This window comes from Magnolia sinica, chromosome 5 (assembly GCF_029962835.1).
Source record: "Magnolia sinica isolate HGM2019 chromosome 5, MsV1, whole genome shotgun sequence".
NCBI classification, from domain to species: Eukaryota; Viridiplantae; Streptophyta; class Magnoliopsida; order Magnoliales; family Magnoliaceae; genus Magnolia; species Magnolia sinica.
This window is the reverse complement of record NC_080577.1, coordinates 5,306,098-5,378,186: the sequence shown is the minus strand read 5'-3', so window position 1 is coordinate 5,378,186 and position 72,089 is coordinate 5,306,098. Positions and strand designations below refer to the sequence as shown.

The window sequence follows — 72,089 nt, the reverse complement described above, 5'->3', positions numbered from 1 at the left end:
TTTATGGTGTACGCTTGATTTTTGAGGCATTGCATTGTCATGGTTGGCACATTTGATGTGCAGGTTGGATGGAATACACAACACCATGGACCCCACACATGTAGTTGAATAATTTGGTTGTACAAGCTCCTTGCAAAGGAAGAACCAAACCCCATGACTTCAACTATTAACCGAGCTTATACTACAATGCTGTTTGTAGGGTAAGGAGCACATCCACTCTGTTCATAAGGTGTGGTCCGTCAAGTTCATCTCGACACAAAAATCAGGCCAATCCAATACACAGGAAGATCACACGGCCAGATGCATGGAACAGTTGGGACAGGGACACACTATTAACACCGATCCAGATGAAGGGGGCGCGTGGGGTTACCATGCCTGTAGGTACCATTGGGTCCATTCATAAAATGCAACCGAAAAATCAGCCCATTCCGGGGGGGGGGGGGTGGGTTACCATGCCTGTAGGTACCATTGGGTCCATTCATAAAATGCAACCGAAAAATCAGCCCATTCCAAAACCCAGGTGGGTCACACCATGTGATTTCAAACGGTTTTAGGCATGGTTTTACAATGGTGTGGCGCATTGGACATTAGTGGGATGCAGATGATGGAGGGAGTGGATGTCATGCACGCATCATGGTGGAGTCCACACAAACGTTGAAGAGGAATTAGAATTTGTCTCCCAATATGCAATTGTTCACACACACACACACACATATGGGAAAAGGTTCTATGCGGTCGAGCTCATGGGAACTTCCCATGAGGTTGATTTGCGTGGGCCCCACCGTGATGCGTGTCGACTATCAACACTGTGCATTTGATAGGGGACTTTGATGGGTCCCCTTTAAATTATGGGATATAAAAAAATCAGCCCTATACGGGACTTAGGTGGGCCATACCATCTAAAATCATGTGAAGACATGCCTAAAACATATAAAAGCACTTGGTTGGGCCCACCTGAAATTTGGATACATTTGAAACTTAGTCTGACTCCTCATCCAAGTGGGACACACATAATGGTTGGGCTGGATTTGTGAACTACATCTCCGTGGACCCAACAAATGATTATGAATGTTTTAATGGAGGGTAACCCCTCTCAACTGTTTTATGTGGTGTGGCCCCACCAAGTCATGAATTGACTTGACTTGATTTTTAAGCCCATGGCTCACCATAGAATGGTGCATCTGCCTGATGGGGTAGATGTTAAACATGCATTATGGTGGCGCCCATACATCTCGACCTCATGGGAACTTCCCATGAGCTCGACCGCATAGAACCTTTAATTTCCACACACACACACACACACATACACTTTGTAATAACCTTTGCCGACAACATATCGTCGTGCTGGCAACGTAGGCTTAACAGGTTCATCATAATACGATCGGACTGCCCGAATTCTCTGTTCCAGCAGCTATCATCATTACCAACATTTTGTCTCCTATGGGCCGATTAGTTTAAACTCTGTTGCTAATCTATGATTTAATAATACAAATGTTGTAGTTCAAAAGTCTAATGCCACTTCTTCTAGTGCTCCTACTAATGATTCACCATAATCCGCATTGCTTTCACACTCATTTCATTCATGGATTCTTCCCATGTTTGCTTCTGCCTTTGATTTTTCTAGTACTGGTTGTTGCGTTTGAAGATCGATGGCCAGTGTAAAAGAAGAGGAATAATTGGCATTTCTCTATCTTCAAGTGATTACAAATTGGAAGGGATGAAGTGATTCTCAGTGTGAGCTGACTCAAACCGTTTATGTGACCCTTCCATTGGGGGTGCTCCAGAAATATACCAGGTTAAATATTTCAACCGTTTGATTATGCAGTGTTTACGATGACTGATCATTTTCAAAGCCAAAAAATATAAAATTTAAATATTAAAATGATCTCATTTAAAGATTTTATTTGTTATCTATCCACCGTTGAAGTTGAGCTGGCTCTTCCTATAAAGGGTTTAGATAACATGAGGATGATCCGGGCTTAAAGGCTATAGTCCAAATATTGTATCACATTGAAACATGTTAGGATGTATTCAACCAAACATTTATTCTGAAATGGCTTATATTTGGAGTGGAAGCAGCTCTTAACATAAGCATTTGTACCCACGGTGTGTACTCATGTTCGAATTTGATCGTGTTAGATCTAGCAATGCAGATAATGCTATAAGACAGTGATATCTCAATAATATACAAATTGAAAATCTCTTCGGCTACTTTAACAGTTAAATGTGTTCAGGATTCAAAAAATAATTATTAACCAAAAAGAAAAAAATTTAAGTGGCTATTGTTATGGGACGCATGTCGCATATTTTGCTCACATGACAAAGTCACTTACATTAGCGGCCTCATGACCAATAATGGGTAAGAAACAGTTATGGGTAATGACAGATTTGGCCGATGGACCATAGTATCATGCAGAAGAATCCCTTACGGCAAAAACTACTCAAAAAGCAATGAAGTAACATAACAATAATATCAAGTTAGCCATTTTTTATGGTGTGCATAACACATTCAAATGGAAGAAAGAATAAAGATTATCTACACGTGACGACTTATGAAGAACTTTCACGAACGTAGTGGGCCGAAGACGTGCGCATGACCAATGGCTAACCCATGATGAAGAATTGATGCACATGGAGTTGAGTGATAGGCTATTACTATCTATAGGTCTGAATAGTTATTTATAAATCAACAGACATGAGGAATGGCTATGAAGATCTCTTTCCAATAATTGACTATAATTTCTATAAATATGAGGAAGATTGAAGAGTTCCGAACCCTTGCTAGCCCAACCCGACCTTACATTGCAACACTTTTTCTTATTAAGATTGCAGAGTTTAGTTTCTAACTTAGCTCTTAGTGTAATTCAATCCGTCTACAATGCTATCCTAAACCGACTTCAACTTGGGACAGTGTAATTCAATTCATACATCTATATCATAGTCACTGGATTGGTGATGATTTTCTCTTACTTTTGCAAACATTTATAAATGCATATTCTTCTTTACTTTGTTTTCTCTCATGCCGTGTTGATCGATTTAATTTTTGTTATTACGATAAGAAAAAGTAATTTTAGCTGAAATGTTAAAAAAACAAAAAAAAACTTGTTATACGAACATTCTTCTTACTAGTATTGATTATAGGTGGCTAAATAGACAACTAAACTACAATGTTTTCAATCTCTTGGTCTATCTTGACTCTTAAGGCTGAAGGCATTTAGTTCGAATCCAACCTTATCAGAATATGGCATGCTTGGCATCACATACAAATACCAACAACTAAATTTTGAGCCAAACAACATGTTAGTGAAACCACCGAAAAAATGAGTACATGACAAGTGCCCATCCAGCATGCTCTATTGAAACCCTCGACAAAAAAATGTTAGTAAAATACTGAAATGGGTTTTAGTTGGAAGGGTTGAAGTGGTTCTCAACATAAGCTCTAACCCTGGAGCTGCAAGTTAGTGAAACCCTTTAAACTACGGTTAAGGTTTTCAGTGGGTGGGTACAGAAGAAAAGATTGTCACGGCACAACTAAGAGCTGCAAACGTAAGGCTATCTAAAACCACACGTGTGAATGCTTCCACGTGTGAGACATGGGTACATGACCCCAGCTACTCAGCAGGCTGTACAGATGCTAAGGCCCAAAATCAGGATAGTCCACTCATAAAGTGGGCCAGAACGTAAGAGACTAATGGGCTTAAAAAATTATAGCCAAGTAATTTCTGAGGTGAAAAGAAGCATTTTCTTAGCTGTCTTGTTTTGTAGCCTGTGGCCGACCTGATGAGTGGAAAGACCCTGAATTTCTGGCCAGGAAATCTACCTTATGGGGCCCACTTATTAGCAGCTTGGATATCGCCATGTGTGCCAGATGGCATATGTTGTAGTCTATCTAGAAAGGCTGCCTTAGGCTTGTGGGGTTTTGCCAAACCTTCACTTTAATATATTACTTTTTGCTCAAAAGAAGATAGAAAATGGGGTTTAAAAATTAAAAATAAATCAAAAGTACACAATCTAAAACAGATGGAAAGAAAACCCACAAGTAGGGAGTGTTAGCGGGTACCTGGACCCGCACGTATCTGATGGACCCAACTCAATTTAACCAGGTCCAGGTCCAATTTCTCAAGTCCGTTTAGAAATTGGGTCCGATTCGGTCTGCCATTTTGGACCTGGTTAAAACGGTGGTTTATTCTAGTTTGGTTAAGGTCCACCATCTTCAAAGTGGATAAATATGGGTGACGTTGGTTAGTGTGGGTGATGTAATCCTTTCACTTAGGTGGGCTTAGTCATGTAAATGACCCCTTGTCTGGCCCTCAGTTGAAACCAAGGCACCCAACTGACGTAGGGAAGGACGTGAGGTCGAGCACCGTCTTCCGATAATTGTTCCAAATCTATGGAACTTCTCTGGACAAACAAACCTCGAATCCACAAGGAAAAGAAAATAGAAATAATTTCTAGAAAATTTGTAATTTAATTGATGAATGAAATAAACGAATTCACAACCCTTTAAAGGGATACTAAGCCATGAGAGAAGTTTCAGAATCAAACTATAACTAGAGGTGTGCATCGGACCGAGTCGGATCGGATTGGGGCTAACCCGATTCGGTCCGAAATCTAGCTGGACTGACCCGAATCCGATCTGATCCGGGACCAGGTCCGGAACATAGGACTCAAACCGACCCGACACACAGTTGGCCTGACCCGAACCGAGTCCGACTCGGTCAGGGAAACCGAGTCCGGCTCGGTCAGGGAAACCGAGTCGGATCGGGTTGGGTGCGATTCAAATCATTAAAAACGGTGAAAATCATTATCTCATTGCTATTTTTGGTATGGTCTATTTGAGCTTTAGATATGATTTATTTTTTTTCCAAATGATCTAAAATGATCATGAAAAATGGATGAACGGTATGGATATAATAAATACATCATTGTGGGGCCCATCTAAGGTTGATATCATTTGAGCCGTTCGTACAACTCGGAGCTCGAGGCGCTGCAGCTGCGAATGTACTGTGCACGGCAGCTGCCTGTAACGTGTTGTGTACGAAATGATGACTTTGATGTTACCAAGTTATGCAGGTTTGATCATGGGATATGTGTTATATCCAAACCGTCCATCCATTTGGCGAGCTCGTTTTAAGGCTTGAGACAAAAAATAAGATAGATCTGACTATCAAGTGGATCACATTGGAAAAAGCAGTGGGACCACACTGAAAATCATTCTCTATTGTTATTTGTGGTGTGGTCCAGATGATCTTTGGATATGATCCATTTTTTTGGATAATGCTCTAAAATGATCTCTAAATATATATATCAACGGTGTAGATATAATAAATACATCACTGTAGGGCCATATAACTTTGATCTCCTTTGAACCATTCGTACAACTCGCAGCTCGAGGAGCGTTAGTGCATTGAAGACAAGTCATCTTGGCACGACACGTACGTACAGCTAGTCGGACGCGGACTGCGTCTTACCCCCGCCCGTCTCTAGCCCCGAACTGGCAATTCTGTGGGCGGGCCCACCGTGTCTTATCTGTGCATCCAAGCTGTCTATCTCTTTTCTCATATTATTTTAAGGAATGACCACAGAAATTAGGCAGATCCAATGCTCAAATGGGCCATACCATATATGACTTTTGCATTTAATGCAACTTGCATTTAATGCTTTGTGCACTTAATGCAACCAAGCTTATTATTTGGTGTGGTCCACTTGAGCATTGGATCTGCCTCATTTTTGTGATTATGCCTTGAAATGATCTTAGAATAAGGATGGACAACTTGGATGTACAGATACATCATGGTGGGCCCACCCACAGAACCATTCGTTCAGGGCTAGAGACGGGCGGGGGTAGGATGCAATGCGCGTGCCAGCTAGCCGCACATAAATGCGGTAAACCGGCAAATATTTTCTTATTGTACACGGTAAACATTGTTGGGGCCCACCTTGAATGCATGTGGTTTATCCACGCCGTCCATTCGTTTTTGCAAATCATTTTAGTGGTTGAACCCAAAATCGATGCATATTTAAAGCTCAAGCTGACCATACCACAAGGAAAAGTAGAAGTATTGATAAGAGCGACTCTTGATCGGGTAGGATCGGATTGTTCTGGATCCATTCGGATCGGGTTTTCGGTTCGGGTTGGGTCGGATCACGGCCAATCTGAACTCGGCCCGAAAAGATTTCGGATCTGGATGGAGCTACCCGATCCACACCGATCCAGACTGTCGGTTAGGTTCTAATCGGGTCGGATTGGGTCTGATTGGGTCGGATCCACCGGATCGGGTTTGTTTTGCCCAGATCTAACTACAACTAAAACTCCTAGAAATCGCAACTTACTATAAAGAGTAAACTTACCATTTATAAATGGTTGTGATGTCAACTAGTACGTATGGTTTTAGGACAAAAATAATAAGTGTCCTACTTGGCCAAACCATGACGTTCTCCTCATTATTCTAAGCACTTTTCATGTTGGGCGCAACTCCTGAAAGCCAACGGATAAAGAGTTATACTCAAACTAAAAATTACTATAAATTTCATTATTCTAAGCACTTTTCATGTTGGGCGCAACTCCTGAAAGCCAACGGATAAAAAGTTATACTCAAACTAAAAATTACTATAAATAGTAAAAACAAAATTAAAACAGGATTTTGACGGATTTTGACAGACGATCTGGTGGCATTTCGCAAATTCAGCGTGGGTAATCTGATAGGTGGTTAAAGTAGCTTGTCCTACTCCAAAATCATGTATGGGACGGCGAATAACTCACTTCGGATTGCAAGATATGCCCAATTTAAAGTCTGTTAGTCCGGATTACTTTGGTTATCAACCAGGCCTTTTTTGAACTATCTTGGCCATGAAACTGCCCGCAACTCGCTCTACATCACCACCTCCATTGGATTCGGGTCCATGAAAAGTGATCCAGACCCGACGTTGACAGCCATCACCAAAAGCCGAGCTAAAATAGCTGAGTTTGAACCATGCAAGGGATTGAAGTTTTTGTCCCCATTCACATACTTTTGGTGGGAAAAGGGGAGCCGAGTTTTGATGAAACGTAAGTTAGTGCAGTTGACTTTGGTATGGTGGGTTATTGGATCTCATCATTCTACCAAATAATCGAGTGTGGTGGGCCATCACAAAAGCTGTCATGGCCCATTCTCTCTCCATCCTTGAATAAGGATAAAACACCCCTTCAACACCTCAAAACACTACCAAACCATTCTAACAACTACAATATCAGCCACCATGCCTCGTTTCACTGTCTTTCTCTTCCTTCTACTGCTACTATTACTCTTTCACTCGTCCTCAGGTATGGCCCACCTTCTACGCCAGTAAGGCTCATTTCTGTCCGTTCATTTGCTTGACAGGCAAAATAAGCTTCTCTTCTCTTGCAGGTGAAATTGGAACCATTGATAATGGCAAGAAGTTCGTCCACCCATCTCGTAAGGTAATTTACGTGTGTGCACACGTGTTTATGAGTGAATGTGCATGCAGATGCTTGTATAGGGTTATGACAGGCAAAAACTCAAGCATGCACCGATGCAGTAGCATTAAACAATGAAGAATGCTCACATAGAGAGTCAAATTCGATCAGCACCTTGGAGAGTCCATCAGCCGATCCGGACCGTCTATTGGGTCCAGCATACATTTTATGATCTGACATGAAAACATCTGGATGATTAAATCTTTCCATAAAATGATGTTCTATTTTATAATCCATTGGTTTTCCAAGTCATAAATGGGATGGTTAGGATGACCTGATGAACTTCATGCTTTAAGAACCATAAATAATTCATGATGGGACCCAAGAAATAATATATCAAGCCGGTGAATGGACCTATATTTATACAAATGATCCTGACTATCCATCTTTTTACTGTTGAATCGGATGGTTAGAATGATCTGATTGGTGTTGATTTTTTCATTGTAGCCTCTGAAATGCATGCTGCATCTAATGGACGGCTTGGATCAGTCAATGGACTTTCTAAGTTTGTCCATTTTAACTTGACTCTGACTCCATATGATGATTCCCCGCATGCAATTCTCCATGAATGCGGGCGTGTTTGAGCTAGAGCATTGTGACAACCATCCCCGACATTTTGAATAATCTCACTATATTCTCGCGGAAAATTGATCATTTGCAATAATTCCCGAGATTTTCAAAATCTCAAAAGTTTTTTTTTTTTTTTTTTTAATTTTTATTTTCTCGTGATTTTATTGTGAAATTATTATTTTTTTAAACACAAAAGCATTTAGAAGTTGAAATAATTCATTTTATAACCATATATTTATATTTTTAAAATTTATTGATTATTTACAATAAATACTTTTAATTTCTTATTTTCAGCGAGATTTTCCGATAAATATGACAGGAAAAAAATGAAAAAATGAAAATCTAGACTGTTGTGTAGAGATATTCATATGACATAATTCACATGTTCTCGCACACAAACACAACATCACACGTATGTCGGTTATTATCCATTGCATTTTGGTCACACACGCATGTGCACGTGCGACTGTTGACACGGGTGTAATTGGGATGTTCCTGGATCAGTTTCTAATTGTTCACTCCCCAAGTATAGGGTTGTGATGTAGTAATAGACTCGGTGAGACCGAGGTCGAATCCCAAGGGACTGATACCTGTACGTTATTTGAAACTAAGTGGAACGAGAACTAGACTAAGATGTAATTTAGATCAAATAGAATTTAAAGAATAATTGTGGAATAGTTATCTAAAACTTAAATAATTCAGGGAAGGGAAACTAGGGATTCAGAGGATCCACTTGTAGAGATCAGGGAGATCTTATGGTTGCATCAAACATTATGGAAATTAAGTTGAACTTACTTGATTTAGTTTTCACGAGATGAAAAGTATATGAATTAGAATGGATTCCATCACCAAACCATGCCCTGGAGACAAAGCAAACAACAGAATTAAACTAATCACCAACCAATCAACATGCTATGAAGGTTAGGAAGGGTACCGTCATCCGACCATGCCAAGGAGACGATGGTGAACAACATGGCTTCCTGACGTCATAAACATAAAAAGGAGGAAGAAATACTCAAAGCCATCGCAGATCTATTGTAATTTCAGTCACAACAAACCATAAAAAAAACTGAAAGTATTCCTTTTAATTTGAACTAAAATCAACAAAAGGCACAAGTAAAGTCTCTCCCATCAGACCATAAGCTTCACCTCTTAGCCCCAGCTAAGAGGTTTAGCTCAACATGATTGGGCTTGATCTCTCAAATAAATAAATAAAAATAAATAAAAAAATTAAAACTTTCAAGACAAACCCTCTATCTTCTCTCTCTCTCTGCTCACGTCCAGCACTCCACTGCCAAATTCCACGTCCAGCCTAGCTTCCCCCTTCTCTTGCTGCCGCTCTCTCTCCTTATAGCAAGTCCGGGATGGTGATTGCGTCCGTGGAAGGTCTCCGTTCACGAGCAGGAAGCGGTGAAGAAACTCCTGCTGTTGCTCTGATTTTACGCAAGAAGTGCTTGCGTTCGACCCGCGTTTGGTATGGTTTGGCCAACCACTTTGACGATCTGGCCTCTTGGGTGTGGTTAGATTCGACCCTGCACAGGATTGGACGGTCTGGATCATGCATCCGACCACCACCATGGATGCATAATGGGCCGAGAAAGCCGGGCGGTGTCCGGTTTTCACGGACGTTCGCAACAGAGCACGCGCTAATGCGTGGTGGGGCCCACTTTACTGGTGGTTTGAGAAATCCATGCCGTCCATTGGGTTTGCAGTCGAATTTCGGTACAGAAAGAGATGATTTTTACTTCCGATACTGCGGCTCACTGACTCTGTTCTTCAGCCGTCCAACCGGCGTTTGGACTCCCTGTACATGCACTGCTTTGTGAAAATCGGACCGTAGATCAGTGTGCGGTCGGTATGACCTCCTGATCACATTGAACGGTATGGATCATAAAAACGCACGCTGATATTGGCCCACCTGATGTTGCTCGCAAAGCCCTGTTGCGAATCAGCGTCCGCTGTTTCCTTTTAAAACACGGACGTCGGGTCAGCGCCTGCTGACCGACTTTGTCTGTTCGATGCACGGCGAGTGCACGATTCCTCTGCACGCCACTCACATAAAATGGACCCCACCTTGATATATATGAAAAATCCAATCCATCCATCCGTTTTGCCATCTCATTTTAACCGTGGGGACCAAATTTAAAGCGTATCTTGATAGCAGGTGGGCCCTATATCACTGTTTTGGTGGCTGATCCGTTCGTTGAGCCACTTTTATTGAGATCCGAGGGTTGAAATTTGACGTGTACGGTTAATTTATGGTCCTCAGGCTATGTATGAAGTTTCGAACTGATCAGATGGTGGAAACCCTGTGATTTTGACATTTGGATACTTTTCAAGCCCATTTAGGATGAGTGGTTGGAATTCTCCGATCTCTGGCACGTAAAACCTCAATATTGTTCCCGTCCAATGCCTTGGTGATGTCTGAGCATTAAATTCCTGCTTTTAGTATCATTTTCCATTCAAGCTCGTAAATACACCCTGCATTACAAACACGATTAATTCAGGCCATTAAGCAATATCATAATCGTAAATCCATGCAATCAATGGGATCTAATATGCAATATTTGACCCTCAACACTGACACTCACCATACATGTGTTTTGATGGTTTACATCAGATGAAATTGAGGAACCTCATGGAGGCCAGCTTACACGATTACGACTACGGGGGACCCAACCCGAAGCATGATCCAAAGAAAGGGAAGCCAACGGGGCCTGGCAGCAAGAACCGTTGATTCGTCCTCTCTAGAATGTGGGCCCCACCTTCACAGATACCATGTGGGGCCTGGTTCCACCGTTGGATGACACACACATATCAGAGATCTGGGCCATACACTTGTTCAGATAGAACATCTGATGGGTGTACTCCACTAATTTTTGGCGTGTTCACACTGCAAAACTTAATGAATGGTCCAGATCGATTTAAAAAATGGGCCATCTAACGGTGGGAACTGGGCCCAGCATGGTTACTGTGATCTGGGCCGTACATTTATTAATACATTGATCTCGATCATTTGACTTGTTTAGAGGATAGAACGGGAGTGATCTGTGTATCTATTCCTTAGTTAAGCTAAACTACTTTCCAACTCGAATATCATACAACAATGGAGTAGAAGGGTGCAACGTTTGTAAATTTGTACTCTTTATCCTTAAAAAGAAAATCTTCCATTCTGTTGGTGTGTAAAATTCATCAGAGGACTGATCTCGGTTGTACGCTACAACCCTTTTCTGTGTTATCTCCTTGAAGATTTTATGTATTTCCACATGCAAATTGCTTGTGAAAAAGGGCTGCTGGTTAGTTTAACCAACAACCGGATGTAGGTGAAGATGTGATTAAGGATGCATACGAAAATACAATAGTAAAACATACTCATTTTTAGATGAGATTTTAATTTAAAGGGACTCCATGCAATTTGCTTGAGAATCCAGACCATTGTCCATTGCGTCCTATGATGGATGGACCATACTCCATGCTACCAGTCTTTGGGCTTTTGCCTTAATTTCTCTGCAAAACCGCCTTGTTTTTAGGCTATAAACTGAAAGGTTGAGATCGTCTTATAAAGGAGAGTTTTTGGGCATGATCCGTCCCGTCCACTTTGGATCGCATCAGGCCAATGGTCTGGACTACAGAAACATGGGCCTCATTTCTCAGTGAAGATGCTAAGGCAAAAGGTCTGGCAGAATGAGGGACGCAGCTTGGGTTGGATCAACCCAAACTCTATCAGGTTGGGCTTGGTCTGAAAAACCCCAACTTTATGTAAGTTGGGCTGAGGCCTCAAGCAACTTGACCCAAGTTAAGTAATATATGTATATGAGTTATAACTAATATATATGATACAAGCTTCAACTAATGGCTTATATGAAAAAAAAGGTTTGGAACCGTCCAATGTTATTGACTCTATGCTATATAAGGTTCGTGAATGGAACTGCCTACATAGGTAGAATAGGGTTTATGATATGAATTAACATGTGACCCACATGCTGAGTGGTCTGATTTGTTTTGAATGCTCTCTCTATTCAATGGAGAGTGTTCTTGACAATTTCTTTATTCTTATTTATTTATTAGTGGTGGTTGTTAGGCTTTATTTTCCTGGTGGTATTTGGTACTTACTGCCATTACTTATATATATATATATAATGGTTAGATGTTTAATTTTAATTTTTGTAACTCCTTTTAATATATTAACCTGACCAACCTGATCTAATCCGACACAACTCGAATTGCGTTAGGGTTAGGCATTCCGTACCTTGTGTTGGGCTTGGGTCGGGTAGCTTGAATTGGGTATAGGGTTGGGCCGGGCTTAGATATCACACATGTTCCAATTATTAGTATTTATGCCTGGGAGTGTAGATAAAAAGCAATATATTTACTGTGAGCTGAGTAAATTTCATCTTGCGGGGATAGCTCAGTTGGGAGAGCGTCAGACTGAAGATCTGAAGGTCGCGTGTTCGATCCACGCTCACCGCATAATTTTTTGTAGTGATGGTGTGGTGTGGTCCACCTACGAACGTAACACATTGCCAGCAAGCACTCCCTAATCCCAATTGGTTTTTTTTATTATTTTTTTTTGTAGTGATGGTGTGGCCCAATTTTCGTATGACTGATTGCATTGATCCGGATTTAACAGCATGTGCTATTTATGGTGTGGTCCACCTACGAACGTAACACGTCGCCAGCAAGCAATCCCTAATCCCAATTGGGTTTTCAGCTTGCTAAAACTCTGCATCATGAAAGCACATCAGGAGGTTTTTGAATTTAATTAAAGGGCATTTAGGAAGTTAAAGAAGGTGTGTCTGATGTCATAACACTCCATCGTTGTGACTCATCTCTCACGTTTATGGGATGGAACATATAAAGTCCTCGATGCTTTTATCTTCCTCTGTTTGGGTGCTCTATTTAAGGTTGGGTCAGAAATTTAGATAGTTTGATTGGTGGCAAACTATCATAGAAAGTCTCCCTGAAAGAAACTTCAAATCGTAAGTGGGTAGAGAATAGGAGAGAGAAACATACACACATATGGAAAATGGTACAGCTACAAGCTATACAGAGTAAGAGGAGAGAATACTACTTTCAAATTTAAACTGATCTCCTAATATGAACAGATATAACAAATACATAGAATTGATATCACGAAATCATTACATTGTGATCTATACAACCTTTGTTATACAAGCTCCCTAATCTATAGTTATTTGCACGTGCTCTGTCCGAAGAGCAAGAAAGTAGGAGTGGGCTACCAGAGGATTGAAATCACAAAAATGAGATGGGTTGAAGGGTCAAGCACATCTTCAGAATCATATATTTAGGCACTCTGACTAATTAGAGGGGTAAAATAGGTCCCAAGCTGCTTGTGTTATATACAGTAGAAATCTCCATTTCTCTTTTCCATGTTTGTTACACATACAAGCCCTATTAGTTTCATTTAATGCTCCGATTGAGTAGGGTGGCCGATTCGTTGGCTGGTTAGGGTTATCCATGGGCCGTGCTTGTTTGGCTGGAACTATTCAAAATTTAAATTTTGCTTGGCCCATTCACAGTGGAATAGTTAGCACTTTTCTCCACCATTGTTTTAGAAACTCTTAAAAAAAAAAAACAAAAACCACTGCTTCAGCTATGCAAATTTGAGATTGGTATTGGAACCTTAGAAAACAGGACTCAAGTAATATGGATTTTATTAGCTTCCGTACCCAAACATAGCCTTACTATGATGCACTGGTCTGGATGCATTTGGCCTAATTTCACAATCCTAACAGGTGAATTTCCAAGGCCGGTCTCGAGTTGATCCCAACCCATCTAACAATTCAAAGATATGGCTTCTTTTCTACCTTTTGAGTTTTGATGGCAGAGTTCCTCACATTTTGGCCCTGTTTGGACATACCCTCAAAATGGGCATTTGACACCTGAAAACAATGCTAAGCCAAACTCCAGTTTGTTTGGTCCTTTGGATGCACCCCCACAAAATGTCATCTGATCCCCAGCTCAATACAACCGGGTTTGATTATCACATAAGTTACCAGCAAATGAGCAGTTTCATTGAGCAAAAAAATGCCACTAATCCAATCCAATGGCAACAACTGGCTTACAAAAGCAATTTTCCACGTACGTGAATTCCCCATGTTGGCCAACCAGATCCAATCATAACCTCCGCACACCAACAAAATCAAATACAAAATTCAAGTGATATAAAATAAGCAAAAATAAATAAATTTAAGAAACCATTGGTAGACTGATTTACTGGAATTCCTCCACTCACCTGAAAACCATAAGAACAAGATGCTGAGGATAAAATAAAATAAAAATAGGATAAGATATGGGAATGAGAACATACAGCCATTTCATGAAGGTCGGACATACTAGATGATATATACCAGGTGCAAAAATCGGTCGGACCCCTTTCTTGAGGTGGACACAATGTCAAAATCAACCAACGGCAATGGTATTACTCAGTGCACTGAGGTGACCCACCTGATGAGCGGACTTGACTTATTGTCATACCAGGTGATCATCATGGCATGTGGCCCCCCCTTCCATTATTAGCCACTTCCATTTTTCTACTCATTTCTTTCATGCCATAATTGATTTTTGGTAGGAAAATCATTTATTACAAAAAACAATATCTCACCATACAATACTTTCCCAAGAATCTTCAGGAGATAAGATTACAAAACAGAAAAACTAATCGTGCAAGCCAAAGATATAAGCACACTACATATCACTTTATTGATACAAGAAGGGTTACCAAACCGACTAAACCCTTCACTACACAAACACTAAAAAACCAAAACAAAAAAATAGCAGACTAAACACAACCTCGTCTGAAGGGCAACAAGGAACTAAACAACCACCGTTTGCATACACATGTAGGAATCTTCTGTTGCATGACTACCCACAACTTATTAATAATAACTAAGATAAGATGAACCTTGACCACAACTGATTAATATTAACTAAGATAAGATGAACCTTGACCCAATGGTACCCCATTTTCCAAATCTTGGTGAATCCCATCCCCAAGATATAAATCTTTGATTGCATGAATTTCTGCGACTATATCTCTCATTTCCATCCGTTCATTTGGAGATTCTACCGAACATGCGATGCCAATTTTGGCCACGGAAGGCAAGCACTCTCGCGTTTTAGTTCTTGAAATGCGGCGTTGTTCTCCATTGTTTGGAGCTTGTACTTCTTCTGAGAGCAGCCGTGGGTGTACAATCTCCATCACTCGATCAGGTAAAGCTATCTTAACAAATTGATGGAGGCTTAAGCCGGCTTTAAACATGTCATCGGTTGGTCTCTTTCCTGTGAACATCTCTAAAAGAAGGATACCATAACTGTAGACATCTCCAGATGCAGACGCCTTTCCACCCATTCCATACTCTGTTATTTACACATCTCAAATTTTCGAGATACCGAGGTTTCATTCCAACAATCAAATAAAAATAGGGATTAGTTTTTTTACCTAAATAAAAAAGACAATCATTATTACAATAATGGGAAATAATTATCTTGTTAATTTTAAACTTTTGAAGCAATAAGTTATCAAGGTGTAATGAACAAATTAGTCCTACAAACATAAGGCTATGAAAAAGAAAAGCTATGCAACTCGATGAAAAAGAATTAGTACTAATTGCTCATCGATCAACCTTGCATGTCGCATTTTTATTTTTATTTTTGAAATTTATCTTAATTAAAATTAATTACTAAAAAGATTCTTCCATCCTCCAATCCTTCACTCTTATTGAGAGTTTGTTTCAGTTAGCACTGCAGTTGGTTTAGTTGTGGGGAATGGAGGTACAACTTTTACAAAATGATTTATTTTGAGAGTTTTAAGGTGTGTTTGGTAGCCACTAAAAAATTAATTCATCTCAATTAATTAATTGTAACTATGCATTTGAGATCAATTTTTTTATAAGTTTTAAAAAAGATCCTGATAATCAACAATTTATATAAGCTCCGGTAAATAACCAATATTCACCAAAATGAAACGAAATCATTTTTCAGTGGCTACCAAACCGGGTAGTTTTGTTGCTGCTGCTGCTATTATTTATGTGATATGATTTGGTGCTCACAAACAAATAGTGGTGGTTTTTTTTTTTTTCTTCTTTATAATACTCGAACCTTTCTGAAAAGAGAGAGAGAGAGAAAAAAAAAAAGCAATAAAAAGAAGAACATGGCTAATTCGAAATATATATCTTCAAATTTTTGCAAAACATTTAAAAAAGACAAGAAGAAAGAAGACGTTTGAAATTGTTACCTGGAGGAACATAGCCAAAAGATCCCTTGATACCAGTTGAGCTGGTTTGATCTTGAGAGGTATTACTGGCGGTATTAGAAAGGAACCTTGCTAAATCGAAATCACTCACATGGGCGAACATGTCATCATCCAGTAGAACATTGCTTGGTTTTAGATCACGATGAACGATTGGTGTGCCACAATGATGATGAAGATACTCCAATGCATAAGCGACATCAACAGCTATATCTAGTCTTTGAATAAGGTTCAAGCTCCTCAACTCTTGCTGCCCATGTACATTTGGATGCAACCACATCTCTACACTCGCATTAGACATGTACTCAAACACTAGAGCTTTGAAATCATTGCCTTGAAAATCAATGCTTGAGCAAGCAGTTACGGTTTTCACTAGATTCCGATGCCGGATATTTCTCAAAGCTTCACATTCGGCCATGAAACTCCTAGAAGCTCCATGTTTTTGAAGATCGACAACTTTCACTGCAACAAGTGTTTCATTGTGATCTAGAATTCCTTTGTATACAGAACCATAACTTCCCATACCAATCAAATTGTCCGAAGAAAACCCACCAGTCGCTTTAAAGAGATCAGCATAAGAAACATTTAAAAATTGGCCCTCCAAAAAAGACGCAGACAAAGGCTTCTTGTTGACCTTTCTTCTTGCCCAAATAGCAAGGAGAAATGATAAAAGAATCGAACATAAAACTGCACCGACCACAGAGAATATAACTGTAACAGAAATCGACCTTCCATGTTTCTTAGGATCTTTCTTCGGGGGGCATGCTGGCAACCGTAATTGTGAGATACCTCACAAAGCTGCTTGTTTCCGAGGACTGAAAATGCACTTAAATTTTCGAAAATCCCTTGACTTGGGACTTGGCCGTCGAGATCATTGAAAGACAGATTCAAAAACTGCAAGAATGGAAATTTCTCCAGAACTTGTGGAATATTTCCAGACAAGTTATTATGAGAAAGATCTATCAGCAGAACACTTTTTAAGTTGTTCAAAGATGGAGGAATGGTTCCTTGAAACAGGTTATCGTGCAAATCAAGTATTTCCAGACTCGGACAATTTGCTAGCGTGCTGGGAATTTCACCTGTCATTTTGTTGGAAGAAATATTCAACTTTTGAAGTTGTTTCAAGTCACCAACTTCCGACGGTAAAGATCCGACCAAAGAATTCTCATATACACTAATATCAATCAGCGTAGGAATACTTAAAACTTCTTTCGGTATGATACCGCTCAGCTTGTTTCCATTAAGGCCTATTCCTAAAAGACTAGGACAATTTCCAAGACTTGAAGGGATACTTCCATGCAAACGATTTTCAAGTAAACAGAGTATAACCAATCTAGTGATGTTGCCAATGGAAGATGGGATTTTTCCAGAAAGTCTGTTTATGTACAAATACAAGCCTTCCAAATTTTGAAGCTTCCCAATGCCAATAGGAATGGTACCCGTAACAAGGCTCTCACCTATAACTAGTCTATTCAAGTTATAGAGATTGCTAATATCTGTCGGAATGCTTCCAGATATCGGGCTTCCTCCTAACGCTAGTTTGGTTAGGTGGGTAGAGAGATTGACGATGGTGGCAGGCATTGTTCCTCTCAGCCGATTGGAATACAGGTCTAATACTTCCAAACGGGTACAATTGGTCAAGGAGGTGAGGAGACTCAAGTCATGGTCTCCTTCTCCGCCTCCAAGCTGATTAAAACCTAAATTTAGGATACCGAGTTCCCGTAGTCTTCCGAAATTCACAGGCACAGGTCCTCTAAATTTATTAAAACTTAAATCAACTAATAAAAGTCTTGAAGCATTGGGTAATGAAACTGGTATCGGTCCCGTTAATTGATTTCTTCCAAAGAGAATGTATTTGAGATTAGGAAGGGTGAGACCTAGATTGGCTGGAAGGTTTCCATGAAGTCTGTTACCAACGACAGAAATATCAACGATGGATGAGAGGTTGTAAATAGATGGTGGGATCAGACCAGACAATTTATTTACAGGGATTTGAAGGAATTGTAACTTCACTAGCCGTCCTAGCTCATCTGGGATGCTTCCTTCCAAACTGTTGGAATCTAGATAGAGACTGACAAGAGACGTGATGTTTCCGAAGGGTGGTGGGATGTTGCCGATGAGATTGTTATCACCAAGCTTCAACAACTGGAGCTTTGATAAAGAGTGAAGCTGGACGGGAATTCTCCCTGCGAGCTTGTTTTTATGTAAACTAATGGATCTGATTTCTGAGCAGTGGGACAGGTTTTCAGGGATACCCCCTTGCAACCCATTATCGCTCAGGTCAAGAACCCGAAGCCGGAAGAGCCAGCCGATTTCAGGTGGGATTTCGCCATGGAAGCTGTTGCTCGAGAGGTTGATGCTCCTGAGGAATGTGAGGTTAGCTACGCCAGGTGATATGAACCCCACCAGACTGCGGGAAGCAAGGTTCAAAGCGGTGACCCTTTGAGGATGTCGGCGACCGCATGTGATTCCTTCCCAGTTGCAGAAATGGAGGGAAACGTTCCATGAGCTGAAGACCCGAGAAGGATCGTCGGATATCCGATCCTTGAATGCGATCAAGGCGAGTCGATCCGTCTCGTTTCCAAAGGCGGGGGACCCCATTCCTACGCAGTTCAGACATAGAAGAAGAAAAGCAAAGAGTAATGACCAAAATGACCCTGGACGTAAATGTCCAACCTCCATTCTTCTTCTCAATCGGAGGGCTACAGATAAAGAAAACTGCCACTAGCGTCTGTTGGGGAATGCGTTCTACTCTTCGTATATTTATTATAGGAGTTGCATCCGTCGCGACTAACAAACCAGCATGCGTCGCCACAGACAGTGATCCATTTGCTGAGATGGTCCGATGATTTGAACCGTCCGCGTTATAGATAGTAAGATAGGTGTCGCTCTTGTCTTTCTGTGGGCCCACTCGAAATGTTTGTTTAACCATTTTTTATTTAACAAAGTTATAAGGCCGTCCTCTCATCTTTGTGGAAAGAAATAAAAATACTAACCTTTGATTTGTTTTTTGAATGGAATCCCTTTGAAAATCTATTTTCATTGTTCTAAATTTATCCATAGATAGTGGTGGTTGCAGCCAGAAAGAGAGACCTTGGCCTGGACATACCCAATACTTCACACATATTGCAGTGGACTTTAATTTTCTTATTTTATTTTATTTTATTTGCAATGGACGATAAAATTGAAAATAAAAATGATGCCTTATCAGACTCTCTCGACTATCCCTACTGTGCAGATGTGCTTTATCTGATCTACTGAATGGCCACAAGTGTAAATTGAATGTAGGCCGTTGTTTAATTGCTGTAAAATGTTCATTTTTCTTGAATATGTTTAGCTCACATGATCATATTGAAAAAGCAAAAAGTAGATCTTTAGATAAGGTATCTATTCAATAGGGATCGTCCGATGGGAATGTCCAATCATGCAAATGTGTTCTCTTCATGAACATGGTGAGGCTAGTGACAGAAACGGTTATATGCTGACGCTGAGAAATTGTAAGCGTCGAATTTATTAACTAAGTTACACGGTGGTGTTTGTAATTTGGAGCTGCTGTCTTTTTTGCAAGCTGCTGCTCAACAAGCAGGGGCGGGTCAACATTTTCGGGGCCTCAGGAAAGTCATGAAAATGAGGCTTTTCAGTTTAAGAAAAAAAAAATAATAATAATAAAATCAAAATTAAATCATAAATTTGCTTCTCGCCTTTTTAGATGTAAAATTACTAATTAAACTTATGCATTCAAGTTTACCCAATAAATCAATTTCGATAGGTAAAATTGCTAAACCGTTCATAAGGTGAATCCTAGATGGATGAAAGGAAAACATAAATATCAGCTTATCCAAAATTTCTATCGCCTACAGAAAAGTTTTTAATGGTGAGCATTCAATATCCAATTATTTATTTATTTATTTATTATTATTATTTTTTTAATGTGTGTGTGTGTGTTGTGGTCCACTTGAGCTTTGGTTATGTTTCATGTTTTTTCTAATATTCTAAAATGGGATGAAGAAACGGATCAATGGAATAGATATAACACATATAATAATGTAGACTCCACGGATCTCAGGGTTGCAGGAATCCCTAAAGTGGTCTGCACGCAATCCACGTCTATTGCGAGAATAATGAATTTAGAATTGTATCGTACTCTAGTAGTGTTATAGTTAATAAATAGGCACTCCTAGATTGTTAATATAGCATATTTTGACTCCATCCAAACCATCTAAATTAGGTGATCCATTCTAGACAGGCTAAATTACAAAAAATCCATTGATTTAACTGTTATGGGGAAATTTGTGCAAGGACAATTAGGGTTGGCCTGAGCTACACGGCTCGGATGATAAGGCTTCGGAAGGAGAATGCAACATCAGGGGCCAACTCTTAAGTCACGACTTAAAACTGCCGTTTTGATTCGCGAACACGGAACCTCGTCCTCATCCGAAGGGGGATGGTTGCGCTGAGCCCTGACCTCCATTCTTGGTATCAAACAACGAACTCCAACCTCAGTGACTTATCGACGGACTCCGACCCTTGGAACTCGGTATGATCCGAGGCCAAGGCAGGACATGCATATTGCATGCATGGAGACCGAGGCAGAGCTCAGGTGTGGGTGTATTATGTGTCGAGGCTGAGGACGAACTCGTGGTGGAACTCCGCACACCGAGTCTGGAGATCAGCCTGAACGTAAGCGTGACCGACGATCTTGCCCAAAGATACACACCATTAAGACACGATACGGCGCGCGGTCCAAAGATTGTGGAGGATATCTCCCCAATTGCAATATCCGCTTGATTGAGTAAATTATGCCGAGATTGATGGACGCGATCCGCCTGACCCACAGGTATAAATACCAAGGGACTTCATTGATACAGGTATGCAAGATCTCGCACCCTCTCTCTACATACGACTTAGACCCAGATTCCCTAGCTTGATTTAGGCATCGGAGGGTCCCCGACTTAACCAGGGTCTCCTTTCTTTACCCTTTTGTGCAGGACCAGGGTTCATTGAAGGTCTGCTGTATTGAGTGGAGGGTGATCCGAATTTTGACCTCAACATTTTTTTGGCGCCGTCGGTGGAAATTTAAAACGAAAAACTCGAAGGTTTTACCGAAAATGGCACCGAAAGGAAAGAAAAAGGCGATAGTTGTGGAACTCAAACCCAGCGGGCAACGCCAATCCTCTTCGTTACTACACACCAACTCGGATCCGATAGGATCGTCTCAACGGACTTGAAGCCGAGGAGGAAAATACAAGGCATTGCAAAATGAAGTCCAGATGTTGAAAGACGAAATCAGCCGAATGAAGGCGCAACAAAATCAACAGCCGCCATTAAACCTGGTGGAAGCCACCCTGATGCTCGAAGTATGACCGCAGTCAGTCAGCTCCCGGGCCAGAGGATCCCAAGCATAGTCTGCATGCGCTCCCAACCCTGTGCACAAAATAGTGCCCCAAAAGCGATCCGCCTGAACCTCAGAACCCACTATTGGACGTGAAACAGTCTTATGTGTATGCCACTTCGGCCCTGGCACCTACTGACCTTCGTCATCGGCTAGAAAGGAGCAGATGCGGTAGGACATCCGAGGTGATGGGTGCCTCCCAAGAGACAGTAGCTGAGAATGAAATCCTTTGGAAGCATAACTTAAAGAACTCCGAGACCAGTTTAAGGCGTTTCAAAAGGACCAGCGATCTGCGTCTGTCCCAACTACAGTTCAGACAATGATGGAAGAGACTGAGCCTCCTTTCACCTCAGCAATCATGGACGAGGTGATGCCGTCGAGGTTCATGATGCCCCTTGTCATCCATTTCTCTGGATCCGGAGACCCCTCAGAACATGTCGAATCATACCATTCATAGATGCAGATCTAGTCGGCCACGGATGCCATAATATGCCGAGCCTTCTCGATAACCCTCTCCGGGTCTGCTCGAAGTTGGTATTGACAACTTAAACCAAAATCGATCAGCTCCTTCGCGGAGCTCAGTAGATTGTTCCTTATCCAGTTCATCTCTGGTAAGAAGAGTCAGAAGTCGACTACTCATCTATTCACCCTCAAACAGGGGAACAAAGAACTACCGAGGGATTACATTGCCCGCTTCAACGAGCAAGCGTTGTTAGTGGAAGATTACGACAATAAGATGGCGCTCTCAGCCATGTTCAGCGACCTCAAAGAAGGAAAGTTCACCTTCTCAATTGGGAAAAATTCACTGACCACCTTGGCCGAGCTCATCAACAGGGTTCAGAAGTACACCAATGCCGAGGAATTTTTCAACACCCGCAGGAACATCCAAGGTGCTGAAATGTCATTAAAAAAAGGTAAAGGAAAGAAGAACCTCAGTCTCCAACAAAAAGCCCGACGACCGAGCCCCTCGTGATCGTTGGCCAAGCAGGAGACCCGAGGGCAAATTCCGTTCTTACACCCCTCTCAACACCTCCGCGGAGCAGATCTTGTTAGATATTAGGGGTCAGAGACTCTTGAACTGGCCGGTCTGCATGAAGACCAACGCTGAGAATCGGGATAAGAGCAAGTACTGTCGGTTCCACCGTGATTATGGCCACAACACGAGCGACTGTGTAGACCTCAAAGATGAAATCGAGACCCTTATCCATAATGGTCACTTGTGCCAATACATTAAGGAGAAGAAGTTGGGTAGGAAAGAAGAACGACTGAGCAAAACCGTAGAAGAACCTGCTGAAATTCGAACCATTTATGGTGGTTCATCTAGTGGAGGCGATTTGAATAGGGCTCGTAAATCCCACCTTCAGAGTTTAGACCCTGAACACTATGTCTATTTAACCGAAAGGCCAAGGAAAGAGCTCCGTCTCAGCCCCTGCAGCTTGACTTTCATAGAAAATGATGCGTGTAGAATCCAGCATCCGCACGATGATGCTCTTGTGGTGGCTATGACCATAGCTAACCACAAGGTTTTGAGGGTCAAATATTGCATACTAGACCCCAATTACTACATAGATTTACCAACACACCGCTTAACGGTTTATTTTAATCATGTTTGTGATGCAAGGTGAATCTAGGAGCGTGGACTGGAAAGAATGTTAAAAGCATGGATTTAATGCTCAGGCATCACTAAGGCATTGGACGGGGCTCCATAGGACTAAGATCGAGGATTTACATGCTAGAGATCAGAGAAATTCTAGCCACTCATCTTAAACAGGCCTAAAAGACGTCCAGAATGCAAGATCATAGGGTTCCCACCATCTGATCGGCTTGAAACTCCATACGTGGCCTAAGGACCATGAATGAACCGTACACGTCGAATTTCAGCTCCTGGATCACTGTGAAAGTGGCCTAACTGACAGATCAGCCACCAAGACAGTAATATGGGGCCCACCTGTTATCTGGATATGCTTCAAAGTTAGTCTTGACGGTTTAAATGATATGACAGAATGGATGGACAGAGCGGATTTCACGAAAACATCAAGGTGGGACCCAGTTCACGTGAGTGAGAGTGCAAACTGTCGGTGCACTCACATTGCACCGAGTTAACAAAGCAGTCAAACTACGTTTGACCGAAATTTTCACCCGATCCCATGTCTGTTGCTGCGAACGGAGAACAGAGGATTGCATGATCCCTGTGGGCCACCATGCGGACCTATAAGCTTAATCTGAGCCGTCCATCGAATCCCAATGGGTCGTCTGAGCCAAGAATAGGAGGAAAACCCAAAAGAAACGCAGAAGGAGAAAATTCAACTCTCCAAACAGAAGATTGATGGTTTGAAGAAAATCCTGTGGTCCTCATCAACAGAAGGCCAAAAACACATATTTCTAACTGAAATTTCGAGATGAATCTGGTGGCCGGTGTGGATTGCCTAAAAGTCAGCTGAAGTGGGCCCCACCATCAACACAATGCAAGAAATTGTGCAAGCCTATGCGTCCGTGAAAACTGACGTCGGTGGGGCATTATTCGATCTTGGTGGTGATCGGATTAGCAATCTAGACCGTCCATCATGCTACTGGGATGATTTCGATCAGATCCCCAGGCTTTCCACCGTCGAGCAGGTTGTATCTTCACCCATAAGATGGGTCGACAGGGGCTGGGGCAGATTTAACTCCACGTTGTAAGATGGGTCATAAATGGAGATTCAGGCCGATCAAGGCCGTTCAACCTTGAGCAGGGAGGGGACTGACCACTCCCAAGAAAGTTGATTAGTAGATTTAGTCGGCACAAGTATGGATTTCAGTTTGGGCACAAGTTCCTTTAGGGAAATTGCTGAGCAAAAGAAACACAGTGCGTAGAGCGTTTTGGAAGGTGCGCTGCACCTTATAAAGCCTAGCCGACCACAGAAGCCAGGGCATTAGAGGAGTTGGGAAGTTTGGACATGAGAGAGCAAGAGAGAGAGAGAGAAGGGTGGATGGCTCGGGCTCGGATTCTTTCTTCCTTTTCTTCTTTCTTCATGTATTTATGTCTTTCCTTTGCAGATATGTTAGCATGACTATGTCAGGCTAATCCTCTTAGCTAGGGCTAAGAGGTGAAGCTTGTATCGTGATGAGAGAATTTATGCGTGTGCATTTTATTTAGATTGAAGGAATTTTGATTTAATTTTATTATGGGAATATTTTTAGTTTTTAATGGTCTGTTGTGACTGAAATTACAATGGGTCTGTGATGGCTTTGAGTATTTCTTTTTTCTTATTTTGATTATGACGTTAGGAAGCCCTGTTGTTCGCCATCGTCTCTTGGGCATGGTTGGATGTCGGTACCCTTCCTAACCTTCATAATCATCTGATTGATTGTTAATTCGTTTAATTCTGTTGTTTACTTTGTCTCCTAGGCATGGTTTGGTAATGGAATCCATTCTAATTCATATATCTTTCATCTCTTAAAAACTATATCAAAGGAAATTCAGTCTTGATTTTCATGAGGATGGGACTCTAAGTTCAATTGAGTTCTTGAAACAAGCATAAGATCTCCCTGATCTCTACAAGTGGATCCTCTGAATCCCTAGTTTCCTTTCCTTGAATTCTTTAAGTTTTAGATTAGTATTTTGTTATTATTCCTCAAATTCAATCAATTTAGATTTCATCTTGGTCTAGTTCTATTTCTACTTGGTTCAAAGTACGTATAGGTTTCTGTCCCTTGGGATTCGACCTCGGTCTCACCGAGTTTATTACTACATCACAACCCTATACTTGGGGAGTGAACACAAGGTCTTCCGCATCCTTGTCAACACGGGAAGCTCAGTCGATGTCATTTACTCCGAGGCATTCGAGAGTATGAGTATTAACAGGTCACAACTCTGACCAGTGAAAACCCCCTACATGGCTTTGTCGAAGATAGGGTGATCTCCTAGGGAGCCATTACTCTTCCCGTGACAGCCGGCGAAGGATAGCACCAAGCTACACTTCTTGCAGACTTTCTTGTCGTCAATGTGCCGTCAGTGCACTGGGCCGACATTCCCTTAATGCAATAAGGGCGGTCTTGTCCACATACCATTTGATTATGAAGTTCCCCGCCGAAGGATGGGTCGGATACCTCCGAGGGGATCAGCGAGAAGTCCGGAGATGCTATGCGATAGCTATAAAAAAATGGTCGGTAAAGTAGGCCCTCACCATCAACACTCTCGATTCTATAGAAGAACCCCCCGAGGACTAAAAGATTGACCCACTCGAGGAAGCCGACCCGAGTAAAATTGTTTAGCTCGGATCTTCGCTGAATTCTGAGTAGAGGTTTCAAATGTTAACTTTCTTATAACAGCATAAGGACGTTTTCGGTGGTCGCACGGGGATATGCCTGACATTTTTCCCGATGTCATGGTCCACAGGTTGAACGTGGATACGGATCATAAACTGGTGAAACAGAAGAGGAGAGCATTCGATGCCGAAAGATACACAGCCATAGCCGATGAAGTTTCCAACCTCCTCAGCGTCGGCTTTATCGAGGAAATACATTATCCAGACTGGATCGCCAACGTGGTCCCGGTGAAGAAAGCAAGCGGAAAGTGGCGGTCTGTGTCGACTACTCGGATCTAAATAAAGCTTGCCCTAAAGATAGTTTTCCCTTACCTCGAATCGATCGACTGGTCGACAGCACGGCTAGTCACGAACACCTCTCCTTCCTGGATGCCTAATTTAGGTATAATCATATCCCGATGCATCCCCCAGACAGGCAAAAGATTACCTTTGTCACCGACAAAGGGCTCTACTGTTACTGGGTCATGCCTTTTGGCCTGAAAAATGCTGGGGCAACATACCAAAGATTATGTCCAAGGTGCGACAAATGTCAGAGGTTTGGAGCAATACTGAGGTAACCGACGGAAGAAATGACCCCTATGAGTGGGCCGTAGCCGTTTACTCAATGGGGGATCGACATCATTGGACCTCTGCTCACAGGGAAAGGACAAGTGAAGTTTGCTATTGTTGTGGTCGATTACTTCACCAAATGGGCCAAGGCCTGTGGCTAAGATAACTGAACAAAAAGTGGTTGACTTTGTCTAGAAGAAATCATTTATCGATTTGGAATCCCGCGTACCATCGTTTCTGATAACAGCAAGCAGTTTGACAATGACAAGTTCAAGGGCATGTACTGGGGGCTCAGCATCTCGAACGCTTATTCCTCGCCTCGGCATCCGCAGTCCAATGGGCAGGTGGAAGTTATAAACAAGGTCATCAAGTACCACCTGAAACAAAGTTAGAAAAAGTGAAGGGCAACTAGGCCGAGGAGCTCCCATTTATCCTATGAGCATATCGGACCACGACCCAGTCATCTACTATGGAGACCCCCTTTTCGCTATCCTACGGCTCGAAGGTGATCGTCCGAGTCGAGATCGGCCTCCTGACAGCTCAAGTCAGAAACTATCAGGAAGATCAGAATGCAGAGTATATCACAGCAAGCCTTGACTTGCTCGAAGAAGCCAGAGATATCGCCCGACTCCGAGTCGCTGCTACACATCACCAAGTGGCACGATTTTATAACTCAAGGGTTAAGACAAGGCGGTTCTAGCTACGGGACTTGGTCTTTCATTGCATCTTTCAAAATACGACAGAACCGAGGGCTAGGACACTAGGGCCCAACTGGGAAGGGCCCTATCGTGTGATCAGATCAACCCAGCCAGGCTCCTATCACTTGGAAGACCTCGAGAGACGTCCACTCCCCCATCTCTGAAACTTTGAGCACTTGAAGATATACTATTAGCGAGAATCTACCAGCCATTGACGACCCTCAATGAATGTACTGCCTAGAGCTACTAGCCTTTTGTGGCTTCTAATAAAAGTTTCTCCTTTTTTACAAGTGCAATCTATGAACGGAAGAAGTTACCTCTCACAAGCAGAGGCTAACTTAACGGATCGATCCCTTCAAGAATGGGTCGGGATGTTAAACCCACGAAAATCTACATGGGGATCCCCTCGATGGTGAAAATCATTATCTCCACAGCTGTTTGTGGTGTGGTACAGATGATCTTTGGATATGATTCGTTTTTTTTTTTTTTTAATAATGCTCTAAAATGATTTCTAAAAATAGATGAACGGTGTAGATATAATAAATACATCACTATAAGGCCCATGTAACTTTGATCTCCTTTGAACCATTCGTTCGAGGAGCGTTAGTGCTCGTCTTCGCACGACACGTACCTACAGCAGCTATATAGCTGGTGTGCGGTACACTAGCCAATCTGCTTCCTATTTTCTTAGTCTGTTCGTACGTGAAAGTTTAGACTGGGAAAGTAAGTTTACGAGCGTCTGGGAAAGACGCTGGGTAAAAGGTGAGATTACAAAGGTGAGATTACAGTGGTCAATTTCTCACACCACAATAAGATACGAAGAATTCGCACCGTGTCATTGACCAGATTTTTTAATTGAAGAAAGGACAAGTTTTAGTTCGCATACAGTGTACCTGTGTATACCAACATCCCACCGTTCCTGGACATATTGAAAAGAAGGGGCAATTTCAACGGCTCTCGTTTCTTTGATGGTTACAAATCCTTATGTGACATCATCAAAAGGTGGTATTGAGGCATATGCTCTCTTCTATCAGGATGGCAATAAAGTCTCGCTAGCACAATAATTCGGTGGTTGGCTAACTTTAGAAGGTGGTGGTACATGTAATGTGATGAGCACCGTCCATTTATCTTGGTCTGAATTCTACGACAACAGTGGTGGTGGGCCAGTCCTTTTCATCAGAATCTGTAAGTGGGCTAGCTCGAGTGCACTTTGTAAGTCTACTCACCTCACACGTGTAAATGAGGCACATGTGTGGGATTCACTCATCAGGTACCCCGCTGCGTGCATGGCATGTCCCTAAGAAATCAGCGGATCTGATCATCAGGCAGGCGCCACGTGTTTATAGAATTCAGACTTTTGTTAGTTTTCTATCAACCGTTCGTTTGTTTCGATGCAACAGATGATCATCACCTGATTTTTAGAACCAAGCATCTAAACGGTGGGGATAGCCTGATGAGTTGCTCTGATCTTGCATACGCACGTGCCTCATTTTTCCACCCGAGTGAGTGCACTTACAAAATGCATGGGACTCAGTTTACCTGCATTTCGTCCTTTTCTTTCCATTCCTCATCTGAGCCTTTCACAACTCAATCTCTCCCTAGCGTTCAAAAAGAAAAACAAGAGAAAGAAAAAGAAAAGTGATAATTATGATAATAGACAGGTACAGTACAATCAGATGCATATACGTACAAGTGTTTTGAGATCGCACATGTGGGGTCCGTGATCCAGTCATCCTAACTGTCGATCTAATGGGCCCTACAGTGGATGTGGCTTATCGGCTAAAAGTCTCCAAAACTGGAACGTCCTGAATTTTCAATGTCAGGCCAGCAAATATTCAGTTAAGAAAGAGCATATACCAACGGTCCATATTCAACGGTATAAGGGCCAATTATTCAACGGATCAAATTTTCCGATCTGAGAAATTTTTGGACCATGAGGCAACCAAGGTTTGGGCCGATGGTTTGGACGATCACTGAAGAATGGGACCCATTTGTTCAAAATAAAAACCTATCGGAAGGTATAACTTAAATCGGGTGGGTCAGTATAGAAAGGAATAGAGCGCACCACAAGAGTAGTCATGTAGAGAGGTTGACTGACGCTGGGTGCGCGTTTATCCACCTTGTAACGTCCATTTTTTTCCACTCCCAAAGTAGCTGTCTTTTGTGACTGAGATGCTTAGATTGGCTTGGCTTGGCTTTAGGGCTGAAAGTAGGGCGGGTTCAACCCAGCTGACCTGACATTGTGTTGGGCTCGGTTGGAATGCATCGATAAAACTTGGGTCAATCTTAGAGTGAGGTATCGGGTTGCCCGATCTAACTTGGACCTGATCAATATATAAGTTATTCATAAATTATAATTGAGTGTGGATAGCTTGTGTTGAAGGTGCAGGAAATTTCACTGCAACTGAGTCTTTGGTCCACATCATTTCTGATAGCTCAAGCTAACAAGATACGTCAGTTGTCCTTTGTTTTAACTTGTTTGTTTAGGAAAAATAAAATTCTTTACAAGTAATAACTATATATATAATTAATAAAATCATAGATATTAAAAATAAGATGTTTATTGAAATATAATAAACTAATGTAATAATGAAAATATAAACATGTATCCACAACCTTGCCCACTTGGGTTGGGCTTGAGTTGAGAATTTCTAACCTAAAGTTAGGTTAAGGTTGAGGTATGGAAGCATTGGGTTGCGCTAGGGTTGAGCACCAACTCATCCCAATCTGCTTTCAGCCCTACTTAGTTTGGCTTGGCTTAGCTTAGACGTGCAGTTCATTTAACCGGGAGCGGATTGGTGCGGCCCGGTCTCACCCAAATAGCTTGGCTGTTATCATAGGGCCCACCTTGATGTATTTATTTTATATCTATGTTGTCCATCCATTTTTCTAAATCATTTTAGAGCATGAACTTAAAAATGAAGAAGATCCAAGTCTCATGTGGGCCATATTATAAGAAACAATTGTGATTGAATGTCCTACCATTAAAACTTCATACGCCCATTGTAATGTTTCCCTAATACTTATTTGCCTTCCAACCGGTTTATAAAGGTCATATAAACTTGGATATGAAGTGAATAAAATATCAACTTGATCCAAAACTTTTGTGGCCCACTAATGGTCAATCACCACTAATTCCTATGGTGTGGTCCACCTGAGAATTGCTTCTGCTTCATTTCTGGGCTCATGTCCTAGAATGGTCTGGAAAAATGGCTAGATCGTGTGGATATAGATTACATATATCAAAATGGGCCTAGGGTAAACGACAACTTGCCCTGGATCAAAGAGAGATCCTTCTTTCATAGCCATAATATATTTATGACATCTAACTGTCCAGCAGAGTCTTAGTACCATGAGAGTGGGACACCCCAATTATGAGGTCGATCCAACTATCCCGTGGACCACATTATGAATTTGGAGATTTTTAGGTAGTCTATTGTTTTTTTCCCCTTTATGGTGTACGCTTGGTTTTTGACCTATTGCATTGTCATGGTTAGGATCACTTGATGTGCAGGTTGGATGGAATACACAACACCATGGACCCCACACATGTAGTTGAATAATTTGGTTGTACAAGCTCCTTGCAAAGGAAGAACCAAACCCCATGAGGACGGTCCTCATTCAACTATTAACCGAGCTTATACTACAATGTTGTTTGTAGGGTAAGGAGCACATTCACTCTGTTCATAAGGTGTGGTCCGTCAAGTTCATCTCGACACAAAAATCAGGCCAATCCAATACACAGGAAGATCACGCGGCCAGATGCATCGAACAGTTGGGACAGGGACCCACTATTAACACCAATCCAGACTGGGGGGGGGGGTTACACCATGTGATTTCAAACGGTTTTAGGCATGGTTTTATAATGGTGTGGCGCATTGGACATCAGTGGGATGCAGATGATGGAGGGAGTGGATGTCATGCACGCATCATGGTGGGGTCCACACAAACGTTGAAGAGGAATTAGAATTTGTCTCCCAATATGCAATTGTTCACACACACACATACACACACACACATATGGGAAAAGGTTCTATGCAGTTGAGCTCATGGGAACTTCCCATGAGGTCGATCTGTGTGGGCCCCACCATGATGCGTGTCAACTATCAACACTGTGCATTTGATGGGTCCCCTTTAAATTATAGGATATCAAAAAATCAGCCCTATACGGGACTTAGGTGGGCCATACCATCTAAAATCATGTGAAGACATGCCTCAAACATATTAAAGCACTTGATTGGGCCCACCTGAAATTTGGATGCATCTGAAACTTAGTCTGACTCCTCATCCAAGTGGGACACACATAATGGTTGGGCTGGATTTGTGAACTACATCTCGGTGGGCCCAACAAATGATTATGAATGTTTTAATGGAGGGTAACCCCTCTCAACTGTTTTACGTGGTGTGGCCCCACCAAGTCATGAATTGACTTGACTTGATTTTTAAGCCCATGGCTCACCATAGAATGGTGCATCTGCCTGATGGGGTAAATGTTCAACATGCATCATGGTGGCGCCCATACATCTCGACCTCATGGGAACTTCCCATGAGCTCGACTGCATAGAACCTTTTCCACACACACACACACACACACACACTTTGTAATAACCTTTGCCGACAACATATCGTCGTGCTGGCAACGTAGGCTTAACAGGTTCATCATGATACAATCGGACTGCCCGAATTCTCTGTTCCAGCAGCTATCATCATTACCAACATTTTGTCTCCTATGGGCCGTTTAGTTTAAACTCTGTTGCTAATCTATGATTTAATAATACAAATGTTGTAGTTCAAAAGTCTAATGCCACTTCTTCTAGTGCTCCTACTAATGATTCACCGTAATCCGCATTGCTTTCACACTCAATTCATTCATGGATTCTTCCCATGTTTGCTTCTGCCTTTGATTTTTCTAGTAATGGTTGTCGCGTTTGAAGATCGAATGGCCAGTGTAAAAGAAGAGGAATAATTGGCATTTCTCTATCTTCAAGTGATTACAAATTGGAAGGGATGAAGTGATTCTCAGTGTGAGCTGACTCAAACCATTTATGTGACCCTTCCATTGGGGGTGCTCCAGAAATATACCAGGTTAAATATTTCAACTGTTTGATTATGCAGTGTTTACGATGACTGATCATTTTCAAAGCCAAAAAATATAAAATTTAAATATTAAAATGATCTAATTTAAAGATTTTATTTGTTATCTATCCACCGTTGAAGTTGAGCTGGCTCTTCCTATAAAGGGTTTAGATAACATGAGGATGATCCGGGCTTAAAGGCTATAGTCCAAATATTGTATCACATTGAAACATGTTAGGATGTATTCAACCAAACATTTATTCTGAAATGGCTTATATTTGGAGTGGAAGCAGCTCTTAACATAAGCATTTGTACCCACGGTGTGTACTTATGTTCGAATTTGATCGTGTTAGATCTAGCAATGCAGATAATGCTATATGACAGTGATATCTCAATAATATACAAATTGAAATTCTCTTCGGCTACTTTAACAGTTAAATGTGTTCAGGATTCAAAAAATAATTATTAACCAAAAAGAAAAAAATTTAAGTGGCCATTGTTATGGGACGCATGTCGCATATTTTGCTCACATGACAAAGTCACTTACATTAGCGGACTCATGACCAATAATGGGTAAGAAACGGTTATGGGTAATGATAGATTTGGCCGATGGACCATAGTATCATGCAGATGAATCCCTTACGGCAAAAACTGCTCAAAAAGCAATGAAGTAACATAACAATAATATCAAGTTAGCCATTTTTTATGGTGTGCATAACACATTCAAATGGAAGAAAGAATAAAGATTATCTACACGTGACGACTTATGAAGAACTTTCACTAACGTAGTGGGCCGAAGACATGCGCATGACCAATGGCTAACCCATGATGAAGAATTGATGCACATGGAGTTGAGTGATAGGCTATTACTATCTATAGGTCTGAATATTTATTTATAAATCAACAAACATGAGGAATGGCTATGAAGATCTCTTTCCAATAATTGACTATAATTTTTATAAATATGAGGAAGATTGAAGAGTTCCGAACCCTTGCCAGCCCAACCTGGCCTCACATTGCAACACTTTTTCTTATTAAGATTGAAGAGTTTAGTTTCTAACTTAGCTCTTAGTGTAATTCAATCCGTCTACAATGCTATGCTAAACCGACTTCAACTTGGGACAGTGTAATTCAATTCATCCATCTATATCATAGTCACTGGATTGGTGATGATTTTCTCTTACTTTTGCAAACATTTATAAATGCATATTCTTCTTTACTTTGTTTTCTCTCATGCCGTGTTGATTGATTAAATTTTTGTTATTACGATAAGAAAAAGTAATTTTAGCTGAAATGTTAAAAAAACAAAAAAAAACTTGTTATACGAACATTCCTCTTACTAGTATTGATTATAGGTGGCTAAATAGACAACTAAACTACAATGTTTTCAATCTCTTGGTCTATCTCGACTCTTAAGGCTGAAGGCATTTAGTTCGAATCCAACCATATCAGAATATGGCATGCTTGGCATCACATATAAATACCAACAACTAAATTTTGAGCCAAACAACATGTTAGTGAAATCACTGAAAAAATGAGTACATGACAAGTGCCCATCCAGCATGCTCTATTGAAACCCTCGACAAAAAAATTTTAGTAAAATACTGAAATGGGTTTTAGTTGGAAGGGTTGAAGTGGTTCTCAACATAAGCTCTAACCCTGGAGCTGCAAGTTAATGAAACCCTTTAAACTACGGTTAAGGTTTTCAGTGGGTGGGTACAGAAGAAAAGATTGACACGGCACAACTAAGAGCTGCAAACGTAAGGCTATCTAAAACCACACGTGTGAATGCTTCCACGTGTGAGACATGGGTACATGACCCCAGCTACTCAGCAGGCTGTACAGATGCTAAGGCCCAAAATCAGGATAGTCCACTCATAAAGTGGGCCAGAACGTAAGAGACTAATGGGCTTAAAAAATTATAGCCAAGTAAATTCTGAGGTGAAAAGAAGCATTTTCTTAGCTGTCTTGTTTTGTAGCCTGTGGCCGACCTGATGAGTGGAAAGAACCTGAATTTCTGGCCAGGAAATCTACCTAATGGGGCCCACTTATTAGCAGCTTGGATATCGCCATGTGTGCCAGATGGCATATGTTGTAGTCTACCTAGAAAGGCTGCCTTAGGCTTGTGGGGTTTTGCCAAACCTTCACTTTAATATATTACTTTTTGCTCAAAAGAAGATAGAAAATGGGGTTAAAAAATTAAAAATAAATCAAAAGTACACAATCTAAAACAGATGGAAAGAAAACCCACAAGTAGGGAGTGTTAGCGGGTACCTGGACCCGCACGTATCTGATGGACCCAACTCAATTTAACCAGGTCCGGGTCCAATTTCTCAAGTCCGTTTAGAAATTGGGTTCGATTCGGTCTGCCATTTTGGACCCGGTTAAAACGGTGGTTTATTCTAGTTTGGTTAAGGTCCACCATCTTCAAAGTGGATAAAATTGGGTGACGTTGGTTAGTGTGGGTGATGTAATCCTTTCATTTAGGTGGGCTTAGTCATGTAAATGACCCCTTGTCTGGCCCTCAGTTGAAACCAAGGCACCCAACTGACGCCGGGAAGGATGTAAGTTCGAGCACCATCTTCCGATAATTGTTCCAAATTATGGAACTTCTCTGGACAAACAAACCTCGAATCCACGAGGAAAAGAAAATAGAAATAATTTCTAGAAAATCCGTAATTTAATTGATGAATGAAATAAACTAATTCACAACCCTTTAAAGGGATACTAAGCCATGAGAGAAGTTTCAGAATCAAACTACAACTAGAGGTGGGCATCGGACCGAGTCTGATCGGATTGGGGCTAACCCGATTCGGTTCGAAATCTAGCTGAACTGACCCGAATCTGATTTGATCCGGGACCGGGTCTGGAACATAGGACTCGAACCGACCTGACACATAGTTGGCCTAACCCGAACCGAGTCCGACTTGGTCAGGGAAACCGAGTCGGATCGGGTTGGGTGCGATTCGGATCATTAAAAACGGTGAAAATCATTATCTCATTGCTATTTTTGGTGTGGTCCATTTGAGCTTTAGATACGATTTTTTTTTTTCCAAATGATCTAAAATGATCATGAAAAATGGATAAATGGTATGGATATAATAAATACATCATTGTGGGGCCCATCTAAGGTTGATATCATTTGAGCCGTTCGTATAACTCGGAGCTTGAGGCGCTGCAGCTGCGAATGTGTTATGCACGACAGCTGCCTGTAACGTGTTGAGCACGAAATGATGACTTTGATGTTACCAAGTTATGTAGGTTTGATCATGGGATATGTGTTATATCCAAACCGTCCATCCATTTGGCGAGCTCGTTTTAAGGCTTGAGACAAAAAATAAGATACATCTGACTATCAAGTGGACCACATCGGTAAAAGCAGTGGGAGCACACTGAAAATCATTCTCTGTTGCTATTTGTGGTGTGGTCCAAATGATCTCTGGATATGATCCATTTTTTTGGATAATGCTCTAACATGATCTCTAAATATATATCAATGGTGTAGATATAATAAATACATCACTGTAGGGCCATATAACTTTGATCTCCTTTGAACCATTCATATAACTCGCAGCTCGAGGAGCGTCATTGCACTGAAGACGAGTCGTCTTGGCACGACACGTATGTACAGCTAGCCGGAGGCGGACTGCGTCCTACCCCCGCCCGTCTCTAGCCCCGAATGGGCAGTTTTGTGGGCAGGCCCACCGTGACTTATCTGTACATCCAAGCCGTCTATCTCTTTTCTCATATTATTTTAAGGAATGACCACAAAAATTAGGCAGATCCAATGCTCAAATGGGCCACACCATATATGACTTTGCATTTAATGCAACTTGTATTTAATACTTTGTGCACTTAATGCAACCAAGCTTATTATTTGGTGTGGTCCACTTGAGTATTGGATTTGCCTCAATTTTGTGATTATGCCTTGAAATGATCTTAGAATAAGGATGGACAGCTTGGATGTATAGATACATCATGGTGGGCCCGCCCACAGAACCGTCCGTTCGGGGCTAGAGACGGGCAGGGGTAGGATGCAATCCGCGTGCCAGTTAGCTGCACAGATATGTGAGATAAACCAGCAAATATTTTCTTATTGTACACGGTAAACACTGTTGGGGCCCACCTTGAATGCATGTGGTTTATCCACGCCGTCCATTCGTTTTTGCAAATCATTTTAGTGGTTGAACCCAAAATCGATGCATATTCAAAGCTCAAGCAGACCATACCATAGGGAAAAGTAGAAGTATCGATAAGAGCTACTTCGGATCGGGTAGAATCGGATCGGTCTGGATCCATTCGGGTCGGGTTTTCGGGTCGGATCATGGTCAATCCGAACTCGACCCGAAAAGATTTCGGATCTGGATGGAGCTACCCGATCCACACCGATCCTGACCGTCGGTTCAATTCTGATCGGGTCGGATTCACCGGATCGGGTCTGTTTTGCCCAGCTCTAATTACAACTAAAACTCCTAGAAATCGCAACTTAATATAAAGAGTAAACTTACCATTTATAGACGGTTGTGATGTCTAATAGTGCGTATGGTTTTAGGCCAAAAATAATAAGTGTCCTACTTGGCCAAACCATGACATTCTTCTCATTATTCTAAGCACTTTTCATGTTGGGCGCAACTCCTAAAAGCCAACGGATAAAGAGTTATACTCAAACTAAAAATTACTATAAATAGTAAAAATGAAATTAAAACGGGATTTTGATGGACGACGTGGAGGTATTTCGCAAATTCAGCGTGGGTAATCTGATAGGTGACTAAAGTAGCTCGTCCTACCCCAAAATCATATATTGGACGTAGAATAACTCACTTCGGATTGCGAGATATGCCCAATTTAAAGTCTATTGGTCTGGATTACTTTGGTCATCAACCAGGCCTTTTCCATGAAACTGCCCGCAACTCGCTCTACATCACCACCTCCATTGGATTCCGGTCCATGAAAAGAGACCCAGGACCGACGTTGACAGCCATCACCAAAAGCCGAGCTAAAATAGCTGAGTTTGAGCCATGCAAGGGATTGACGTTTTTGTCCCCATTCACATACTTTTGGTGGGAAAAGGGGAGCCGCGTTTTGATGAAACTTAAGTTAGTGCAGTTGACTTTGGTATGGTGGGTTATTGGATCTCAACATTCTACCAAATAATCGAGTGTGGTGGGCCATCACAAAAGCTGTCATGGCCCATACTCTCTCCATCCTTGAATAAGGATAAAACACCCCTTCAACACCTCAAAACACTACCAAACCATTCTAACAACTACAATATCAGCCACCATGCCTCGTTTCACTGTCTTTCTCTTCCTTCTACTGCTACTATTACTCTTTCACTCGTCCTCAGGTATGGCCCACCTTCTACGCCTGTAAGGCTCATTTCTGTCCGTTCATTTGCTTGACAGGCAAAATAAGCTTCTCTTCTCTTGCAGGTGAAATTGGAACCGTTGATAATGGCAAGAAGTTCGTCCACCCATCTCGTAAGGTAATTTACGTGTGTGCACACGTGTTTATGAGTGAATGTGCATGCAGATGCTTGTATAGGGTCATGACAGGCAAAAACTCAAGCATGCACCGATGCAGTAGCATTAAACAATGAAGAATGCTCACATAGAGTGTCAAATTCGATCAGGACCTTGGAGAGTCCATCAGCCGATCCGGACCGACTATTGGGTCCAGCATACATTTTATGATCTGACATAAAAACATCTGGCAATCGGATGATTAAATCTTTCCATAAAATGATGTTCTATTTTATTATCCATTGGTTTCCAAATCATAAATGGGATGGTTAGGATGACCTGATGAACTTCATGCTTTAAGAACCATAAATAATTCATGATGGGACCCAAGAAATAATATATCAAACCGGTGAATGGACCTATTTTTATACAAATGATCCTGACTATCCATTTTTTACTGTTGAATCGGATGGTTAGAATGATCTGATTGGTGTCGATATTTTCATTGTAGCCTCTGAAATGCATGTTGCATCTAATGGACAGCTTGGATCAGTCAATGGACTTTCCAAGTTTGTCCATTTTAACTTGACTCTGACTCCATATGATGATTCTCCGCATGCAGTTCTCCATGAATGCGGGCGTGTTTGGGCGTAGAGCATTGTGACAACCATCCCCGACATTTTGAATAATCTCACTATATTCTCGCGGAAAATTGATCATTTGCAATAATTCCCGAGATTTTCAAAATCTCAAAAGTTTTTTTTTTTTTTTTTTTTTTAATTTTCTCGTGATTTTATTGTGAAATTATTATTTTTTTAAACACAAGCATTTAGAAGTTGAAATAATTCATTTTATAACCATGTATTTATATTTTTAAAATTTATTGATTATCTACAATAAATACTTTTAATTTCTTATTTTCAGCGAGATTTTCCGATAAATATGGCAGGAAAAAACGAAAATATGAAAATCTAGACTGTTGTATAGAGATATTCATATGACATTATTCAGATGTTATCACACACAAACACACAACATCACACGTATGTCGGTTATTATCCATTGCATTTTGGTCACACACGCCTGTGCACGTGCGACTGTTTACACGCGTGTAATTGGGATGTTCCTGGATCAGTTTCTAACACTCGCCATACATGTGTTTTGATGGTTTACATCAGATGAATTTGAGGAAGCTCATGGAGGCCAGCTTACACGATTATGACTACGGTGGACCCAACCCGAGGCATTATCCAAAGAAAGGGAAGCCACCGGGGCCTGGCAGCAGGAACCGTTGATTCGTCCTCTCTAGAATGTGGGCCCCACCTTCACAGATACCATGTGGGGCCTGGTTCCACCGTTGGATGACACACACATATCAGAGATCTGGGCCATACACTTGTTCAGATAGAACATCTGATGGGTGTACTCCGCTAATTTTGGGCATGTTCCCACTGTGAAAAACTTAATGAATGGTCCAGATCGATTTAACAAATGGGCCATCTGACGGTGGGAACTGGGCCCAGCATGGTTACTTTGATCTGGGCCGTACATTTATTAATACATGGATCTTGATCATTTTTGAAGCGTTCATGAGTTGTTTAGAGGATAGAACGGGTGTGATCTGTGTATCTATTCCTTAGTTAAGCTAAACAGCTACTTTCCAACTCGAATATTATACAACAATGGAGTAGAAGGGTGCAACGTTTGTAAATTTATACTCTTTTAAAAGAATTTTATCCTTAAAAAGAAAATCTTCCATTCTGTTGGTGTGTAAAATTCATCAGAGGACTGATCTCGGTTGTACGCTACAACCCTTTTCTGTGTGTTCTCCTTGAAAATTTTATGTATTTCCATATGCAAATTGCTTGTGAAAAAGGGCTGTAGGTTAGTTTAACCAACAACCGGATGTAGGTGAAGATGTGATTAAGGATGCATACGAAAATACAATAGTAAAACATACTCATTTTTAGATGAGATTTTAATTTAAAGGGACTCCATGCAATTTGCTTGAGAATCCAGACCATTGTCCATTGCGTCCTATGATGGATGGACCATACTCCATGCTACCAGTCTTTGGGCTGTTGCCTTAATTTCTCTGCAAAACCGCCTTGTTTTTAGGCTATAAACTGAAAGGTTGAGATCGTCTTATAAAGGAGAGTTTTTGGGCATGATCCGTCCCGTCCACTTTGGATCGCATCAGGCCAATGGTCTGGACTACAGAAACATGGGCCTCATTTCTCAGTGAAGATGCTAAGGCAAAAGGTCTGGCAGAATTAGGGACGCAGCTTGGGTTGGATCAACCCAAACTCTATCAGGTTGGGCTTGGTCTGAAAAACCCCAACTTTATGTAAGTTGGGCGGAGGCCTCAAGCAACTTGACCCAAGTTAAGTAATATATGTATATGAGTTATAACTAATATATATGATACAAGCTTCAACTAATGGCTTATATGAAAAAAAAGGTTTGGAACCGTCCAATGTTACTGACTCTATGCTATATAAGGTTCGTGAATGGAACTGCCTACATTGGTAGAATAGGGTTTATGATATGAATTAACATGTGACCCACATGCTGAGTGGTCTGTTTTGTTTTGAATGCTCTCTCTATTCAATGGAGAGAGTTCTTGACAATTTCTTTATTCTTATTTATTTATTAGTGGTGGTTATTAACTTAATTTTCCTGGTGGTATTTGGTACTTACTGCCATTACTTATATATATATAAAATGGTAAGATGTTTAATTTTAATTTTTGTAACTCCTTTTAATATATTAACCTGACCAACCTGATCTAATCCGACACAACTCGAATTGCGTTAGGGTTAGATAGTCCGTACCTTGTGTTGGGCTTGGGTCGGGTAGCTTGAATTGGGTATAGGGTTGGGCCGGGCTTAGATACCACACATGTTCCAATTATTAGTATTTATGCCTGGGAGTGTTAGATAAAAAGCAATATATTTACTGTGAGCTGAATAATTTTCATCTTGCGGGGATAGCTCAGTTGGGAGAGCGTCAGACTGAAGATCTGAAGGTCGCGTGTTCGATCCACGCTCACCGCATAACCGTTAATTTTTGGTTTTTGGAATTTTTTGTAGTGATGGTGTGGTGTGGCCCAATTTTCGTATGACTGATTGCATTGATCCAGATTTAACAGCATGTGCTATTTATGGTGTGGTCCACCTACGAACGTAACACGTCGCCAGCAAGCAATCCCTAATCCCAATTGGGTTCTCAGCTTGCGAAAACTCTGCATTATGAAAGCACATCAGGAGGTTTTTGAATTTAATTAAAGGGCATTTAGGAAGTTAAAGAAGGTGTGTCCGATGTCATAACACTCCATCGTTGTGACTCATCTCTCACGTTTATGGGATGGAACATATCAAGTACTCGATGCTTTTATCTTCCTCTGTTTGGGTGCTCTATTTAAGGTTGGGTCAGAAATTTAGATAGTTTGATTGGTGGCGAACTATTATAGAAAGTCTCCCTGAAAGAAACTTCAAATCGTAAGTGGGTAGAGAATAGGAGAGAGAAACATACACACATATGGAAAATGGTACAGCTACAAGCTCTACAGAGTAAGAGGAGAGAATACTACTTTTAAATTTAAACTGATCTCCTAATATGAGCAGATATAACAAATATATAGAATTGATATCACGAAATCATTACATTGTGATATATACAACCTTTGTTATGCAAGCTCCCTAATCTATAGTTATTTGCACATGTTCCGTGCGAAGCGCAAGAAAGTAGGAGTGGGCTACCAGAGGATTGAAATCACAAAAATGAGATGGGTTGAAGGGTCAAGAACGTCTTCAAAATCATATATTTAGGCACTCTGACTAATTGGAGGGGTAAAATAGGTCCAAAGCTGCTTGTGTTCTATACAGTAGAAATCTCTATTTCTCTTTTCCATGTTTGTTACACATACAAGCCCTATTAGTTTCATTTAATGCTCCGATTGAGTAGGGGGGCCGATTCGTTGGCTGGTTAGGGTTATCCATGGGCCGTGCTTGTTTGGCTGGAACTATTTAAAATTTAAATTTTGCTTGGCCCATTTACGGTGGAATAGTTAGCATTTTTCTCCACCATTGTTTTAGAAACTCTAAAAAAAAAAAAAAGACCACTGCTTCAGCTATGCAAATTTGAGATTGGTATTGGAACCTTAGAAAGCTGGGCTTAAGTAATACGGATTTTATTAGCTTCCGTACCCAAACATAGCCTTACTATGATGCACTCGTCTGGATGCATTTGGCCTAATTTCCCAATCCTATCAAGTGAATTTCCAAGGCTGGTCTCGAGTTGATCCCAACCCATCTAACAATTCAAAGATATGGCTTCTTTTCTACCTTTTGAGTTTTGATAGCAGAGTTCCTCACATTTTGGCCCTGTTTGGACATACCCTCAAAAGGGGCATTTAACACCTGAAAACAATGTTCTAAGCCAAACCCCAGTTTGTTTGGTCCTTCGGATGCACCCCCACAAAATGTCATCTGATCCCCAGCTCAATACAACCGGGTTTGATTATCACATAAGTTACCAGCAAATGAGCAGTTTCATTGAGCAAAAAAAGGCCACTAATCCAATGGCAACAACTGGCTTACAAAAGCAATTTTCCACGTACGTGAATTCCCCATGTTGGCCAACCAGATCCAATCATAACCTCCGCACACCAACAAAATCAAATACAAAATCCAACTGATATAAAATAAGCAAAAATAAATAAATTTAAGAAACCGCTGGTAGACTGATTTACTGGAATTCCTCCAATCATCTGAAAACCATAAGAACAAGATGCTGAGGATAAAATAAAAAAAAAAAGGAAGATAAGATATGGGAATGAGAACATACAGCCATTTCATGAAGGTCGGACATACTAGATGATATATACCAGGTGCAAAAATCGGTCGGACCCCCTTCTTGAGGTGGACACAATGTCAAAATCAATCAACGGAATGGTATTACTCAGTGCACTGATGTGACCCACTTGATGAGCGGACTTGACTTATTGTCATACCAGGTGATCATCATGGCATGTGGCCCTCCCTTCCATTAATAGCCACTTCCATTTTTCTACTCATTTCTTTCATGCCATAATTGATTTTTGGTAGGAAAATCATTTATTACAAAAACAATATCTCACCATAAAATACTTTCCCAAGAATCTTCAGGAGATAAGATTACAAAACAGAAAAACTAATCGTGCAAGCCAAAGATATAAGCACACTACATATCACTTTATTGATACAAGAAGGGTTACCAAACCGACTAAACCCTTCACTACACAAACACTAAAAAACCAAAACAAAAAAATAGCAGACTAAACACAACCTCGTCTGAAGGGCAACAAGGAACTAAACAACCACCGTTTGCATACAAATGTAGGAATCTTCCGTTGCATGACTACCCCCAACTTATTAATAATAACTAAGATAAGATGAAGCTTGGCCCAATGGTACCCCATTTTCCAAATCTTGGTGAATCCCATCCCCAAGATATAAATCTTTGATTGCATGAATTTCTGCGACTATATCTCTCATTTCCATCCGTTCGTTTGGAGATTCTACTGAACATGCGATGCCAATTTTGGCCACGGAAGGCAAGCACTCTCGCGTTTTAGTTCTTGAAATGCGGCGTTGTTCTCCATTGTTTGGAGCTTGTACTTCTTCCAAGAGCAGCCGTGGGTCTACAATCTCCATCACTCGATCAGGTAAAGCTATCTTAACAAATTGATGGAGGCTTAGGCCGTCTTTAAACATGTCATCGGTTGGTCTCTTTCCTGTGAACATCTCTAAAAGAAGGATACCATAACTGTAGACATCTCCAGATGCAGACGCCTTTCCGCCCATTCCATACTCTGTTATTTACACATCTCGAATTTTCGAGATACCGAGGTTTCATTCCAACAATCAAATAAAAATAGGGATTAGTTTTTTTTACCTAAATAAAAAAGACAATCATTATTACAATAATGGGAAATAATTATCTTGTTAATTTTAAACTTTTGAAGCAATAAGTTATCAAGGTGTAATGAACAAATTAGTCCTACAAAAATAAGGCTATGAAAAAGAAAAGCTTTGCAACTCGATGAAAAAGAATTAGTACTAATTGCTCATCGATCAACCTTGCATGTTGCATTTTTATTTTTATTTTTGAAATTTATCTTAATTAAAATTAATTACTAAAAAGATTCTTCCATCCTCCAATCCTTCGCTCTTATTGAGAGTTTGTTTCAGGTTACCACTGCAGTTGGTTTAGTTGTGGGGAATGGAGGTACAACTTTTACAAAATGATTTATTTTGAGAGTTTTAAGGTGTGTTTGGTAGCCACTAAAAAATTAATTCATCTCAATTAATTAATTGTAACTATGCATTTGAGATCAATTTTTTTTATAAGTTTTAAAAAAGATCCTGATAATCAACAATTTATATAAGCTCCACTAAATAACCAATATTCACCAAAATGAAACGAACTCATTTTTCAGTGACTACCAAACTGGGTAGTTTTGTTGCTGCTGCTGCTATTATTTATGTGATATGATTTGGTGCTCACAAACAAATAGTGGTTTTTTTTCTTCTTCTTTATAATACTCGAACCTTTCTGAAAAGAGAGAGAGAGAGAGAAAAAAAAGCAATAAAAAGAAGAACATGGCTAATTCGAAATATATATCTTCAAATTTTTGCAAAACATTTAAAAAAGACAAAAGAAGAAAGAAGACGTTTGAAATTGTTACCTGGAGGAACATAGCCAAAAGATCCCTTGATGCCAGTTGAGCTGGTTTGATCTTGAGAGGTATTACTGGCAGTATTAGAAAGGAACCTTGCTAATCCGAAATCACTCACATGGGCGCACATGTCATCATCCAGTAGAACATTGCTTGGTTTTAGATCGCGATGAACGATTGGTGTGCCGCAATGATGATGAAGATACTCCAATGCATAAGCGACATCAACAGCTATATCTAGTCTTTGAATAAGGTTCAAGCTCCTCAACTCTTGCTGCCCATGTACATTTGGATGCAACCACATCTCTAAACTCCCATTAGACATGTACTCAAACACTAGAGCTTTGAAATCATTGCCTTGAAAATCAATGCTTGAGCAAGCAGTTATGGTTTTCACTAGATTCCGATGCCGGATATTTCTCAAAGCTTCACATTCGGCCATGAAACTCAGAGAAGCTCCATGTTTTTGAAGATTGACAACTTTCACTGCAACAAGTGTTTCATTGTGATCTAGAATTCCTTTGTATACAGAACCATAACTTCCCATACCAATCAAATTGTCCGAAGAAAACCCACCAGTCGCTTTAAAGAGATCCGCATAAGAAACATTTAAAAATTGGCCCTCCAAAAAAGACGCTGACAAAGGCTTCTTGTTGACCTTTCTTCTTGCCCAAATAGCAAGGAGAAATGATAAAAGAACAGAACATAAAACTGCACCGACCACAGAGAATATAACTGTAACAGAAATCGACCTTCCATGTTTCTTAGGATCTTTCTTCGGGGGGCATGCTGGCAACCGTAATTGTGAGATTCCTCCACAAAGGTGCTTGTTTCCGAGGACTGAAAATGCACTTAAATTTTTGAAAATCCCTTGACTTGGGACTTGGCCATCGAGATCATTGAAAGACAGATTCAAAAACTGCAAGAATGGAAATTTCTCCAGAACTTGTGGAATATTTCCAGACAAGTTATTATGAGAAAGATCTATCAGCAGAACACTTTTTAAGTTGTTCAAAGATGGAGGAATGGTTCCTTGAAACAGGTTATCGTGCAAATCAAGTATTTCCAGACTCGGACAATTGGCTAGCGTGCTGGGAATTTCACCTGTCATTTTGTTGGAAGAAATATTCAACTTTTGAAGCTGTTTCAAGTCACCAACTTCCGACGGTAAAGATCCGACCAAAGAATTCTCATATACACTAATATCAATCAGCGTAGGAATACTTAAAACTTCTTTCGGTATGATACCGCTCAGCTTGTTTCCATTAAGGCCTATTCCTAAAAGACTACGACAGTTTCCAAGACTTGAAGGGATACTTCCATGCAAACGATTTTCAAGTAAAGAGAGTATAACCAATCTAGTGATGTTGCCAATGGAAGATGGGATTTGTCCAGAAAGTCTGTTTCTGTACAAATACAATCCTTCCAAATTTTGAAGCTTCCCAATGCCAATAGGAATGGTACCCGTAACAAGGCTCTCACCTATAACTAGTCTATACAAGTTATGGAGATTGCTAATCTCTGTCGGAATGCTTCCAGATATTGGGCTTCCTCCTAACGCTAGTTTGGTTAGGTGGGTAGAGAGATTGACGATGGTAGCAGGCATTGTTCCTCTCAGCCGATTGGAATACAGGTCTAATACTTCCAAACGGGTACAATTGATCAAGGAGGTGAGGAGACTCAAGTCATCGTCTCCTTCTCCGCCTCCAAGCTGATTAAAACCTAAATTTAGGATATGGAGTTCCCGTAGTCTTCCGAAATTCACAGGCACAGGTCCTCGAAATTTATTAGAATCTAAATCAACTATAAAAAGTCTTGACGCATTGGGTAATGAAACTGGTATCGGTCCCGTAAATTGATTTCTTCCAAAGAGAATGTATTTGAGATTAGGAAGGGTGAGACCTAGACTGGCTGGAAGGTTTCCATGAAGTCTGTTACCAACGACAGAAATATAAACGATGGATGAGAGGTTGTAAAGAGATGGTGGGATCAGACCAGACAATTTATTTACAGGGATTTGAAGGAATTGTAACTTCACTAGCCGTCCTAGCTCATCTGGGATACTTCCTTCCAAACTGTTGTAATCTAGATAGAGACCGACAAGAGACGTGATGTTTCCGAAGGGTGGTGGGATGTTGCCGATGAGATTGTTATAACCAAGCTTCAACAACTGGAGCTTTGATAAAGAGTGAAGCTGGACGGGAATTCTCCCTGCGAGCTTGTTTTTATGTAAACTAATGGATCTGATTTCTGAGCAGTGGGACAGGTTTTCAGGGATACCCCCTTGCAACCCATTATCGCTCAGGTCAAGAACCCGAAGCCGGAAGAGCCAGCCGATTTCAGGTGGGATTTCGCCATGGAAGCTGTTGCTCGAGAGGTTGATGCTCCTGAGGAATGTGAGGTTAGCTACGCCAGGTGATATGAACCCCACCAGACTGCGGGAAGCAAGATTCAAAGCGGTGACCCTTTGAGGATGTCGGCGACCGCATGTGATTCCTTCCCAGTTGCAGAAATGGAGGGAAACGTTCCATGAGCTGAAGACCCGAGAAGGATCGTCGGATATCCGATCCTTGAATGCGATTAAGGCGAGTCGATCCGTCTCGTTTCCAAAGGCGGGGGACCCCATTCCTACGCAGTTCAGGCATAGAAGAAGAAAAACAAAGAGTAATGACCAAAATGACCCTGGACGTAAATGTCCAACCTCCATTCTTCTTCTCAATCGGAGGGCTACAGATAAAGAAAACTGCCACCAGCGTCTGTTGGGGGATGCATTCTACCCTTCGTGTATTTATTATAGGAGTTGGTTTTGCATCCGTCGCGACTCACAAACCTGCAGCATGCGTCGCCACAGACAGTGATCCATTTGCTGAGATGGTCCGTTGATTTGAACCGTCCGTGTTATAGATGGTAAGATAGGTGTCGCTCGTCTTTCTGTGGGCCCACTCGAAATGTTTGTTTAACCATTTTTTATTTAACAAAGTTATAAGGCCGTCCTCTCACCTTTGTGGAAAGAAATAAAAATACTAACCTTTGATTTGTTTTTTGAATGGAATCCCTTTGAAAATCTATTTTCATTGTTCTAAATTTATCTATAGATAGTGTGGTTGCAGTCAGAAAGAGAGACCTTGGCCTGGACATACCCAATAATTCACACATACTGCAGTGGACTTTAATTTTCTTATTTTATTTTATTTTATTTGCAATGGACGATAAAATTTAAAATAAAAATGATGCCTTATCAGACTCTCTCAGCAGACTATCCCTACTGTGCAGACGCGCTTTATCTGATCTACTGAATGGCCACAAGTGTAAATTGAATGTAGGCCGTTGTTTAATTTCTGTAAAATGTTAATTTTTCTTAAATATGTTTAGCTCACATGATCATCACATCCATATGAGGTAGATCTTTTGAAAAAGCAAAAAGCAGATCTTTAGATAAGGTATCTATTCAATAGGGATCGTCTGATGGGCCTGTCCAATCATGCACATGTGTTCTCTTCACCATGGTGAGGCTAGTGACAGAAGCGGTTATATGCTGGCGCTGAGAAATTGTAAACGTCGAATATATTAACTAAGTTACACGGTGGTGTTTGTAATTTGGAGCTGCTGTCTTTTTTGCAAGCTGCTGCTCAACAAGCAGGGGCGGGTCAACATTTTCGGGGCCTTAGGAAAGTCATGAAAATCAGGCTTTTCAGTTTAAGAAATAAATAATAATAATAATAATAAAATTAAAATTAAATCATAAATTTGCTTTTTGCCTTTTTAGATGTAAAATTACTAATTAAACTTATGTATGCAAGTTTACCCAATAAATTAATTTCAATAGATAAAATTGCTAAACCGTTCATAAGGTGAATCCTATATGAATGAAAGGAAAACATAAACATCAGCTTATCCAAAATTTCTGTCCCCTGCGGAAAAGTTTTTAATGGTGAGCATTCAATATCCACTTTTTGTGTGTGTGTGTGTGTGTTTTGTGGTCCACTTGAGTTTTGTAATATTCTAAAATGGGAAGGAGAAACGGATCAATGGAATAGATATAACACATATAATAATGTAGACCCCACAAATTTCAGGGCTGCAGGAATCCCTAAAGTGGTCTGCACGCAATCCGCGCCTATTGCGAGAATAATGAATTTAGAATTGTATTGTACTCTAGCAGTGTTATAGTTAATAAATAGGCACTCCTAGATTGTTAATATAGCATATTTTGACTCCATCCAAACTGTCTAAATTAGGTGATCCATTCTAGATAGGCTAAATTACAAAACATCGATTGATTTAACTATTATGGGGAAATTTGTGCAAGGACAATTGGGGTTGGCCTGAGCTACACGCCTCGGATGATGAGGCTTCAGAAGGAGAATGCAACATCAGGGCCCAACTCTCAAGTCACGACTCGAAACTGCCATTCTAATTCGCGAACATGGAATCTCATCCTCATCCGAAGGGGGATGGTTGCGCCGAGCCCTGACCTCCATTCTTGGTATCAAACAACGAACTCCAACCTCAGTAACTTATCGATGGACTTCGACCCTTGGAACTCGGTATGATCTGAGGCCAAGTCAGGACATGCATATTGCATGCATAGAGGTCGAGGTAGAGCTCAGGCGTGGGCGTATTATGTGTCGAGGCTGAGGACGAGCCTGTGGTGGAACTCCACACGCCGAGTCTGGAGATCAGCCTGAACGCAACTGTGACTGACGATCTCGCCCAAAGATACGCACTATTAAGACACGATATGGCGCGCGGTCCAAAGATTGTGGAGGATATCTCCCCGATTGCAATATCCGCTTGATTGAGTAAATCATGCCGAGATTGACGGACGCGATCCGCCCGACCCACAGGTATAAATACCAAGGGACTCCATTGATACAGGTATACAAGATCTCTCACCCTCTCTCTACATATGACTTAGACCCAGATTCCCTAGCCTGATTTAGGCATTAAAGGGTCCCCGGCTTAGCCAGGGTTTCCTTTGTTTACCCTTTTGTGCTGGATCAGGGTTCATCGAAGGTCCGCTACATTGACTGGAGGGTGATCCGGATTTTGACCTCGACATTTTCTTGGCGCCATCTGTGGGAATCTGAAACGAAAAACTAGAAGGTTTTACTGGAAATGATGAAAGGAAAGAAAAAGCCGATAGTGGTGAAACCCGAACCTAGCAGGCAACACCAATCCTCTTCGTTACTACACACCAAGTCGGCTCCAATAGGACCTTCTCAACGGACTCGGAACCGAGGAGGAAAATACAAGGCATTGCAAAACGAAGTCCAGATACTAAAAGACGAAATCAGCCGAATGAAGGCGCAATAAAATTAACAGCCGCCATTAAACCTGGTGAAAGCCACCCCGATGCCTGAAGTACGACCGCAGTCAGTCAGCTCCCAGGCCAGAGGATCCTAAGCATAGTCTGCACGCGCTCCCGACCCTGCGCACAACATAGTGCCCCAAGAGCAATTCGCCCGAATCCCAGAACTCGCTATTGGACGTGGAACAGTCTTATGTGTCTGTCGCTTCGGCTCTGGCACCTACAGACCTCCGTCATCGGCTAGAAAGGAGCAGATGCGGCAGAACATCCGAGGTGATGGGTGCCTCCCAAGAGACAATAGCTGAGAATCAAATCCTTTGGAAGCATAGCTTAAAGAACTCCGAGACCAGTTTAAGGCGTTTCAGAAGGACCAGCGATCTGTGTCTGTCTCAACAATAATTCAGACAATGATGGAAGAGACCGAGCCTCCTTTCACCTTAGCAATCATAGACAAGGTAATGCCGTCGAGGTTCATGATGCCCCCTGTCATCCACTTCTCTGGATTCGGAGACCCCTTAGAACATGTTGAATCATACTAATCGTGGATGCAGATCAAGTCGGCCACGGATGCCATGATTTGCCAAGCCTTCTCGATAACTCTCTCCGGGTCTGCTCGGAGTTGGTGTCGACAACTTAAACCAAAATTGATTAGCTTCTTCGCGGAGCTCAGCAAATTGTTCCTTACCTAGTTCATCTTTGGTAAGAAGAGTTAGAAGCCGATTACTCATCTATTCACCCTTAAACAAGGGAACAAAGAACCACTGAGGAATTACATTGCCCGCTTCAACGAGCAAGCGTTGTTAGTGGAAGATTACGGCAACAAAATGGCGCTCTCAGTCATGTTCAGCAGCCTCAAAGAAGGAAAGTTCACCTTCTTAATTAGGAAAAATCCACCGACTACCTTGGCCGAGCTCATCAGCAGGGCTCAGAAGTATACCATTGCCAAGGAATTCTCCAACACCCACAGGAACATCCAAGCTGCTGAAATGTCATCTAGTGGAGGCGATTTGAATAGGGCTCGCAAAGCCCACCCTCAGAGTTTAGACCTCGAACATTATGTCCATTTAACCGAAAGGCCAAGGAAAGAGCTCCGTCTCAGCCCCTGCAGCTTGACTTTCATAGAAGATGATGCGCGCGGAATCCAGCATCCGCACGACGATGCTCTTGTGGTGGCTATGACCATAGCTAACCGCAAGGTCTTCCGCATCCTGGTTGACATGGGAAGTTCAGTCAACGTCATTTACTTTGAGGCATTCGAGAGAATGAGTATCAATAGGTCACAACTCTGACCTGTGAAAATCCCCTACACGGCTTTGTCGGAGATAAGGTGATCTCTGAGGGAGCCATTACTCATCCGGTGACAGCCGGTGAAGGACAGCACCAAGCCACACTTCTTGCGGACTTTCTTGTCATCAATGTGCCGTGAGTGTACAACGTCATTCTGGGCCGACCTTCCCTTAATCCAATGAGAGCGGTCGTGTCCACATGCCATTTGATTTTGAAGTTCCCCGCTGAAGGAGGGATCAGATACCTCCGAGGGGATCAGCGTGAAGCCTAGATATGCTATGCGATAACTGTAAGAAAAGGGTTGGTAAAGTCAGCCCTCACCATCAACACTCTCGATCCTACGGAAGAACCCCTCGAGGACTTGAAGACCATCCCACTTAAGGAAGCTGACCCGAGCAAAATTGTTCAACTTGGATCTTCGCTGAATTCTGAGCAGAGGTTTCAAATACTAACTTTCTTACAACAGCATAAGGACGTCTTCGCGTGGTTGCACAGGGATATGCCTGGCATTTCTCCCAATGTCATGGTCCATAGCTGATGAAGTTTCCAATCTCCTCAGCGTCGGCTTCATCGAAGAAATACATTATCCAGATTGGATCGCCAACGTGGTCCTGGTAAAGAAAGCAAACGGGAAGTGGCGGGTCTGTGTCGACTACTCGGATCTAAACAAAGCTTGTCCTAAAGATAGTTTTCTCATACCTCGAATCGATCGACTGGTCGACAGCACGGCTAGTTAGGAACGCCTCTCCTTCCTGGATGCCTATTTCAGGTATAATCATATCCCGATGCATCCCCCAGACAGGCAGAAGATTACCTTCGTCACCAACAAAGGGCTCTATTATTACCGGGTCATGCCTTTTGGCCAAAAGAATGCTGGGGTAACATACCAAAGATTATGTCCGATGGTACGACAAATGTCAGAGGTTTGTAACAATACCGAGGCAACCCATGGAAGAAATGGCCCTTATGAGTGGGCCGTGACCGTTCACTCAGTGGAGGATCGACATCATTGGACCTCTGCCCATAGGGAAAGGACAAGTGAAGTTTGCTATTGTTGCGGTCGATTACTTCACCAAATGGGCCGAGGCCGAACCCGTGGCTAAGATAACTGAACAGAAAGTGGTCAACTTTATTTAGAAGAATATCATTTGTCGATTTGGAATTCCGTGCACTATCGTTTCTGAAAACGACAAATAGTTCGACTGTCAGCCCCGAACTCGGAAATCGGGCTACAGAATTCACGATCGCCAAATCCGGCGCCGACAGCCTCCGTAGAACTCCATTCTCGGATCCCGGCACCCATTCACTAGGTTCCGATCCTGAGATACTACAAGGAGGATTTATAATCATCAGTCTGATTCATAATGAGCATAACCAAAAGCATAACCCACGAACAATAACCACAAGAACACCACCACAAAATCCACTATGATCAAAAACTTTTGAGTACAATGCGTCTGAAAGGGAAAATACAATGTAACGAAAGAAATAAAACTCCAGAAGCTCGGCTGCACACTCCAACTACGGCGAGACTATGGCTGCGATTGCGTCCTGGCGTCACCTGCATGCATCAATCGTGCATAAGCTTATAGAAAGCTTAGAGGGTGGTGTAAGTATGTGCGTAATATAAGCGTGCTCAAAATGCAAGGTCAGAGTAATGCGGAATCATGGTGATGAGCACATGAATGCAATCAGCCGTACCAAGGCTATGCGGTGCAAGATATGAATGCTATCGGCCATAACACGGCCATGCGATGCGAGATGCAACTCAAGCATGCCAATCCTCATCATGTATCAGTACAGTTCTCATTCTGGATAATCACCGGGGTTCAATACACTCCAAATGGCACTGTCGCTCTCCTAGCCGCACAGTCCAAGTGAGCGTAAGAAACCTCATTATCCGCCTGGCCAATAATCTGCTAATACCTATCCGGCACGTCGATAGCGGATCCATTCGCGAGCTGGTCAAACTCAGCCTAGTATTGCCCCTACCCTCTGGTGAGTAAGGCCACACTCCTTTTTAACCGACCACGACACTGGGAGATGCGGCCTCCTGGTATTCGGCCCTCATGCGCTCATATATCAACTCGGTCTCGACGTTGCAGTCATCCTCTGGTACCATCGGGTTTAGGGATTTTCACTCAGGGACATCTATGGCGCCCGTATGCTAGAACCAAATATTTTCGGTATCCAATCTTGTCATCCACGATGTGTCTGTGGAGGCTATGGCCCTGATGTCGATAGGGCATACAGTGATCATGATCACACAAATGTAAGTGCATGAATCACCCTACCAAGCATGCAACAATCCTGCGCGTACCGTGCGCTCATGTGGGGCGACTCCGCTTATCCGGGAGTCCATAAACGATCTGCCCGGAAGCATATGCTATGATCAATTACCTCTCATATCAGGCATATATATGATGCGTATGATCATGAATCATGGATCTATGCTTTACATGTTATGTGCTGATGAGATCTGATCAAAATGAAGATGGGCCTAGACGGCCTACTTTCCACAGGTATGGGCCTGTAAGTGGGCCTTAGGGAGAGTTATAATGCGGACATTTAACCAACATTATCAATGTGGACGTCAAACCAGCATTGCTCCTAAGGCGTGACCGCTATGAATGTCAATACATATGTTATGGTGGAGTCACACTACAAGGGACATTATGTTCATCATATTGGGCCTCGACCCATGGGCCTCTAATACATCAAATGGCCTCATACATGGGTCTCCCATATACATATCAAGGTGGGCTTCAATGACGGGCCACAAATGCATCAACATGAGCCTATTCACATGGGCCTTGCATACATCACAGTGGGCCTCATAATATGGGCCCTATACAAATCAAGGTGGGCCTCAACAATGGGCCTTAAATTATCTCCAAAATGGTTGGACAGTTGGATGAAACACATGCATCATGATGGAGCCCACTCTAATGGAGGGTATGGTTACATACATAAGTGGGTCCCATGTGGGGTCTACCATAATGTTTATTTTCCATCCAACCCATTGATAAGGTCATTCAGACCGGGGCCTACAGTAGTGTTTACTTTCCAAGCAACCTAGGGCCCAACATAATGTTTATTTTCCAACCAACTGCTCATAAGGTCATGTGGACCAGGGTAGGGCCCACTATAATATTTATTTATCACCCAATCTATTCATAAGGTCACGTGGGCCTGGATAGGGCCCACTGTTATATTTATTTTCCGTCCAAAATGGGCCTACTGGAATGTTTATTTGTTTACCATCCAAGCTGTTCACGGTCCGTGCGGACTAGGGCCTGTGGTAATGTTTATTGCAATCCAAACTGACCATATGGTCAAAGTCAGGGGCCCACCGCGATGTGGTCCTCAGATCCAGCCCACTCATTGGGTGCGTCCCACTTGGCTGAAAGTCCAGACCAAGTTTCAGCTTCATCCAAATTTCAGGTAGGCCCCACCAAGTGTTTTTATATGTTTAGGCATATCTTCACATGATTTTAAATGATGTGGCCCACCGGAGTTCCGTATACAGCTGACTTTTGGGGTGGACGGCTGGTCCGTGGGGACCCATCAAATGCACGGTTTTGATTGCCGAAACGCATCAAAGTGGGGCCCACAGCGGGGCCGTAATGGGCAGCCCGCCCGCTCGTCCATCAGGCGCAGGCGCTGCCTGTGTCTGTAGCAGCAGCAGCGTCAGCGCCTGCTGCTTGTTTTTTTTTTTTGAAAAATTCGTTTTCCCGTGGTTTTACAGGTGGGGCCCGCATCAGCAAGATCCACTCCATCCATTGACCCCTATGGCTCAATACAAATTTATTGACACCAATATTGAATGGTTTTCTGATGTACAGCAACACCGGGGTGTATTTCAATGGTAGGAAACTTGTTCGCTATACTATGGCCCACCATAAGTTCAGATTGAGATCATTTTTCGGCTCAATGCCTAAAATGATCTGTGAAAGGGGATGGACGGCTTGGATTGCATAAAAACATCAAGGTGGGGCCTGCATGAGTGGCCAAAAAAAATATATTATTTTATTATTATATCTTCTTACCTTTTTCTTTTTTTTCTAAAGCTAGCTGTGAACTAGCACTTCCCTCTTTTACCACTCCACGTCCAGCGTCCAGGCACGCTGGACGGTCCACATACAATACAAGCATTGTGGTGGGTCCCACTTGGACGTGGCCCACCTATATGTATATATTTTATATTATATATATATATATATATATATATATATTATGAAATATGATACATAGAAAAGGGATGTATTGGGTCCATCCAAACAGTGGATGGTGTGGATCATCACCTACAATATGACGGGCCACGCCGTCTGATGTAGATGAACGGGTAGATATAACACATATTGGTGGGATCCACACCATCACAAGAAAGAGAGAGAGAGAGAGAGAGAGAGAGAGAGAAAGAAATATATGGTGAGATAGAGGAACCCCGCCACTATGCGCCCTCTTGATTAAATCACATACATCCAATTGGGTCCCACCAACAAGTGGCCCTAAAATTTAAAATAATGGTAAATCACCCACCTTATCTTCTTTCTTCTTGGTCCCTTAGACTCCAATGCTCCTTAGCTTCAACTTTGATGGAGGTTGATGGGGTTTAGATGGTTAATATGGAAGATGAGAAGGTGGACCACACTTGGGAGGAAGAGGAAAGCTTGGACGTTTTGGGGTTCTTAGTTGCTTGGAGAGATTTTTTTTTGGAGAAATGAGGGAGAGAGAGAAGATATAGATGGGTGATGGGTTGGGTTAAAAATTTTGTAAAAGTGGTATGGTTATGGTTGAAATTTGGAAAAAGAGGAATAGTGAGGTGGAAAGAGGGTAGACTTTTAAAAAAGGAGGGAATGGGTTATTGTACTTGAGGTAAGGCTTACATTAATGGTTGATTGATGGGACTAATTGTAGAGATTCCCTCGAAATCCGCAACATGCAGTGTTTCTTTCGGAATAAACGCAGATTGACATCTTCTTGCCAGGGTATCGGTTCGGTGCGTGAGTCGCGGCGTTGGAATCATGGCGACGACACGGTCGCCAAGACATAGGTTTCAGATCGAGCCGACGTCGGTGTGCAGGACCTGGCTTAAGATCGCGCGTAAACGTCGGTTATGGTGCGAAGGTTGCCGAAATTTGACTGGAAGGACCGCGGAAGCTAACGGAGCGGTACGGACTAAGATACGGGTCTTACATCGACAATGACAAGTTCAGGGGCATGTGCAGGGGGCTTGGCATCTCGAACGCTTATTCCTCGCCTCGGCATCCGCAGTCCAATGGGCAGGTGGAAGCTATAAATAAGGTCATCAAGCACCACCTAAAACGAAGTTAGAAAAAGGGCAGGGCAATTAGGTCGAGGAGTTCCCATTTGTCCTATGGGCATATCGGACCACGACCCAGTCATCTACTGAGGAGAGCCCCTTTTTGCTATCCTATGGCTAGGAGGCGATCGTCTGAGTTGAGATCGGCCTCCCGACAGCTCAAGTCAGAAACTATCAGGAAGATCAGAATGCAGAGAACATCACAGCAAACCTCGACTTGCTCAAAGAAGCCAGAGATATCGCTCGACTCCGAGTCGCTGCCACACATCACCAAGTGGCACGATTCTATAACTCAAGGGTTAAGACAAGGTGGTTCCAGCCACAGGACTTGGTCTTTCATCTTATCTTTCAAAATACAGCAGAATCGGGGGCTAGGACACTTGGGCCCAATTGGGAAGGGCCCTATCGTGTGATTAGATCAACCCAACCAGGCTCCTATCACTTGGAAGACCTCAAGGGACATCCACTCTCCCATCCCTGGAACGTCGAGCACTTGAAGATATACTATTAGTGAGAATCTACCGGCTATTGAAGGCCCTTAATGAATGTACTGCCTAGAGCTACTAGCCTTTTGAGGCCTCTAATAAAAGTTTCTCCTTTCTTACATGTGCAATATATGAACGAAAGAAGTTATCTCTCATAAGCAGAGGTTAACTTAACGGATTGATCCCTTCAAAAAGGGGTCAGGACGTTAAACCCACAAAAATCTACATGGGGATCCCCTCACATGTAGGAAAAAAACCTGAAAGACGACCCGATTCCCTGAGAAAGGGGTTGGCTTGTCACGCAACGACTAATCTACAAAAGTAACTGAGCGTGCCATTTGTGGGGGGTTGACCCCTCAAGGGGTCAGTCCTTAAAACAATAACATTTAAGAATTATCATGACAATCAACCCACGCAAACAAACCGTCTGCCAGTAATCATCATTGATAAAAAAAGGGAAAAAATCCATTTACATTGCAAAAAAAATTAAAATTCATTCCCTCTGAATCGAGGGACTAGCTACCGAGCTGAAGGGTTGGGTGTTGGCGGTGGCTTTTAAGACAGGAGCATCTGGGGCGATTTCCACAGCAGGAGGGACATTCTCGGGCTCGTCTGTCACAACAGGCACGGCGTCATCGGCGATGTCAGTCGTAAGGGCGTTAAGGTTGAGAGTCGGATAAAGTCTTCTAACCTCAACCGGGAAAGCATTAAAGCCAGTATCATAGCCAAAGCAATATAATTTATCCAACTCCTTGGCCCTTTCAGCCGAATCCTTGTATTCGGCCACTGCCTCGGCCGCCTGTGATACCGCTCGCACCTCAAGCTCTGCCCGTAAAGACGCCTTGTCCGCGGACGTAGTAAACTCAAGGACCCTCCGTTGCTGAACCAACTGGTCCGCCGCCATTTGTCGCTCTGTCTCGAGCTTCTCTTTTGCTACTCTCAATGAACCGAGATCCCTGGTAAATAACTCAGAATACCAGATTCGACGTGGGCTGAGTTCAATGTTCTGATTCCACTATCCAAGCACAAGTTCAGACACAAGCACACACAGACATATATGGCATAAAAAAATTTCATTTTATTTTCATATATAATCTCATCCCTTGGAAAAGATATTACAAAAAAAAAATGCATCCTCAGTGAATCTAATCTCGATCGCAACTATTAGAGTGCGAAATGACGGATCGGATCATTTTTTTAAAAAATCACAAAATACATCTTTGATACAATTCCAATAAAAACCAGATTAGTAAAAAGTCTCACGAGAGCACTAGTGGAGGCAACAGAACTATTTGGACTTATTCAAAAAAAAAAGGGCCGCAATAAAAATCCAATAATGACGCCCTCCTGCGAGATTGGACAGATCTTTTAAGGCCTCAAAAAAATCTTCAAATTTTGCAATAAAATCCCCAAGGAGTGTAGCTCCTCATGTGAGATAATTTTCAAAACAAAAATTTTCAAAAAACATGGTGCTTGGTATACAAGATACTGGGAGGTGTTTTATACCTCTTAATGGTATCCAACGTAAACAACAAAATAAGATTCGACCACTTTCGATTTTCTTAGGAGTTGTTAAATCCGTATGCGATACAAGCATGGTTGGCCTGGATCTCAATGTTAGGACGGCCGTACAATGATGAAGTTCAATGCAAAGTGATGGTAAGTACGATCCAACTATGGTTAGAGTGATCATTTCAAAAGAATGAAAAAGATCAAATTGTAACCAACATATCAAAATCAGAAGACTGCATGGAAAATAGGTCACCCGCACATACCTAGTCCGGGACACTTGGAAAATCTGATCGAGTCCAAGTCGGCGTAGTGAGTTCCCCATAAGGCCGCAGAACGCGCAGGGCAGCTAACTACTTTGACAATTAAACGGAACAAGTACTCCTAGAGTAATTACGTAGCAAAGGAAACAACAAGATCCAAACAGTACGGGGATCCCCCTAAAGCTATAAAACGTGCAGGAGTCCTACTTTTCAGACTTATCGTCTGATGCTATTATCAATCTGATGTGAAAAGGTTGTGATTCGTGGCCCAAAATGCCGTAGAAAGTGCAGAAACAATCACAACGTTTTCCTCAAACCTCCGTGATATGTACAAGTTATCTCTTTTCCAGACAATAAACTGACAAAGATATTATGCAGGCAACAGATTTAGACCATAATCTTTTCTGACTAGAGGGGTGGGGTATCCACTTGCTTTGGAATTTAATTGCTCGCAATCTCTGCCAAAGAGGGGCATCTATAAACACCCCACCCAGGCTAGCAACTTGGTAAGGCATGTATGATCCTTATGAGCTGAACCTAAACCTCACACCCTACTAAAAATCGAAGTCATTTTCCAAACCTGATCTAAACCCTAACCAAACCTGAGTCATTACGAGCCATCATTTAAGCCGGAGCATGCCTAAAAATTGATCCATTTTTCTAACCATTTCCAAGCTATTTTGGAGCCAATATCGAGCCATTTCTGAGCCAAAATATCCAAAACAGGCTTCGGGTTGCTCTCAGGGCCTGAAATAGGCCCACCGACCAAACCACGAGAGCAACCGTACCTGAGCGGTAGTCAGACTACTGCCGGCGGTAATCAGACTACCGCCCCCTATTCAACAGGTGTCTCATTTAAGCACACAGTTGTCTCCCCTCCCAAAGTCAACTCTCCTACAAAATTACCTCTAACATTCACTGTATTTACCTGCTACTAAACCTCCCTCCAAAAGTCAGCTCTTTTATAAACATATCCCCAACATTCACTTTATTTACCATCCTACCAAAACCCAAGAGCCTACGAAAGCATGCCATGCGGCATTACCCTCCCCTCAACCAATCACAAGCTGCCACATCAGTATTTACTCTCCATAAATCCTAGAATTACCAAAATGTCATCCCAAAAGGCTATAAATAGTCTTTACTTCTCTTCATTTCACACAACAATAATCAACTACTAATCCACTAAGAGTGAGAGAGAGAGGGTAAGTGAGTGAAAGTGAGAGGGAGTGCTTAAGTTCTCAAGCTCCCATCTTTAGCCCCCCTCTAGCTTTCTCCAACCATCTCTTAGCCTCCTAATCCTACTCAAGCTAATCATTCCCAACCATGTGCACCCAAACATCCAAGCCATTTCAAGTATAAGCCAAAGATCATGCAATTATCACTAACATTCATATTTTATGATATCACATCATTACTTCTCTTCTCAACTCCTGTGCTCCTCTAGATTACTATTAAATGTATGCTCTGTGACTTGCCAGAACTCTGGATCCTGTCACATCAGAAACTCATGGTGGCCTAGTATATTTTTAATGATATTTTAGCACCATAACATCTCTTCAAAACTCTTCTAGACATTCTTTGGATATATGATTTGTAGCTTTCCAGAATTTCAGACCTTACCATATCAGAAATCTGAGTCTGCTTAGTCCATTTTTAGTACTTTATATACTACTATTTTATCTCCTAAGATCAGCTTACCACATGAAGTAGAGGCTGTACATCTGTACAGGCAGAGAGGGTGCCTAACACCTTCCCTCTTTGTAACCGAGTTCCTTTACTCAGAATCCCAAATTGCAGATCAGGAGTCAATTTAAAGTAAAAGAGTCTTCGAATTCTTTAGCTTTACATATTCTACATGTTCTAGCTGACTGCAAGATTTTGAACTAAGTGGCTAGTGGCATCAATCGAAACTAGCCAAATCACCCCTAAAATAAACATAAATCTACATGGGAGCCGATTTCCTGCGTTCACAATACTAAAAAATGAAGTAGATCCAAAACTTAAGTGAGAGACACAATAGAGACTACATGCTGACGGTTGAAACTTTCGTGGGGCCATAGAAGCTTTGTGTGTGTGTGATATATATATATAGAGTTCACCCATTGCCCCACGTTATGAATAGTTTGGATTTCTTATAATCATCGATCTCTTTATATATAGTTCACCCATTGCCCCGTGTTATGAATAGTTTGGATTTCTTATAATCATTGATCTCTTTTAACTGTTTCTAATCGTGTGGCCCACAGGAGTTTCACATGGGCATGATTTGCTTGTATCTTAGTAGGAGCTGTAATTATAGGCTGATATTTATGTGTTAAAAACTTGTTGTGGGCAATAAATTTTTTTGATCAAGTTGATATTATTCTTTTCTTTCATCCAGGTCTATGACCTTATCAACAGGATAGATTGAAAATAAACATTATGATCTACCTTAGGTAGCTTTAATGGTGGGCGTTCAATTACCACTATTTCTTATGATGTCTCTCATGTGATATGGATCTACTTATTTTTTGCACTCATGCTTTAAAATGATTTAGAAAAATGGATGAATGACATGGATATATAATGCATACATCAAGATTGCCCCACTGCGAGGGTTGCACTTGTCGGGCGAATCCTGGTAGCACCTAATCCGCTCCCGAGAGGGAGATGGATGTGTCTGGGTCGGAAGTTAGGCCTACCATGACCTATGGATCTGATCAAGCCCGTTCATTAAATAAGTCATATCATTTTATGCTATGAGTTTAGAAATGGTGTAGATCCAAAACATGGGTGGACCGCACTAGATGGAACAGTCACGATATTGACGCCAACCATTGAAAGTTTCCTAGGGCCTATATGGGTGTGATTAAACCCATCCATTGAATACACCAACCCATTTAGGCCATGTGAACCGCACCACACAAAACAGTGGAAATATTGACGCCAGCTGTTGAAAGTTTCCTAGGGCACGTGATGTATGGGTCTGATCAAATACATCCATTAAATAGGCCAGTTCAATTTAGGCCACGATCCAGGAAATGGCCCAGATGGAAGGGGTAGGTGGACTGCACTAGACAAAATGGTGGGGATATTGATGACCACCATTGAAAACTTCCTAGGGCCCACCCTGATATTTATCAGGGCCATCCAACCTATTCATAAGGTCATACGGACGTGGATAAAGGGAAAACTGCTTAATGAGAAACTTTTATGGCCCCAACATTATTTCAATGGTAGTCATTCATTCACCACTATTTCCTTGAGTGTAGTCCATTTTCAATTCAGGTTTGCCTCATTTTTGGGCTCATGGCTTAAAATGAGATGACAAAATAAATAGACAGCATTGATTTCATAAACTGTCGATGGGCCCATAGTATTTCACGCCTGCACAACCCTTTCAAATAGGGTATAATTGTGAAAATGAAAGGGCTGAGGGGCAATTTAGACTTTAATTTGGATTATTATTATTATTTTGACACTTCAATGGCAATTTTCCGTATGCAATCATTGATCAGAGTCAATGGATTGGTTTTTCTCCGTATTTTTAAAGATTAGACAGTTTGCTTTAAATAATTTGACAGCAGACATTTTTTTCCCAATAGCCTTAACCAGGAGCGGTTTTATGTAAAAAAACAAAAATACTTCTTTATTTAACAAAGTTATAAGGCTGTCCTCTCACTTTTATGGAAAGAAAACCGTGCTAATTTTGGATTTTTATAGTTGAATGGAATCCAGTTGAAGGACTCTTTTCATTGTTCTAAGTTTATCCGGTGGTTCTTGTAGTCACAAAAAGAGACCTTGGGCTGGACATATCCAATAATTCGCAGGCAAGGTTTTTCCATTGGTTACCAAAAATTGATGCGTCCTAAATCTCTTCATTTTAAAAATTAAATGTCTTTTCAAAGTTTACCACTGTAAAAAAGCGTTTCCAACGTCTTTCAAAAAAGTGTATGGAATCCACACCCGTGATTCACGGTCAACCCTACCCCCGCCCCCCGAAAAACAAAACTACCCCGTCCGGGCAGGGATCTGTAGGGCCCACTGTGATGTAAATATTTTATCCACGCCGTTAATAGTTTTTTTCAGTTCATTTCAAGGTATTACGAAAAAAATGCAGTAGGTCCAGGGCTTAAGTTGACCACAAAGTGGGGATTGAAAGTCCACCATTAAAAACTTCTTATGAGCTGGAGAAGTTTAGGATCAATTTGATATTTGTTTTTTCATTTCATCTGCATCTACGGGGCATTATGAATAGGTTGGATCGATAAAAAAATAAAAAATAAAAATCATGTTGGCCTTTAAAAAGGTTTCAACAGTAAGTGTCATTATCACTACACCTTCCTTTGGTGTAGTCCACTGCAATTGCTGACTTGCTCCATTTTTAAGTTCATACCTTAAAACGATTTGATAAAAGCGATGAACGGTGTGGATAAAACACTTACATCACAGTTGGCCTCACAAATCCTTACCCGGACAGATTGCCATTGGAGCGGGGGTAGGACGCAATCCATGTCCTTCAAGGATATATTAATCAAATTGTAGAGTATACAAAGACGTGAAAGAAAATTGACGGAACGTGAAACATTGTTATCTTTAATACTGGACCGGTTTTCTCGGTGGAATTACTCCCTCATTTTCAAACAAGTGAAAACCAAACAGGCCGTAAAAGAAACTTTGAAAAGTTGATAACGGGATCTTTTCTTTTTCTTCTTCTTTTTTTTAATTCTTACCATTTACTTTCTCCACGTACAAGATATTCCGTATCAAAGGTGGCCCCATATTATGTACAGCCTATATTGAAGAAGGTAGGCTCACACGATGGACGGTTCACATTAGAGGTGTGCTCCACATGACCAGCAGTGAATATTGAATTTGGGCCCCACATGATGAATAATAACATTATGGTGTGACCACATGATGGATGACCGATGCACATCAAGGATGGCCCTTAGTATGAATGATTCACGTCCAAAGTGGCCCTGCATTACGGACAACCCTACATCCAAGGTGGGGCCCACACAATGGATGGTTCATATCAAAAGTGGGCTCTACATAAGGGGTTGTGGGTATTAAAGGTGGGTCTCACATCATGGACAATACATTGATGGTGTGCCTCACATGAGGACAACTCACACCAAAGCTCAGCCTCTAATGATGAATGACCTACATCGAAAGTGGGCCGTACATTATGGATGGCCCAATTTGAAGTTGGACCCCGCATGATGGACAATTCACGTTTAAGGTAGGCCCCACATCATAGAGGGCCTAAATCCAATGTATGACATGATGGACGGTCCCTGATGATGGATGGCCCAAATCCAACGTTTGACATTATGGACGGCTCACATCAAAGGTGAGCCCTGCATGATGAATAGCCTACATTGAAGGTGGATGGTCTAAATTCACACATAAGCAATGGATGACCATCCAAAATCTCCAAATTCACGTTATGACCACCTAATAGTTGGATAGACTCAAACTTTGGGGTGTCCCGCTTTATGATGGGGCAATCCTATTGGACGAGTCGGATGACATACACATTGCACACGCTACGGTGGTGGACACATCATATAAAGTGCAGAGGTGTTAACATCTTTTTATGATATATGGGTTTATGAATTAAAAAAAAAGACAAATACTACTGATAATTAGTAATTACTCATTATATGCATCAATTGAAGTACGGGAAATACATATACACAAATACACAAATGTGTAATAAATATTTTAATTGGGTTCCCATGCCTGTCCACGTGAAGAGATGATTTATAAACCTCCGTTTTATGCCTTATGATAATATTAATAAGACCGTAATTGCCATATGTTGATTTTAGCAATGTTTTAAAATCCAGACTGGTTTGCAGTACTGGACTGTTGGCCCTCTCTAGGTGAACTGATTTTGGATTTGGACCACCTAAGTTCACACGTGTCCTCTACTCCAACTGTGGATCCCTTTCAGCCCAGGCATTTTGAATTAAAAAAGGAAAAAGTCAACTTTTATCTTTTTCTCGATTTTAATTAATTCAAGGAAATTTTCTTGATTTTAATTAATTTAAGGAAATTTTCTATGTAACCACTTACCTTCTTAGGCTATTTTGGAATAAAATTATGCTTTCAAAATATCTGAAGTAAATATATGCTTTCAAAATATTTGAAGTAAAACGTATGAGGTTTACCTTTAGACATCTAACCGCTTGCCATGATATACCGTTAAGAGTTATACGCTGTTTATGAACTATATTTTTTAAAATGATAAAACTACCCTCATTCAATCACCATTGTTTTCCTGTAGTGTGGTCTACTAGAGACTTTGATCTCTCTCATTTTTGGGCTCATGCCCTGAAATGATCTTGAAAAATGGATGGATGACGTGGATAGAGACATATATATATATATATATCCATGGAGGGACCACATAGCACTGTCCAATAGATGAATGGATGGATGGGATGGTTGTATGTATAGATGGATTAGTATAAGCATGTGGATGGTTAGATGGGTGGATTGATTGATGGGATGGTTAGATAGATGGATGTGGTTGGATGACGAGATGGGATGGGATGGGTGCTTGGTTGGATTGATGGGATGGCTGAATGGAGGTACAATTGGATGGATGGTTGGATGATTGGTTGTTGGATGGATGGATATTTGGTTGGATGGATGCTTGTTTGGATGGGTGGATAGGATGGTTGGATGCTTTGTTGGATGGATGGAAGGATGGATAGATGGATGAGATGGGTGGGTGGATGGATGGAAGGATGGATAGATGGATGAGATGGGTGGGTGGATGGATGTATGTTTGGGATGGTTGGGTGGATGGATGAGATGGATGATTAGATAGTCAAAAACTTATTATGAATGCATCACTTTTGTAATTTTTTAATCATAAATATGCTAATATATGTATTTTTTGTATCTCCTAGAGTTTCATTGAAAAGTTCTATTATTTTCTTTCATTTCCCCACGTTTATAGATCCCAATGATGTTATAAGGCTAACAAAACTTGTAGCAATACCAATACTTTAAACACCGCATGTTAGTGGGTGTTACCCTCATCACGGGGCACGCCTTATTGAATGTGTTATATATCCTTGCTACCCATCCATTTCTCCGTACCATTTTAAGCCATGGTCCCAAAAATTAAGAGGATTGGGTACTTGAACCCATGACCTTGTTGTTGAAACTCTTCAAAGTATACAACTAAGTCATGAGTAGAGACCCCATGGAGGTTATGCCATAGCGATCAATTATTGTAGGGGCTAGATGTAATTGCTGCAGAAGTGTTTTCTTAGTACTCTACGAGTTTATGTGTTTATGTTGGCTTTTTTAGCAATTGAGCTGAATGTAGGAAGACATTTGGATTGGTGGGGTCATGTCTGCTACACTTCTGGATGGCACAGGCTTATTATTTTCATCACGCCTGGGTTCTGTTGTTTCCTTTTGCCAAGTTTGTTGATTTTTGTGTAGATTATACAATATGTGAGGCATGTTTCTTTTTGTAGCACCCTCCCAAACGTATGTTAGTCAAATATTTCAAATCAACAAAGTTACATGTATTATGCTCCTAAATCAATTTAAAGAAGAAGAAAAAACACTCAAGTTAGATTGGGTGACTCAATGTTATTACTGGTAGTATAATAAAATCAAATTCCTTCTAACAATCCTGGCTAGTGATTCACGTCGCATGTGTTGCAGAAATAGGATCATCTCATCCATGGATTGGGAAATAGATGGCTTTAATAAAAGTCTAACTAACGGATAGTTAGATGTCCGTTCAGTGTGATTTGGACAATGTATTCAGTGAAATAGCTATTGAGCCTGGTAAGTGGTCTAGATCGATTAATTAGTTTATGTAATTGTCCTAATGCAACTAAGATCATAGAAAAGTGGTAGAAATTTTAAACGTAGAGAATAAAAAAAAAAATTTATAATAATAATAATAATAATAATTAAAAGGTAGTCTAACGGAAGGTGATCTATATCCATATTTTCTTATGTTGTGCCTTACATGAGTTTTACATCTGTCATACTTTTGCACTGGCATTCTAACATCGCCAGCACAATCGAATAGAGATGCGGTATGGATTTCACATAATCATCATATAGCTGGCCCCACAAAGCTATTTTTACATGGCTCCTCTGCTACTACACTCTTTACGCGCTACACAAAGATAATCAGAAGCTTCAGAAAGATACTCCAATCAAGGAATTGAAAAGACAAATATAGTTGATTGCCGGTGAAATCTGAGCTGTTGTAAGGCTTTTGCAGATGAAATGTAAAATGGTATGTAAGACGATAGTCACATTTTTCAGTATTTAGAATGCTCTTCATTAAAAATGATTTTGATTTCTTGCAAGGGAATCCACGAAGTGGAGCACACACCCAACAAATATCTTGGATCTCAAAGACGTGCACCACTTTGGCAATGAGGTGGCTTATAGATAAGCAGAGATACTCCCAATCCCAAGAATCATGCATTTTAATCCAAAGGTATACTTGTGTTCTTGGTCTTCGATGAAGAAGATGACGAATGCAAATGATCTCCATCTCTTATATTACTATTCCTTTTCAACTGTTCATCTGCATGTAATGCTAATGGAAAGCCGATTGCAAACATATGGTAGAGTGGAGATTAAAAGCTACATCAATAAGAGCTTCCTTGAGAAAACCCATGAACCAGTGTCTTCGTAGGCTACGAGTCTCCACACCTCCCATTTCCTACTGCTCTCCACCTAGCCCGCAATGGGTTGGGTTGGCCCATCAGGCTTGCAGGCCGGGCTCGCAATGGGCCAGCGCTTGGATTGCAATAACACGCCCACGGGCCAGCTCGGGCTTAAATCTGAAGTTCGTTTTTTAAATGATACAGGCCCAGGATAAATCTAACAGCCCATCAGCCTGGCCTAACTCATTAGGATTAAAAAATTTCTGAAATTTGAAAAACTCCCTCCGTTAGCAACTAGCACACCCTCTCTCTTTCCCTCTCTCAAAAACTCATCTCTCTCTCTTCAAATCCTTTGCTCAAAAACTTATATCTCTCTCCACCAAAATGGAAAGGGCTTGGGCCAAGCATAAACACGTCAGGAGGGAAGCGGGTTAGCCCAACCGGCCAGTCCAAACCCAGCCCGTTGACACCCCTATCTCCACTGGTGTATGGTAAGGTACATTAGGTCCACACACACTATATGTACAACTACCATTGCGTGAGACCCAACCCACCGTATGCTCAACATCATTGATCTAAGCGTTCAAACTCATTCTCTAAGAGTAAGTATCAAAGATAGTCTTAGATTCTCTTTTACAAGTACGTGGGCTTGGTAGAGTATCAAAATAAGTAAAAACAAGGCAAAGAAGAAAGAACCAACACCCTGCAGATTTTTCTCTCATTCCTTGGAATCGATGACACGGAGTTAGGTTTGGGAACGGACCATAATCAAGTCAAGTACAAATACACACTACGAATGCTTACCTGTGCACTGGTCCACATGAGAACTCATGAGAACTTTTTTGAGAACTCATCTTCAATGATATCAGTATAAAATCTGAACCATCCCTTGATTAATCGCTCTCTTTTGCCATGGCTCACCAAAATTTTGGACCAAGGTGAAAGTTGGATCCTAAGGGTTTCATGGGGTGCTGCATCACATGAGTGATTTAAATTTTAGACTCGTATCAAAGGAGACGAGTTCTAATAAAGTTCTCACAAGTTCTAATGAGAAAGGGTACCCACGTGAGCATTCCTCTATATAATATAATATATATATATATATAGCTGAATGATCAGCTGCCCATCAGTTCACATGGAACTAGTGCAAACTTTTTTGAGAACTTGTCATACATGATGTGACTCCAAAATTTGAATGGTCCACATGAAGCAGCACCTCATGAAACACATGGAAAATGAAAACAGTTTCCTTGATTTGCATTTCTTTTTGCTATGGCCCACAAGAATTTCAGATCAAGGTGAAAATTTGATTCCACATCACATGGACCGTTCGGATTAGACAACCATGACACGCGTACAAAGGTGTGCACGTGCATAGGTTCATAGGTGAGCATGACACACACACACACCTACTACTCTCTCTCTCTCTCTCTCTCTCTCTCTCTCCACACAACCAATATCAACCAATGTGTACTATACTCGTGCCATGTCCACATGAAGAGGTAATTTAGAAACCTTGATTTGGTGCCTTATGATAACATTAATAAGGACTTAATTTTAGCAATGTTTTAAATTCCAGACTGATTTGGACTGAACCGTTGACCCTCTCTACGTGGACTGATTTTGGATCTGGACCGCCCTATTTCACACGTGTGGATAGGATCCTTTCTACCCAGGCATTTTGGATAGGAAAATGTCAACTTTATCTTTCTCATGATTTTAATTAATTTAACTATTAATTCATGGTGGTGATGACAGGGTTGATATGGTAGGACGAGTTTAGACCCACTACCCACGAAAAACCCAGTTTTTGAATTATCCCAGTCAGGATGAGTCTGATTGAGCCACCCTTCTACGACTGGCCCATGCTTCTTTGATTTACATGAAATTCATTCAATTCATCTGGTGCACCCATCTATGATTAGCCATTGTTCAGAAAGGACGAAACCAGACGCAAGCAAGCCATGATGGGGCCAAACGGAGAGGACTGCCTAACAAAGAAAGCTGTCCAATTGTGTTTGGGGCCCACCGTTGTGTCTATAGACCCTTCCAACCGTTCATAAGGTGTGTCCAAAATATCATGCTAATTCAAAACTCAGGTGGGCCACAACCCTCGGAGTCACAGTGGAGAATGTCCACAGTAGAAAATTATATAATTGTGTTTGGGGCCAACATTGTGCCCAGGTACCCATCCATACCAATCATATATAAGGTGTGCCATATCAAGATGAAATGACCTTTAAATAAAAGACTAATCCAAGACTCATGTAAGTCACGACACTTAAATTTAGAGGTTTAAGGCACATTTATAGTGCTTCCTTTGTTGTGGCCCACTTGAGTTTTGGATCAGCTGGATTATTTGGGTGTCAATTTCATAGTGGACCACAAATGATCCATGGTTTCGATGCCACACATACATCACCCCAAGATGGGGCCAAAAAACCTCCTAAAGTGTCGGTGTACCAAGATATGACGCTTGATATCATACACCCAAAAATCGCACGAGTGGTAATCCACTGTTGCTGTATCACAATACCAAAATTGGAAGTGAGTTGGCCTAACGAAAAGGAGCGGATTAGGTGCTGCCATGCTCTCATCCAAGATGGTGCGGCCGTTAGCGGGTGGGCCACCTTTTTTTTTTCTTTTCTTTTTTATTGTTTTTCTTTACACGCACACTCACCCTGTAGTAGGATTTCACCACCTCTGGATACTTGAACCCTTGACCGACCGTGGGACCCACCTTGGTACATATATTATATTTTACCAGATTATTTTAGAGCATGAACCTAAAAATAAAATATATTTAATTTTGAGGTGGACCATATCATAGAAAACAGTTTTGATTGACCTTTGATGAGCTACAAAAGTTTTGAATCAAGCTGATATTTGTTTTTTCCCCTCATCCGGGTTGGTTCACGTGACCTTATCAATAGGTTGGATGGAAAATAATAATTGTGGAAACATTGGAGTAAGCCTTGGGAAGTTTTGAATTAAAGCTTGTTCAATCAATGTTGCTTTCCATGTCCACTCAAGAATTGAATCTACTTCATTTTTCAGCTCATGCTTTAAAATAATATTTAAAACTAGATGAACAACCCGTGAATACATATTATTTGCATGGCTCATAATAGGTGCCGCACTATCTTGAGTAAGGTTAGGTCTGTACCTAATTTGCTCATAATCTAAAAATATCAAGTGCACCTTTTTTCGCCAGCCAACTTATGACGTACACATGGTACATTTTAGAAACCAGATCCTTTGCTTGCCACGGAAAAATCCTGCTCGTTGCAATCTAATTGAATCACATCATGGTGACAATGTAAGTGATGATGTGGACTAATCACGAAGCAGGAAAGTAGGATTTCCCTGCTCATGACAAGTAGAGGATCCGGATTCACATTTTTATTGTGCCATGTAAGGGTTTAGGAGTTTAGAATTTCAAGGCTTACAAGCGATTCACGTCCCAAAAAATCAGATTGGTTGAGCAATCCAGACATCTGACTGGTGAATATTGGATGTTGAAATAGATCATTGGACGACGGTGGTGACTCATCCTTCTCGTGGCACTTACATACAGCCATGTAAACCATTTAAAGTGTGGGACCCACCATTCATGGAACATCTCTCCAAGACGGAGTAGAGTTTCTATGGGAAGACAGAAACTGATTTTTAATCCTTGAATGGGAGTCAATTTCACTAATATCTAACCACCAACCTCTTAAAAGCCCCTTTTGGAGACTGAGGCTTTGGCTTATCCAATCACCTACCTCTGGAAAGCCCTTTTGGAGACAAGTTTTCCATGCTTGCTTTTCAGGAATAAAGAGCCTATTGTAATTCTCGAAAATTCATCGAGTAATGTAAATAAATATAGGCTCGACTTCACTATGGTTGTAAATCACATCAACTAAAGGAACTTTTCCATCCGACATTTAAAAGTGGACGGTCTAGATCAAACAAGTCCAATAATCAACATGAATAGTCGGTTGATTTGGGTCCACTTTGAATAACACATACTTCCAAAAAAACAAAAAAACGTTTGATGAAATCACCATAGCAATGCAAGTGGCCAACAGTGATGAGTTTTTGGTGAAAGCCCATCAGAAGTGGGGCTTTTACCAACAGTCTAGATTGCTGATCTGGCTACTCGTGTGTGCAAAAGCACTTTATGGTAGGTTAGCTTTTTATACTCCTGCGGAATGCTATGGATGAAATACAGGCGCTTAAAATTTTCATAGAAATTGCATAGCAGGCTAGTAAGTCAAAATTAGAACTGTTAAAAAATATTGGTCTCCAATATGATGTAATATGACAAAAAAGAAAAGAAAAAAACACACAGGTAATCCGGTTATTGCATAGTGTTCTTTATTAGATAATTAATAATGAAAATACTAGTAGTCCTGTCTCAAGCAATTGTCAATGAATTGAAGGTTTGGAAGCTTCAACTAATCTGATTTTTGGACCCTGGCTTAGCCACAGTAGGTTCATAAATTAGCTCATTTAATATATGTCATAAGGCATTCATTACTGTATTCTTCTACATCTTATTTCATTTTACAAACTCTCATTAATTATACAAAAAAAAAAATTAAAAAAAACTTTAAAATTTTTTAAAAAATAAAAATTAAATAAATTTAAAATTTTAAAAATAATTATAAAGAAAATCAAGGAATAAAGAATGAATGAAACCAAAAAACATCATCCTTCCCTCCATTGAAAATAAAAATATATGTAAGAAA

General features: G+C 41.3%; 4 protein-coding genes and 2 non-coding genes across 6 annotated transcripts; 4 read left to right on the top strand and 2 right to left on the bottom strand.

The window, feature by feature from the left end:
* The first annotated feature begins 12,444 nt into the window (after positions 1 to 12,444).
* On the top strand, positions 12,445 to 12,517 carry TRNAF-GAA (transfer RNA phenylalanine (anticodon GAA)). Its single transcript has one exon. It is a non-coding gene; the product is annotated as a tRNA-Phe (tRNA).
* Positions 12,518 to 14,745: 2,228 nt separating this feature from the next.
* LOC131246899 (putative receptor-like protein kinase At3g47110) lies at positions 14,746 to 18,920 on the bottom strand. Its single transcript, XM_058247365.1, has 4 exons — positions 17,114 to 18,920; positions 16,305 to 17,006; positions 15,014 to 15,427; positions 14,746 to 14,972 (listed from the first exon to the last, which is right to left on the bottom strand). Exons 1-4 carry the CDS (start codon positions 18,918 to 18,920, stop codon positions 14,947 to 14,949), a joined length of 2,949 nt encoding a protein of 982 aa, XP_058103348.1. The 3' UTR covers positions 14,746 to 14,946.
* Positions 18,921 to 18,970: 50 nt separating this feature from the next.
* Positions 18,971 to 26,297, top strand: LOC131246898 (uncharacterized). The gene is made up of 5 exons (XM_058247364.1): positions 18,971 to 19,159; positions 22,370 to 22,601; positions 22,648 to 23,234; positions 25,476 to 25,555; positions 26,090 to 26,297. The coding sequence occupies exons 1-5, from the start codon at positions 18,971 to 18,973 to the stop codon at positions 26,295 to 26,297; spliced, it is 1,296 nt and encodes a 431-aa protein (XP_058103347.1).
* Positions 26,298 to 37,539: 11,242 nt separating this feature from the next.
* On the top strand, positions 37,540 to 39,564 carry LOC131245228 (uncharacterized). Its single transcript, XM_058244539.1, has 3 exons — positions 37,540 to 37,688; positions 37,774 to 37,826; positions 38,982 to 39,564. The coding sequence occupies exons 1-3, from the start codon at positions 37,625 to 37,627 to the stop codon at positions 39,096 to 39,098; spliced, it is 234 nt and encodes a 77-aa protein (XP_058100522.1). The 5' UTR covers positions 37,540 to 37,624; the 3' UTR covers positions 39,099 to 39,564.
* A 1,222-nt stretch (positions 39,565 to 40,786) lies between these two features.
* TRNAF-GAA (transfer RNA phenylalanine (anticodon GAA)) lies at positions 40,787 to 40,859 on the top strand. The gene has a single exon. It is a non-coding gene; the product is annotated as a tRNA-Phe (tRNA).
* A 2,157-nt stretch (positions 40,860 to 43,016) lies between these two features.
* LOC131246896 (putative receptor-like protein kinase At3g47110) lies at positions 43,017 to 50,563 on the bottom strand. The gene is made up of 5 exons (XM_058247363.1): positions 50,521 to 50,563; positions 50,257 to 50,333; positions 50,064 to 50,136; positions 44,534 to 47,152; positions 43,017 to 43,657 (listed from the first exon to the last, which is right to left on the bottom strand). The coding sequence occupies exons 1-5, from the start codon at positions 50,561 to 50,563 to the stop codon at positions 43,218 to 43,220; spliced, it is 3,252 nt and encodes a 1,083-aa protein (XP_058103346.1). The 3' UTR covers positions 43,017 to 43,217.
* Between the last annotated feature and the right edge of the window lie 21,526 nt (positions 50,564 to 72,089).

What these genes read in the sequence shown, in the direction of transcription:
- LOC131246899 (XM_058247365.1), bottom strand. Translation starts at nt 18,920, where the DNA reads ATGGGGTCCCCCGCCTTTGGAAACGAGACGGATCGACTCGCCTTGATC. An exon ending in CCTCGGAAACAAGCAGCTTT is followed by an intron (nt 17,007 to 17,113) that starts GTGAGGTATCTC and finishes TGGTCGGTGCAG; the next exon opens with TTTTATGTTCGATTCTTTTA. An exon ending in TGGGGTACCATTGGGTCAAG is followed by an intron (nt 14,973 to 15,013) that starts GTTCATCTTATC and finishes GTTGTGGTCAAG; the next exon opens with GTTCATCTTATCTTAGTTAT.
- LOC131246898 (XM_058247364.1), top strand. Translation starts at nt 18,971, where the DNA reads ATGACCCTGGACGTAAATGTCCAACCTCCATTCTTCTTCTCAATCGGA. An exon ending in GTGATCCATTTGCTGAGATG is followed by an intron (nt 19,160 to 22,369) that starts GTCCGATGATTT and finishes ACCCTCAAACAG; the next exon opens with GGGAACAAAGAACTACCGAG. An exon ending in TGACCATAGCTAACCACAAG is followed by an intron (nt 23,235 to 25,475) that starts GTTTTGAGGGTC and finishes AGTGAACACAAG; the next exon opens with GTCTTCCGCATCCTTGTCAA.
- LOC131245228 (XM_058244539.1), top strand. Translation starts at nt 37,625, where the DNA reads ATGCCTCGTTTCACTGTCTTTCTCTTCCTTCTACTGCTACTATTACTC. An exon ending in ACTCTTTCACTCGTCCTCAG is followed by an intron (nt 37,689 to 37,773) that starts GTATGGCCCACC and finishes CTTCTCTTGCAG; the next exon opens with GTGAAATTGGAACCGTTGAT. An exon ending in TCGTCCACCCATCTCGTAAG is followed by an intron (nt 37,827 to 38,981) that starts GTAATTTACGTG and finishes GGTTTACATCAG; the next exon opens with ATGAATTTGAGGAAGCTCAT.
- LOC131246896 (XM_058247363.1), bottom strand. Translation starts at nt 50,563, where the DNA reads ATGAGTAATCGGCTTCTAACTCTTCTTACCAAAGATGAACTAG. An exon ending in TCTTACCAAAGATGAACTAG is followed by an intron (nt 50,334 to 50,520) that starts GTAAGGAACAAT and finishes CTCCGAATCCAG; the next exon opens with AGAAGTGGATGACAGGGGGC. An exon ending in CTAAGGTGAAAGGAGGCTCG is followed by an intron (nt 50,137 to 50,256) that starts GTCTCTTCCATC and finishes TTTGATTCTCAG; the next exon opens with CTATTGTCTCTTGGGAGGCA.